A 72,089-nucleotide genomic window follows, 5' to 3' on the forward strand; every position below is an offset into this window, starting at 1 on the left:
TCATGATATGTGGTAAGTATAATATTATTTATTTGGAATCCTGCTAAAATGTGATCATAACTAGAGATTGTTTGGTTTATTCAGCAATTTTAGTTGTATGTGATGTGTTTTCAGTCTCCTTTATATAGAGGAGGGAAAATGCAAGGTTACTTCATAAAATATATCATGTAGCACAAATGACTTACGTAGGCAATACTCAGATTGTTTTTTTAATTGATCTCTCAAATACAGTATGTGTTTATTGATGATGTTGTGTAAGGGCCTCCCTCAACAATTCATTCAAATTCTGATTGGTCAGTTAGACAGTCACTGAGCGGGCTTTGCTAAATTTTCTACATCTGACAGATCAAATGTAAAACATTATCCTAGGATAGGTTCAATTCACTAAAACTAGAAATCACAAGCTTTTGCTATTTAGAGAATTATTTTCAGCATGTGACTTTTTTTTTTTTGATTGAATGGCACCCCATTGCACCTTACCAGCTCATCTAAATGTGGATTGTGCGTTACCGTGTGTTTCCGCAACACAAAGGTGTGAAGCAAGCCTATAAGGAACCCAGCTACAAAAGAAACATGGAGGCTGCCATTGCTTGACCTCTCATTCTAAAAATGCCAGTTGCCTTGGTGTTGTGTTTAATCTTTTTTGTTTCAATAATTTTATTTTCTTACTTGTTAATGGTCATTGATTCCGCAAATGTTGAAACCAGAGGATCAGCATGACAGCCAGGCAACTGGAATATTCTAAAGTAGACAGCAATGGTCGCTCCCTGATTTTCTGATTTTGGCATCAGTTTAACTTAGGTTCACTGGTACAAAAAAATAAAAATACAGTCAAAATGTAAAACAACTAATTGAAAAAGAGATTGTTAAAGTATACGGCAGCTATCCATTCTTTATAGATCTAATAGGTAAATCAAATGTACCTAATCACGGTTTTATACAACTTTATCCAGCTTTTATGGCTATTTAGGATCTCATATGAGCCCATGTTAATATTTATATATATATTTGTTTTCAATCCTAATAGATTTTAGGTTACGTCATGTGTTCCTGGCTTTACTGTTATTGTCAGAGCAGATCTCTTGAAAGTGTCAACCCTCAAAGAGATAATTCAGTTATAGATAGTTGCTAGTTGGATAAATTCATCCATCCATACATATGCTTGCGACCAAGTGGAAGGCCTGCTTGAGCCTGGAATAGAGAACACCATTCTAGTTAAACAATTTTCTGCCAAATTATATTTCGCTCAAGGTGCACAGTTACTACTACCAAAGCTTACTTAACACAGGCTTCAGTCAATGGAGGTAAGCAATTTTTTCCAGGATAATCTCTGCAAACCATTGGCTGGCTTTTACTGGTTCCCTGTACACATATTGCTGGGACTTATTGTCCCATTAATCCAGACATAGCCTATGAGTATGATCTTCACTGCTCTCCCCTTTCTAGGTATGAGTGAAGACCAGACCTTTCTAGCCCTTTCTGAATGAACAGTCCCCACCTTCACCCTCTCTTTTTCATCTTGGCACATAATAAAGAATGTCCCATTGGGTTCAGATAATTAAAACTAAGATGTTACTCCAAAAGTTGAAAATTATTTTACAAAGTATTTTATTGAGTTTTTAGTTTTTTTGTAGAAAGGTAGCACAAGATGTTAAAGCAACGTACAAAGAACATCGGAGGCCAAAAAATATTTACAATTCCATTAGATATGTTGCAGTAGCACAAGAAGGTCACAGTTCAGGCCAAAGGTACTGACAAATACAATATTTAAACATTGCAACTATGAGAGCAGTCCAGTGGCAAAAAAGGCTACTAGCCAAAACTTAGCTCAATCCAAGAAAAAAATAAATAGAAAAAAAAAAAGAAAGGGGTAAAAGGGGACCTGAGGAAGAACACCATGTTAGAGGGAAAGGGAAGCAGAATACAAAAGAGCTGCCGAGACTCCTCAGCAGGCAGTGAAGGAAAGGGAGAAAGGGGAAAGGATTTGCCTGGGAATGGGATGGGTGTCAGGGAGGATTCTTGTGTGGTGTAGTCCGTTACATGGCAAAAGGGTGGGCTGTACCTGTAGTCATGTAGAGAGAGAGGAATGGTCAAGATTCAGACGGTCATTGTAGGTTATCCACCAAATGTTGGAAGTTAATAGAAGAAAAAATAAATTAACATACTTCTTCTCTCCTGCACTTAAAATGACATAAGGCATCAATCCTAATGCATAGTCCAGTGCTTAATTTGTCACATGATCGGTCTTCCTTTTGTCTAGTTCTCTTATACTCAAGAAGGTGCCTTCTAACAAGGTACATGATGTAGCATGATTAAGGCCCATTGCGACAGAGGGAAGCCACCCACTTGCTCCATGGTTAACACTCCTGATGCTCTCTCTTTTCTCTAGCCCCACCCACTGGAGCATAAATAAACCATTAACGGGGACAATGACTCACAGGTGGTTGCCTAAAAACCCAATGGCAGGACTTAGCCTTAACGGATCTAACACCTACTAATATGCTTTATATATTAATAATAGACTCCAATGAGGTCTCCATGCCAGATATTTTAGTTCTTCCCATAAAGCCCCACCCCACTCCACATCCAACCCCAGTCACCTTAGCGTTTCATTCCAATTGCTGCATTCCCTTTTATATCATGAATATAAATAATTTGGCAGGATGATTGAGAGCTCCTTAGAATTGCTGCAGCAGTGTTTAAAACTGAAAACCCAGGCAGAAAAATCTTGCCAAAGGAGTACCAAAGAGACACAGGAATCCTGAGAGTAGTACTAAATGAAAAGCATTTTTTACCTTAATGCATTCACAGCATTAAACGTTTAGCTCACCTTTACCAAAAAAATTATCTATGCAGGTAGGCGGTGCCTATAGATAAAAAAAACTTTGCATCTTTGACTAAAGTTAAATAATGCCCTTGCTTCAGGTGTAGGCCATTTATGTATCTCCTGAAGCCTTGCCAAAAAACTTCCAGAAATGGCATCATCCTATCCTGCTTTGTTGCTAGGACATTGCTAACACACTCCCTGCCAATTCAAATGCCCTCACATATGCTCTCTCTCCCCTGTCAATGGACCACAGATGTGCAGGGGTTTGAAAGCTCTGTCCTGTGATGGTAGGGATGAGCAGTAATGGCTGGGAGTGTCTTAGTAATGTCCTAACATCACTGGGAGTTTTTCAGCCAGGTATTGGCAGGTTCATGAATGCCCTACATATAGCTATAGCTAGGGAATGAATCCAATCCTAGTCAATTCTGCACAGTTTGTTTTTGTCTACAGGCACCCCTAACCTTCTTAGGCAGTTTTTTGGTGAAGGCAAACTGACCCTTCAAGTTAAGAAACATCCCAGTAAATGTACAATCCCCTTCAGCCCCAAACAGTTACCTGCTATTCTTGTCACTGCTGCCCCATGATTTGCTCAGTCTCCCAAACTCCCTGGCTGTAGAAGAGGGATGAGGGAAGTACCAGGCTCCTGCATCTGTCAGGAGCTAGAAGGAGGGAGTGGGGCTGTGGCTTGCAGCATGGCGCATTTTTAATGGATGCACACAATCCGGGGTACGGACATGTTTGAGTGTCTCCTTTGTAGGCAGCTGGGCAATGGAGCCATTCACAAACAGGAGACAAGGGGCAGCAGTTTGGGGACTGGCCAGGAAACCAAGAAAGGTGGATTTTCAAGGAAGGCGATTATACATTATATGTTGGTCTGGTGTAGTATCACTTGAAGTATTGGGCATTTTCTTTGCTTTGGTGGATGAATGAAGCAGCGAAGGAGTTAAGGAAAGGTGAGTATGTGCTCCTGGGGAGGATGACATTAAAGAAAACCACCAAAAACTCATTTATTTTATGTTGTATTGGTTAACTTGATGGACATGTGTCTTTTCTAAACTTACAAACTGTGTAACCATGTAACACATGCATAGAAAGATTGGTAAAAAAGAGGCCAAGGCAAACCTCCTACTTTAATGAAGATCCTACCTTAGTGTCCCTAGAGTTCTTCAAACTAAATTGGTAACTTTCTGAAATCAATATGCAGTCAAGTCTGTATACCACAGTTGGATGCTGGAGCCTCAGTAACCTACCAAATGGTCAGGAAATCAGATCTTCCACATAACTGTAGAGGACCAGTGAGTAGTACAAGATGCAGTACTCTGCATAGGATGGAACTTGCTTTTCTCCTGCTGCTTTTTAATCATGGTTTAGTCTATGACTAAAGTGTTTTTATTTTCATACCTGTCTGCTACCTACTGTCTAAACAGTTATCTTTAATTTTTAGGGTGTTGGACACTACCTCTCCCATCTACAATGACTGTGGTCTGGAGCGTGCTGGACAATGGGCAAAATCAGGTCAATCTCCTATGTTTGGTGAACAGCAGGCCAGATGCTATTTTCAAAGTGTGGATATCAAATGTAAGTGAAACCAATGAAAGGAGCTTAGGTGGCATTCAAATGAACATCATGCCAGCATCCTCCACCCAGCAGTACATCCTTCCATCCAGCAATGACCAACCTCCTGTCTTTGTAGTTCCATCTACCGGGGGTCCATCCTCACTTTTGTCTACTAGGAATGTTGGCTTTCAACTTTCCATATCTTTGTCCATTAAGAGACTGCCCATAATTGCTCCTTTTACTTCACTGAATATGCCTCTTCATTCTGTGGTGACCTCCTTATCTTCTAGCAAAGAAGCCAGCCATTTTGTTGCTTCACCCTTTCGTCAAAGTGGTCTTATCCTTCAGCCAGCATTAACTGAAATAAACAATCCTCACTCCCTTACCTCAGATTCACAGCAGGACCTCAATACTCACATTGGTCAACCTGTATCAACTGGAAATTTCCATAATTTTGCCCATTTACGTCTACCAATTGACAGCCTCCAATTATGGGACTCAGCGGCCTCCTGCTTTTTAGCTGAAGATGAAAGTGTTGACATCAGCGATTTTACCCCCACAGGTAATTAAAAAGAAAAAATCTGTTTGGAATAAAACTAAAAAATAACTTACCCCTGGCTTCTTCATTGTCGGGGTGAGATCACACTCCTTCCATCAAGATCCTGGGGAATGATGATTATTCAGAATTTCATGAGAAGACATTCCTGCACTGTGCTGAAGTGACTTCTTGGCAGATTTGGAATATTCAGCAGTCCCTAGGATCTTTACTGAAGGAGCATGATGTCACCCCCTACACTACAGAAGATGGATGTAAGATACCTGTATTTATTAACCTTTTCCCCCACAGCTTCCCATGGGAGAGGGACCCTGATCTGTAAAGTGCACTTTGATTGTTAGTACAAAGTCTGCTTTAAAGGGTATGTATAGTATTTCCAATGTTTTTTATATTGATATGAAAGAGGTCAATCTTACATTAACAATGTAAACATACTGGGTTAATATTTTGAAAAACAAGTTTTTACATGTAGTTTATAAAAATATATGTACATAATGGCAGCCATATCTGCTATTACATATGCAGACTCTGCTTACTGCTGTGCAGTGCAGCCTCTGTTTGGCCAACAAATTTTGATCTGTGCCTTCAAATTAATTCAATCTTATTGTGGCTGTTGACTTACCTCTAGTTGCTTGAAATTAAATAAATAATGCCCCCGCAATTGAAGATGAACTAAAAATACACTATAATTTCCATTTAAACCTAATAAACTCACTGAAAAATCTGAAAAACAAGTTCTTTAAGGCGTAATTCTTGAATCTCCAGTCCACAACTTTCACCTTTAACTCCTGAAGTCAATCTCTGCTTAATAAAGAGCCTTCAATATATCTGAAAATACACACAGAGGGAAATTTACTAAAACTGGATTAGACAGAATCTGGAACAGCTGTGCTTAATAACCAATCAGCTGGTAGCTTTCATTTTCAAAGTTTAACTAAGCAACCTGAGCATAGAAGCTGATTGGTTACTATGCACAGCTGTTCCGAATTGTAAATTCCCCCACAGACTCCTGTAGGTACCTGCTTATTACATTTGTAGCAAACACAGTTCACTTTAAGGAATGTGTCCAACCAAACTGAATGAATGCTAGTTACATTAGTGGTTTCTTATATCCCATGAAGATGTCATTGGGGTGATCTCTACCCATGGGATCATTTTTACCTGTAGAAGCCTGTACAATGTCTTGCTGCTGCATCCTTAATTATTTCAGTTATTTGGTAATACAAGAATTTAGGAGAAGGTTTGAGTCACTTGGGGAGATATACTAAAACTGAAGCACTCAGAACCAGCTCTGCATGGTAGTCAATCAGCTTCTAATTTCAGCTTGTTCAATTAGGCTTTGACAATAAAATCTCGAGGCTGATTGGTTTCTTTGCAGAGCTGCACCAGATTTTGCACTCTCCAGTTTTAGTAAATCCCCCACCCTCAATGTCTGTACTCTGACCATTTTTACCTGTAGAAGCCTGTGCAATGTCTTGCTGCTGCATCCTTAACTATTTCAGTTATTTGGTAATACAAGAATTTAGGAGAAGGTTTGAGTCACTTGGGGAGATATACTAAAACTGAAGCACTCAGAACCAGCTCTGCATGGTAGCCAATCAGCTTCTAATTTCAGCTTGTTCAATTAGGCTTTGACAATAAAATCTCGAGGCTGATTGGTTTCTTTGTAGAGCTGCACCAGATGTTGCACTCTCCAGTTTTAGTAAATCCCCCACCCTCAATGTCTGTACTCTGACCATTTTTTTTAGGTATTTTTTTTCCTTTACACTTGTCATATGATCTCCCAATAAAATTCCATGAGTGTCCATTGGAAAGTATTGTATGCATGAAAGTAAAAATAGTAGTTATTACTCTAGCATTTATTGTTTCTAGGAGAATCAAGCCACTCTTTGTGCTATGATGAAGACTTTTCTACAGCGCTAGGTATGGAATTTCTTTTATCCTTAATATATGTAATTTTGTTTAGTTTCCATAAATAGTATGGAAAACTGTAGTCTTTTCACAGGTCTCTCTTTCTCTCTTTCTCTCTCTCTCTCTTTAAATATGCAGTACTGTGCAGAAGTCTTAGGCAGGTGTGAAAAAATGCTGTGAATTAGGAATGCTTTCAGAAAAAGATGTGTTAATAGTTTATTTTTATCAATGAACGCAATGGAAAGTAAATGAACAGAATAGAAATCCAAATCAAATCAATATTTGGTGTTAACCACCCTTTGTCTTCAAAACAGCATCAATTCTCCTAGGTACACTTCCACACAGTTTTTGAAGGAGCTCCAAACATCTTGGAGAACTAACTACAGATCTTCTGTGGATGTAGGCTGCCTAAAACCCTTCTGTCTTTTTAGACAGACTCCACAATGTTGAGATCAGTCCAGAGCACAAGCTGCCATCTTTCTGCACCCCAGTTCCAATCTTTTCATACATAGGACATGGAAACAAGGCTATATAACTCAACTATGCATGAAAACATAGAAAATGGGGTGCAGAAAAATGGCAGCAGGTGCTCTGAACTGATACGTCAAAATAATAAATATATGGCTTTGGCAGGAGGCAGATTGTTCGTGATGGGCTGAAAAGCAGTACAATAAGTGTCTGCAGGCAACAGTGAAGCATGGTGGAGGCATCATGGTGGTCAGGATCAATGATGTCCTCAATGCTGCGAAAATACAGGCAGAGAGAGTACTTGTCCATCATGCCATACCATCAAGGAGATGTATGATTGGCCCCAAATTTATTCTGCAGCTTGGTTGAACCTATACAGGGTTAACTGATCTTGTAACCCATAGTGATCCACAGGATCAGCTTCAGCAGTTTTCAGCCTGTAAGGGGTTAACTGTGGCAGCTCTGTGCTAAAGATGGAGATCGGCTTCTTCGGCCTGAAACCGGCACATGCAAAGCAACTTAAGGGGATACATATCTTCATGGGATACTCATTTTACCGCTACACCGGAGGCAGCTGTCACTGTTCCGGGAATCTGGGATCACCCCAATAACAGGCCAGGACCTTCATAGAGACCAGAAGATCTTCTTGCATTCTGCTCCTGCACCCCCTGTGATGGTGTCACCCGGTATGGCCTGCACCCCCCCTAGGGACGTCACTATATATATATATATATATATATATATATATATATATACACACACACACAAATACACACACACTTTTTTAAATGTAATAAGAAAATCAATGTATTTGCCTGAATATGTCATATAGATTTTCTAGTCTGTAGCAAATCATTCAGTTTCTGTATTTCAATTGTTTTCCTTCCTAACTTCAGCAATTCAGCCTCTAGAAATAAAGATACTTGTGAGTGGTAAAAAAAATAGAAAATATTCATCATGTTTATCATGTACAGGTGCCAGTTGTGGGGACAACCACAGACCCTATGTGGTTCTTGTTGAATTTGAGAGTCAAAACTGTAACATAGAAAGCTCTTCCCCACTTCCCCACTCCCCCACTCCATGTGATAGATTCTGCTTTATGGAGAGGCAGGAAGAGTGTCCCCTGTTCCCCATTCTCAGGGGTACCGTGTTTTTCTTGGTTCTCTGATGGCAGACAGGGGCACGGACACTGAGGGAAGGCAAGTAAAGTATGGTGCTTAATATAAAGCAAACTTACCTATTATTGACATTAAAGTACAAGATAACTTTAAAGCAGAAAAAAAGCTGAAATATTTTTAACAGCTTTTATTTAAAGTGGGGAGGGGTAAGATCCACTGTCATGTTTTTATTTCTGCCTGTGTCTCTGCTAGTGGGATTTCCCTTCACGTCATGTCCATGTGACTCCCCTGACATTGCCAGCTTACTTCCCTGTTTCTGCTCTCTGGAGTGCATTCCCAATATTTATCTACAGGAAATCTGATCACACTGTCACCAGACAGCAATAAAAACCTGGCAGAGAACCTGATGCTTTCTTTTGCTATACAAAATTGAAATCAAAAGGTTTGGCCTGGAGTTCAACTTTGAATAAATAGGGAGTTAAATAAAACAGCATTATATTGAAAACCTTGCTTTATGATTCTAACTTCATAGGATTACTGTCCACATATACAAAAAACCTTAAATTAATGTATCCTAGATGGCGGCCGGAGCAGTCGCATAATCAACTGCTCCGGTCGCCTCCGTGTTCCCACCTGCCACCCCCTGGGAGCCCGGCCACCTCCACCTCCACCTACCTGCTCCCTAAAACCACCACCCCATTTTCGTGTGCACTCCTGAACGCCTGATCAGTGTGCAACAAGCTCACCGCCATCCACGACCTCTTTGTTTCCCGCTCCCTTAACCTCCTAGCGATCACAAAAACCTGGATCCAGGCCACTGATTCCACCTCCCCTGCAGCACTCTCCTATGGAGGTCTCACATGGACCCACTCACCCAGAACCAACGGTCGTAAAGGTGGTGGGGTTGGTCTGCTCCTGTCACCACAGAGCACCTTCCGAGTCCTCCCAAACCCCCCCCCCCCTCTATCCTTCTCCTCCTTCAAGGCCCACTGCATCTGACTATTCTCCCCAACCCCCCTGAAGATTGTCATAATCTACCGGCCTCCTGGACCCATATCCTGCTTCCTTGATGACTTTTCCTCCTGGTTACCCTTCTTTCTCTCCTCCGAGCCACCCACCATCATCCTTGGGGATTTCAACATCCCTGTCAACATTGACAACCCGGCCACATCCCAACTCCTCCACTTAACCTCCTCCTTTGCACTTGCACAGTGCATACAATCCACCACCCACTCCGACGGAAATATCCTGGACCTTGTCTTCTCCAACCGTTGCACTCCCCACAACCTCACAAACACCCCCTTCCCTCTCTCTGACCACAACCTTATTACCTTCTCTATCTCCTTGTCCTCTAACGCCTACCCCTCCAAATGTCATACTACCACCAGCCGTAACCTCCGCAACCTGAACCCTGCCCCCCTCCACTCTGCAGGTGATCAACTCCATGACAGCATCCTCCCTCTGTCCTGCCCTGACCTGGCTATGACTGCCTATAACAATGTGCTGTCAAAAGCCCTTGACTCAATAGTGCCTTTAACCACACGAAACATCAGATCCTAACCGCTCCAGCCCTGGCAGACTGATCACACCAAAACTCTCAAATGACACAGTCGTGCCCTGGAGCGACTATGGCGCAAAACCAGATCCCAACAAGCCTTCACCCGCTATAAATCTGCCTTCCACACCTACACCTCCTCCCTCCACGCCGCCAAGCAAGCCTACTTCCTGACCCTCATCAAGACCCTCTCATCCAATCCTCGCCGACTCCAAGGTCTCCAAGGTCTTCTCTAATGCCCGCCTCACCACCTGCCCCCTTGACCCTATCCCCTCACAACTCCTACGACCTCCCTCCCCCTCCATCCTACGCTCCCTCACCCATATCTTTAATCTCTCCCTCTCTTTCGGCGCATTCCCTTCCCCACTGAAGCATGCACACATCACCCCCATACTTAAAAAAGCCCTCCCTGGACCCCAATGACCCGAACAACCTCAGACCCATCTCCCTGCTCCCATTCACATCCATACTCCTCGAGTGCTTAGGCTACACTTGCCTAAGCTCTCACCTCAACGACAACAACCTCCTTGCTCCGCTACAGTCCGGCTTCCGTCCCCTACACTCCATCGAAACTGCCTTACTCAAACTCCCCAATGACCTTCTAACCGCCAAAGCTAATGGCCACTAGTCAGTGCTCCTACTCCTTGACCTCTCCGCGGCCTTCGGCACAGTCAACCACCTCCTCCTCCTCAAAAAACTACACTCCCTCGGCCTCAGAGATTCCGCTCTCTCCTGGCTCTCATCCTACCTATCACAACGCTCTTTCAGCGTTACCTATAACGCTACCACCTCCCCCTCACTCCCCCTCTCTGTTGGGGTCCCTCAAGGCTCCGTCCTCGGGCCCCTTCTCTTGTCCATCTACACCTCCTCCCTTGGCCAACTCATACACTCTCACGGCTTCAATTACCACCTCTATGCCGACACCACACAAATCTATCTCTCAACCCCTCGCCTCACCCCCTCAGTCTCCGCCCGAAACCTACTGAATGACATATCAGACTGGATGTCGCTCCACTTCCTTAAACTGAACCTCTCCAAAACCGAGCTCCTAGTCTTCCCCCCAGCCCGCACACCAGCCCTTATTGACTTCTCCATCACGTCCAACAATGCCACTATCAGGCCCGCCCCGCAGGCCAGAGTACTTGGTGTCATTCTGGACTCCAACCTATCCTTCCAGCCCGAAGTCCAATCATTAACAAACTGATGCAGACTCCACCTCCGCAACATCGCCAAAATCCGCATGTTCCTAACCCCAGAAACCACTAAACAGCTCATCCACTCCCTCATTATATCATGACTCGATTACTGCAACTCCCTCCTCACTGGCCTGTCTCGCCACAGGCTATCCCCACTTCAGTCATTCCTGAATACGGCAGCCAGACTCATTCACCTTACCAGCCGCTCCATTTCCGCCACCCCCCTCTGCCAATCCCTCCATTGGCTTTCAATTGCGCAACAGATCAAATTTAAAATCCTAACACTAATGTACAAATCTGTCCACCATACTGCCCCAAACTACATCACCGACCTAATATCCAAGTACCACCCAACACGCACACTCCGCTCCTCACAAGACCTCCTTCTCTCTAGTTCTCTGGTTTCCTCCTCCCATGCCCGCCTCCAGGATTTCTCCAGGGTGTCACCCATTCTCTGCAACTCCCTGCCCCAACCCATCAGACTATCACCTACTCTCCTTTCCTTTAGGGGTACCCTGAAAACCCCCCTCTTCAGGGAAGCCTACCCCACCCCCTGCTAATTTGCCGACTTCCTCCACTCTCCCTACCACTCCATCCCCCACAGCTATCTCCTCCCGTACCACTATCCCCTCCCTCCTAGATTGTAAGCTCCAAGGAGCAGGGCCCTCGAACCCCTCGTGCATCGCATAGTATTGTTACTGTACTGTCACATGTTCTGTCCCCCTTTGTAATGTACAGCGTTGAGTGAACTGTTGGCGCTTTGTAAATACTGGATAATAATAATGTTAAATGACTCTTTTTGTGTTCTCTTTAGTGCTTCATATAAAGCAGGATTTCCTCCTTGTCCTGGCCATCAGAATAATCGTCTTCAAACTATTCATTTTCGACCTGCTGGTGACCTGGATAGCTGTGCTGCAAATGTACTGGCCTGTATTCGGTGGCTTATAAAATGAACAGGCTTCTCCCTGCTATGAAGCTGAATGATAAGAGGCAGTATAGCTTACAATAAACCAGTTTGTAATATTTCCAAATCATGCGTCTATGTATGTTCTGTTTATGTTACAGTATGTATGTTTATTTACTGTGTGATGTATGTAACAACAGTAACCAAAAAATAATATTTCTCTTTCATTTTTTAAAAGAGATTTTTTTTAATCCATAGTCACCGATCACTCCGCCCAAAGAAAGCTTTATTTGTGTGAAAAAAGGACATACATTTTGTTTGGTTACAATATTGCACGATTGCGCAATTACCAGTTGAAATAGTGCAGTGCTGAACAGCAAAAAATGGCCTGGTCAAAAAGGGGGGGGGGGGGGTAAATCCTCTAGAGGGCAAGTGGTTAAAATCATTGTTCCAAAACAACAACAAAAAAAAACCAATAATGTTGCCATAACTGCCTAAAAAGTGTTAGCCAGAGTTTGGCTTTATAATTAGTCAAGTTCATCTAAATCTGTGCATTTAACACTATCCTCTCCCAAAATTGTCAATACAGCTTTCCAGGGGCATCTCCATTGCTCCTCCATCCAGAATGGGGACACCCTAAGATATGAAGTGTAATTGCACGGTCGTGCAATACTGCACCCAAACTAAATGTATGTCCTTTTTTTTCACACAAATAGAGCTTTCTTTTGGTGGTATTTGATCACCTCTGCAGTTTTTATTTTTTGTGCTATAAACAAAACAAGACCAAAAATTTTGAAAAAAAAACAATATTTTTCACTTTTGATTATAAAAAAATATTCAATAAACTCAAAGTTAGTCATAAATTTAGGCTAAAATTTATTCTGCTACATGTCTTTGGTAATAAAAAATCTCAATACATGTATATTAATTGGTTTGTGTGAAAGTTATAGCATCTACAAACTATGGTGTATACCGGTATGTATTGGAATTTACGGAGCTTTTACTTTCTGACTGCCTATCACATTTCTTGAGATGGTAAAATGCCAGAGCAGTACAACTCCCCCCCCAAAAGACCCCTTTTTGGAAAATAGACACCCCAAGGATTTTGCAGAGAGGCATATTGAGTCCATGGAACATTTTATTTTTTGCCACAAATTTTTTAAATATGACAATTTTTTTTTTTACACAAAGTTGTCACTTAAATGATATATTGCTCATGCATGCCATGGGTATATGTGGAATAACACCCCAAAACAAATTCTCCTACTTCTCCCGAGTATGGGGATACCACATGTGAGAGCCTTTTTGGCAGCCTAGCTACATAAAGGCACCCAAAATCCAATTAGCACCTCCAGGCTTTTAAAGGGCATATTTCCTCATATCACTTTCCCACTACCTATTACAGTTTTGGAGGCTCTAAAATGCCAGGATAGTACAAATCCCCCCCCCCCCTCCGAATGATCCTTTTTTGGAAAGTAGACACCCCAAGGAATTTGATAAGAGGCATGGTAAGTATTTTACAGATATAATTTTTGTCACAGAGTTTTGAAAAAAAAAAAAGAAAAGATAAATTTTTTGTTTTCTTTGTTTTCCAAAAACATGTGGCAACAAATGAGATCTGTAAAACACTCACCATGGCTCTCAGCAAATACCTTGGAGTGTCTGCTTTCCAAAAGGGGTCATTGGAGGAATTGCTTCTACTATGCCACACATCATCCACTCTTAAAGACCAAGCCTTTTCTGACACTTTTTGCTCACATGAAAAAACGTTTTTTTTTGCTATAAAATTACTTTGAACCCCCAAACATTATATCTTTTTTTTTAAAGCAGAGGCCCTAGAGAATAAAATGGTGGGTGTTGACATTTTTACGTCACACGTATTTGCGCAGCGATTTTTCAGACACAAATCTTTTGGAAAAAGTACACTTTTTAGAATTTTGATGCACAAAAACACAATATATTGCCCAATTGTTTGATAAAGTATAAAAGATGTTGTTATGCTGAGTAAATAGATAACAAACATAATATGCTTTAAAATTGCGCATGCCCGTGCAATGGCAACAAAGTACATACATTTTTATTATCAATAGGTGATGTTTTAAAAGCCTTTACAGGTCACTAATTTATATTTACAGAGGAGGTCTAGTGCTAGAATTACTGCCCATGATCTGACATTCGCGGCAATACCTCATATGCATGGTGCAACCGCTTTTAACATACCAGCACGGGGTCAACGCTTTTGCATGCACGCGTCTAATTATTTTTACACTGTCCCTTTCATTTTCTTTTTTAATCACTCTTAATGCTATCACAGGGAATGCAAATATCCTCTATAACTTCAATGGGCATTGTCATATATTATTTTTTGAGAAATCTGGGGTCTAGCAGACTCTAGATATCTCCTCTCCCCTTACATTATCTAATCTCACCAAGATCGGTGTGATCAGATGCTTTCCCAGTTTACAAATGGCGCTGTTTACATCCTGTGAAACTGACATGATGAAATGTTTGTAGCTTCCGATTTATTAGACTATAGAGATGATTGGAGTCATTCTGGTCTCTGATCAGCTCTATGGTCAACTTGCAGAAACACCGGCTGCGTTCTCAGGTTCCTCTGTGGAACAGGAGAACCCAAGAAAACTGTGGAAGGCAGCAGGAGGGGAGGATGTTCCTTCCTGCTGTTCGTGGGCAATCTAACGCTGGCTGACCCTGGCTGGGTGGGATGCTAACTGACCCTGACATCTGATGTCACTAGTGGCAGGAATGAAATGATCACTTAAAAATGTTATATACTGACACTACCAATGGCACTGGCTGAGTGTCGGGATGATCAAAGGGTTAATAGGGGCAATCAAAGGGTTAAATGTGCTAATCTAAATGTGTGTGTGTGTAAAATGTAGTGGTGCTTTTACTCTGTGCTGTGTTCTCTCTTCTCTCCCTGGACTGACGTGGGGGGAGCGGGGGTGCAGGCACTTTCAAACCCTGAAATAGGAAGCGACGTAAGGTTACGTCACTTTGGCCAGAGCCGCTGCTTGCTTGCAAAATGTAGGTAAGCAGTTGGCAAGTAGTTAAAAAAAAATCTTACATTTTTTTTTTCAATTCTCAATATGGTATTTTGTATTTTTGTAACATTAAAAAAAATGTTTTAATACTTTTATCAGAATAGTACAATGTTACCATAGTAACATTGTACTACTGTGGTGATCAGGGATTTTTTTTTTTACACTTTGCTTTGCAGGAGAAATAAAGATCATTTCTCCTGCAATGCAAAGCTTGCTATCAGAACCAAACTCATTCATGAACTGTCATGAATGAGTTAGGTTTTTGACAGATTAAGATAGTGATCTGTGATTGGCTGGAGCTGGTCACATGGTACAGGGTGCTGTGATTGGCCCTGTGTATCATGTGACAGCTGTGGGCCAATCACAGCTCACTAGGAAAAGAAACATAGTTAGTCTGGCTGAAAAAAGACAAAAGTCCATCCAGTTCAACCACAGAAAAAAAAAAAAGTTATAATCCTACACCCACAGTTGATCCAGTTGAAACAGAGCTGTTATGAATGAGATTGATTCATATCAGCTTTCCTTACATTGTGATCTTGTGATCATGTGATCCCGTTCACTGGGATCTTAATTCTGCTGTGTCCGCCTAACACAGCAGTCAGGGGTGGGCGCTGTGTGCCTGCTCGAACCCACAGCGCCCCCCCCCCCCGTGTTAGTGCAGCCAGAGCGACATATGGGTACATTGCGAGTGGATGGTCGGGAAGCGGTTAAAAACACCTAAAAAAGAAAATTAATGGAGCCATTACATCTAAAATAGTAAGCTGTAATACTGTATACATTTTTGGTTTGGGATTTAATACTGCTTTAAAGCAGACAATAAATCAAAATGCAAGGTCTGCTTAATCTGTAGACCCCTTCCCTATGTAAATACACCCGTTATAAGAAAAATAAAAAATATATATACTTGACTTATGCTCTGGTATTCCTAAGGTTGCCTTGGCATAGGTGATGCAGCAGGCTGAACGGAAAGATCTTGGTTATGCTGATGATCCCAAACCTTGCCGTTCTGTCCCCAAATATTACCGATAAACATTTACCTTAGATGAGTCCTGAGAAAACTGATGTCATAATGTTACATAAAATTCAGGCAAGGAGGCTTCAATGCCATCTTGGCAAAGCAAACTTTTCAAATGGTTTAAATAATGGGTTGGAAGAATTTTAGCATGTAATATAAGCAATAAAAAAAGAAAAAGAAAAACTGGAGTTGGGAGCTCAATAAACCACCTAATTATAAAGAAAATAATCTCGTAGTCAAATGGACGTTGAGGATACTTCATCCAATAACGTAGACAAAATGTTATTATACGTACAATTTCTAAAAAACATGGTACAGACAATATTAAATAGCATAATAGACCCTCTAACCGTCCCTGGCTAGTGTCCGCTGGCCACATACAATGCACCTAGTCATCCAGTTTAAATGCGGTCATAGCACAGAGTGCTGCTGAATCCAGGTATTGTTCAGCCGCATCTGTCTGCAGCAGCCTAAACTTTTCTGAAGGTGGCCTAAGTACAGCAAGACAGTTAAAAGTCTATCAATTTGAATCAATAGAAAAATAAATACATTTAAAACCTCCATATAATGTGATATTGAACCTCAGTCTTTTTAGCCACTTCAGCTCTGGATGGATTTACCCCCTTCATGACCAGGCTATTTTTTGCTATTCGACACTGTGCTCCTTTAACTGGTAATTGCACAGTCATGTAAAACAGTACCCAAACAAAATTCATATAATTTTTTTCATACAAATAGAGTTTTCTTTTGGTGGTATTTGGGGTTTTTTATTATACAGTATAAAGGAAAATAGACCATAAAAAAGCGAAAAAACCAAATACTTTTACTTTTTGTTATAAAGTATATCCAATAAAAAAAAAATCTAATTTCTTCAAAAAATGTAGACCAAATGTATTCAGCTACATGTCTTTGGTACAATCATAATGTGAAGTAAAAAAAAATGCTGTGCTACATGAAACAATGGCACAATCCACTATATAACCAAAAAACAAAGTGAAAAAAAAAATATATATATACAGTGGGGATCGAAAGTTTGGGCACCCAGCTAAAAATTTGTATTAATGTGCATAAAGAAGCCAAGGAAAGATGGAAAAATCTCCAAAAGGCATCAAATTACAGATTAGACATTCTTATAATATGTCAACAAAGTTAGATTTTATTTCCATCATTTACACTTTCAAAATAACAGAAAACAAAAAAATGGCGTCTGCAAAAGTTTGGGCACCCTGCAGAGTTAATATCTTGTACTGCCCCCTTTGGCAAGTATCACAGCTTGTAAACACTTTTCGTAGCCAGCCAAGAGTCTTTCAATTCTTGTTTGAGGTATCTTTGCCCATTCTTCCTTACAAAAGTCTTCAAGTTCTTTGAGATTTCTGGGCTGTCTGTCACGCACTGCTCTTTTAAGGTCTATCCATAGATTTTCAATTATGTTGAGGTCAGGAGATTGTGACGGCCATGGCAAAACCTTCAGTTTACGCCTCTTGATGTAATCCCCCTGTGGATTTCAAGGTGTGTTTAGGATCATTATCCATTTGTAGAAGCCATCCTCTCATTAACTTCAGCTTTTTCACAGATGGCATCAAGTTACCATCCAAAATTTGCTGAAATTGTATTGAATCCATTTTTCCTTCTACTCGTGAGATGTTCCCTGTGCCACTGGCTGCAACACAACTCCAAAGCATGATTGATCCAACCCCATGCTTAACAGTTGGACAGAGGTTCTTTTCATTCAATTCTGTGCCCCTTCTACCCCAATCGTACCTTTGCTCATTCCGGCCAAAAAGTTCAATTTTAACCTCATCGGTCCACAGAACTTGTTTCCAAAATGCATCAAGCTTGTCTATATGTTCATTTGCAAAGTTCAAACGATGATTTTTGTGGTGAGGATGTAGAAGAGGTTTTCTTCTGATGACTCTTCCATGAAGACCATATTTGTACAAGTATCTCTTTATAGTCCAGTGTCTGACAGATCTTTCTGGAGGGATCGTGCAGTCAAACGTGGGTTTTGAATTGTTTTTCTCACAATCCTGCGAGCTGTTCTGTCTGATATTTTTCTTGGTCTTCCAGATCTTGCTTTAACTTCCACTGTTCCTGATGACTGCCATTTCTTAATTACATTCCGAACAGAGGATATTGACATCTGAAAACGCTTTGCTATCTTCTTATAGCCTTCTCCAGTTTTGTGAGCATCAACTATTTTCAGTTTCAGTTTTCTAGACAACTGCTTAGAAGAACCCATGGTGCTGATTGTTGGGGCAAGGTCAGATGAGTCTGGGTATTTAAAACCTTTGAAATTGACATAACCTGGTCTTCCCAGATGATGATTGAGAACAATCCATGACACTGGCAGGTCTCAGCTTTGCAAAGGGGGCAGTGCATGCTATAAATTCTGCAGGGTGCCCAAACTTTTGCAGACGCCATTTTTTTGTTTTCTGTTATTTTGAAAGTGTAAATGATGGAAATAAAATCTAACTTTTGTTGACATATTATAAGAATGTCTAATCTGTAATTTGATGCCTTTTGGAGATTTTTCCATCTTTCCTTGGCTTCTTTATGCACATTAATACAAATGTTTAGCTGGGTGCCCAAACTTTCGATCCCCACTGTATATATATGAAGAAAAAATAGTAGAAAAAATATTAATATTGAAAGAAAAAAAAAAAAAAAAAAAATATATATATATATATAAACAAAAACCACACAAAAAATAAAAAATATTTTTAAGTATAAATCAAACAAAAGTCATTCAAAAAATCAAGTACAATCAATAAAGTGTTCATTCAGTGAACCCTCCTTTGGATAATGAAAAATATGTGCATCTGTCATCAATTCCTGTGCAAAGACATCCTCTACCATATATCTGCTCATCTCACGCAGTGTGACCTCACATTATGCAATGTTACGGTCTAACTGCACTTTTGGTCCCATATGGACTCAGAAGGTCAGCTTGCTGAATGAAGACTCCAAAATAAGCTCCCTCCTGATAAGTGTCTTTGTATCAGCCGTATTCCTCATTAAAAAGAACTCAACATAGTGCTTTATCCTTTTAAACTTGTATTCATCAATTAAACATAAGAAATACACTCACGTTCCGGAGGTGTATTTTGCATCAGGTATGATGAACATCCAGTTCAGCAGCAGAGTCCTGTTTATGCTCAAAACAGACACCATCTGTGATGTAATGCAAGGCAAAGCACAGACCCACTCAATGAATGCTATTGCCTGCTGTAATGTCGTTTCAAGAGCCGATTCTAGAGTACTACAAGCCGCTTTCCTGATGAATGGCAACGTCGTGACATCATCCACACACTCCCCTTGATAAAGTCACGTGACTAGTGACAAAATGCTTTGCTTTGCATTACATTACGGATGGTGTCAGTTTTGAGCATGTACAGGACTCTGCTGCTGAGATGATACTGCCATCTTGTATTTAATCCCCTTGATAAAGTCACGTGACAAGTGACGAAACGCGTCGAGGAGGAGTGTGCAGATGATGTCATTCAGATGCAGATGATTGTAGTACTCTACAAACGGTTCTTGAAATGACATTACAGCCTGCTTTAAGTGCACCCGTGCTTTGCCTTGCATTACAAAGTGATGGTATCTGTTTTGAGCGTGTACAGGACTCTGCTGCTGTGCTGATACTGCCATCTTGTGTCTAATCAGTACATCACTGGATGTTCATCATACCTGGTGCAGAATACACCTCTGGAACGTGAGTGTATTTCTTATGTTTGATTGATGAATAAAAGTTTAAAAGGATAAAGCACTATGTTGAGTTATTTTTAATGAGGAATACGGCTGATATAAAGACGCTTATCAGGAGGGAGCTTACTTTGGAGTCTTCAATCAGCAAGCTGATCTTCTGAGTCCATATGGGACCAAAAGTGCAGTTAGACCGTAACATTGTATAATGTGAGGTCACACTGCATGAGGTGAGCAGATATATGGTGCAGGATGTCTTTGCATGGGAATTGATGACAAATGCACATATTTTTTGTTATCTAAAGGAGGGTTCACTGAATGAACACTTTATTGATTGAACTTGATTTTTTTAATGACTTTTGTTTGATTTATACTTAAAAATATTCCTCATTTTTTATTTTTGTGTGGTTTTTGTTTTTATATATATATATATATATATATATATATATATATATATTTCAAAATTAATATCTTTTCTACAATTTTTTCTTCTAATATATATTTTTTTTATTTTTTCACTTTGTTTTTTGGCTATATAAGGTTTGTACCCTTGTTTCATGTAGCGCAGCATTTTTTCACTTCACATTATGATTGTATAATTTGCCCCACTGAGACATGGGTTGTGTGCACTAGCGGCTACAGTATTTAATTGCAATTTTTTGTTTTCTTTTCACCATAGTTAGCTCCTGAGTTATTCAATTTATTTTACATGTATTTGGTAAAACAAAACCCCAATAAGTGTATATTGATTGGTTTCTGTGAAAGTTATAGCATCTACAAACTATGTTATATATACTGGAATTTTTATTTTTTTTATACTAGTAATGGCAGTGATCAGCAACTTATAGTGGGACTGTAATAGTGTGGTGGGCAATCTGACACTAACTGACACTGGGTGGGAACTGACTAATTGCCACTGACATCACCAGTGACACTAATACAATGATCAGTGATAATACTATACACTGTCACTGTACTAATGACACTGGTTGGGATGGAGTTAACATCTCAGGTAATCAATGGGGTTAAATGTGTACCTAAAAATGTGTAATGTGTATTATGTGCTGCTGTTTGCTAAATATTTCTCTGAAACAGACAGATTGTTCCCTCTGGACAGACCTCTGTGTTGATTGTAAACACAGGGCTCTGGGCTGTGATTGGACACAACCAATCAGCCATGAATCATAGGCCAGGACATGCTGACTAACTCCCGCAATGTACAATCACAGGGGGAGTCAGTGTGCAGGGGAGCAGGCACGCACCCTGTACCTGGAAGAGGTAGCTGTACGTTGCTGCCCAACCACAGTACATTGCAGGCTTCTGGGTTTGTAATTGGTTAAAGGACATTCAGCAGCTGATTTCATCACTTACTGAATATGTACCTTCTTTACATTTAACACCTATGTTCCAGTTTAAGTTGGAGCCTTTACCGCTGCCCCAGATTTTCTGTTTCAGGGTGGCAAATTTTTTTGGAAGCATCCTATGGAGCCACCTTTGCATGCAGGGAGTAGCGTTTTACTCCCTACACTGTGTGCATCTAAAGAAACACACAGCCCTGTAGTGTAGGGTGGCAAGGCACTCTCCTGCTCTTTCTGCCTTCCATTCTCCAAGCAAACAGACTGACACAAACTGCAGTGACCACTATTTCCCATCAAGACTCTTAAGTTTAGGCAAGTAGCACTGAGAGAGAAGAAGCCAGCAATAGTGAAAGATGTAATAAGCAACTACTGGGGTATGAATTTTAACTAATATTTTTGTAGTACCCTCCTAATTTAGCTAATCCTAATGGTTAGACAGGAGCTTTTAGCAGCTCAGGTGTAATAGCCAGTGGGGTCAAATTGTGGTCAGGGCGAGACTCTGCAGGCCAGCCCTTCTGGAATTGCCCCCTGCTCTGAGGCTTTTGGAGGAAGGCCTCCTCAGATTCTGAGGAGTGGCTGGCTGCACTCTTGATGGACCTCAGCCAATCCCCAACAGAAGGATTGGCAAAGCGACTGGGACTCCCTTAAAAGTTGGGAGCCTGCTCAGTGGCAGGAGTATGGGAGTGTGGAGTAAGAGTTGAAGGAAGATGTGAGGCTGAAGAAAGAGGGCTGCCTGAGAGCCTGGAGCTGGAAAGGCAGAAAAATCGGAGTTCACTGGCCCCCTGAGCGAGGACCACCTGCATGCCAAGGAAGGAGCAGCCCAGCTGGTAGGCCTGGTAGCAGCAGCCAACCCATAAGTGGTACAGGATAGGACCTGAGTGAGTACACCTGCACCCCCTAGGTGGATAGGGGAAGGAACACTTTGGTGGGAAACCAGATTAGCCCCCTTCTGTGACTGTTCATCTATTTAAAGGGACAGGAGCCAGATCCCCTGCTCAGGAAAAGACCTCCAGATTGCTGGGTGAAGAGGAGAATTTCATCTATGGTCTGGGGAGGTACATCAAGGAGACGTTGGCTAGTTCTCAAACAGGGACTGTGTTGCAGAAGAGAAGCTTGTGCAAAGTTCTAGGAAGTTTGTCCTCAGCTATCGGTTTCCTTGAGCATCCTGTACCCCCCTTACCCTCTCCCAGTTCTAAATCTCCTCAATAAACAACAAAACAAATGCTCAGAGACTGATTTATGACTTCAACTGCAAGCTTGTGTGGAGAATGGAGACTGCTCAGCTATGCAGGACTATAGGGGGACCTAAATCAATAGCAACTCCTAAAGGGGTAGTGCTATATTTACAGTATTTACTTATGTAGCCCTGGTCTGCGGCTCTCCCTAGCCACAGCCTCCTGGACCAAACTGTCATTGAGGATGGCAAAGCTGTTGCTGGAGCTTCCCATGATTCTGGAATGAGACTTCACTGCTGTATTCGCAGGGCAGAGTGGTAAAAGCAGGGCGGGTGTGCAGCAGAGTTGTGAAGAAGGGGGCCCAAGGTAGTTTGGGGTGGCAGAATGGCGATGCCAAAAATATGTTGGGACAATCCCAGGTATGTGTAGGACTTTGCTGCTATATTGATGGCACCATTGAGATAGTGTGAGCCTGCCAGCCTCACGCATCATCTACCTTGTCCAGGGCATCCTGAACAGTTCCTACTTACAGTAGGTGACCCCGCTTAGATTAAACACACAACCACCCATCATATTTTTTCAAATCCAGTCAAGGGATAAAGTTATTCTTTAGAAGAATGCCTATTTTAAGTAAAAATTAAGTCAATATTTTGAATACAACTAAACAAATATTTCTCTCAAACCAGCTAAACTAAGCTTCTTCTATATTACTATATCATATTCTCTTTTACCATATTATTATATTGTATTATTATTATATAATCTATATTACTGTATCATATTGTATGTGACTAAATTATATATTACGATATCATTATATTCTATATTTCTATTCTTATATTATAGTACATATTACTATATTGTTATATATTACTATATTATTATTATATTATATATTACTATATTATTGTATATTATTATAAATTATTATATTACTAAATTATTATATTTTATTATATTCTATATTACAATATTATTATATTATATATTACTATATTATTGTATATTATTATATTATGTTATTTTATTTTATATTATATGTTACCATATTATTGTATATTTTATATTACTATATCACTATATTATATATTACTAAATGATTATTATATTTTTTATTATATCAATGATATATTACTAAATTATTATAATATTGTTATATTTTATATATTACTTTATCATTATATTATACTTTACCATATTTTTGTATTCTATTCTATATTACTATATTATTATATATCACTTTATTATATTAGATTCCATATTACTATTTCAATATATTATATGTTACTATATTATATTATATTTTACTTATTATATTCCACATTACTATGTTCTAATATTATTATATTACTATATTCTATATTATTTATTACTACAACTACAACAAAATGGCCGCCCCGCATCTCTGTGCACAGGAACTGAGGACACTCTCTAGAATGTTTTGGCTAGCTGGTCTGTAAAAGAAGAACCTGATGCTGCACGTTGGGGGCTGCGATTGGACGATACTTCTCAGGTTGTGATTGGACTGCGGGGTCATATGACAGCTGGAAAGGGGAAGTTAGTGGAGAGCAGCTGGAAGGGTGAGCTGATGGGATGAATGGGATCGGGACTTGTCATCTTGTGTTCGGTGTGATCGGCTGTGTGTCTTCCGGCCCGTTAGCTGTGTGTTGTCAGGTGATGGAGATCCCATGTCTGTGCTTTGTTGTCACATCTGATGTCCTCATCTATGACTGACTCTATGGACGGACATTCTTGTGGCTGGATGTACCACTGGATGGGGATTCAGATATTCCGGGTGTGAGACACTAAGGATGGGGCACTGGTTTTCCCCCTGACACCAAGGATGGGGCACTGTTCCTCCCCCTGACACCAAGGATGGGGCACTGTTCCTCCCCCTGACACCAGGGATGGGGCACTGTTCCTCCCCCTGACACCAGGGATGGGGCACTGTTCCTCCCCCTGACACCAGGGATGGGGCACTGTTCCTCCCCCTGACACCAGGGATGGGGCACTGTTCCTCCCCCTGACACCAGGGATGGGGCACTGTTCCTCCCCCTGACACCAAGGACTGCGGTGGGCATTCTGACACTGGGGTCGGGGGGGAAATGACTGACACCCCCAGTGACACTAATACAGTGATCTGTGCTAATAAAAAGCACTGACACTGTACTAATGACACTGGGCAGGAAGGGGTTAACATCTGGGGCGATCAAGGGTGTGCTGTGTTTTACATTATGTGCTGTGTGTATTTTATTTGGGAGACATGCTGTGCAGAGAAATACAAAGCAACATGTCCATGCTGACTGGGGAGAGATCTGTGTTGTTTACACACAGGACTATCCCCTGTCAGCCTTCCCCGAGGACCGCTGGGTGCCATCAGGGAATTATGGTCCAGGACCCGGTGATTGACCCCCCTAGCCACCAATGGCGGTGCAAGTAGGGCGGCACGCGCACCTCCTACCCGGAAATGCAAGTCACGTGTGTATGTATGTATATATGTATATATATATATATATATATATATATATACGTGATTTTGCACTGTCCTGAAACAGTAGTTCTGCTACAGGGTGGCGGGCAAGTGGTTAAGGATGGTGGTGTAGGAGAAGGGCAGGGCAAGCATAACTTCATCTGCATGAAGGCACTCTTTATGTCTGGAGGGAAAGAAATGTAATCTCCAAACACGGAAAGGTTCTCCACAGTGAGAGCTGTGAAAATGTGGAATAGACTCCCTCAAGAGTTTGGTTCTGGCCATATCAGTGGATTTCTTCAAAAAAGTCCTGGATTCTTTCTTAGATACACAGAATATAACTGGATATTAACATTTATAGGTAAAGTTGATCCAGGGAATATCCGATTGCCTCTCGGGGGATCAGGAAGGAATTTTTTTCCCTGCAGGAGCAAATTGGATCATGCTTTGCTGAGTTTTTTTTTGCCTTCCTCTGGATCAACTGTGGGTGTAGGATTGTAACTTTTTTTTTTTTCTATGGTTGAACTGGATGGACTTTTGTCTTTTGATCAGCCAGACTAACTATGTACAGTGGGGATCGAAAGTTTGGGCACCCCAGCTAAAAATTTGTATTAATGTGCATAAAGAAGCCAAGGAAAGATGGAAAAATCTCCAAAAGGCATCAAATTACAGATTAGACATTCTTATAATATGTCAACAAAAGTTAGATTTTATTTCCATCATTTGCACTTTCAAAATAACAAAACAAAAAAATGGCGTCTGCAAAAGTTTGGGCACCCTGCAGAATTTATAGCATGCACTGCCCCCTTTGCCAAGCTGAGACCTGCCAGTGTCATGGATTGTTCTCAATCATTGTCTGGGAAGACCAGGTGATGTCAATCTCAAAGGTTTTAAATGCCCGGACTCATCTGACCTTGCCCCAACAATCGGCACCATGGGTTCTTCTAAGCAGTTGTCTAGAAAACTGAAACTGAAAATAGTTGACGCTCACAAAGCTGGAGAAGGCTATAAGAAGATGGCAAAGCGTTTTAAGATGTCAATATCCTCTGTTCGGAATGTAATTAAGAAATGGCAGTCATCGGGAACAGTGGAAGTTAAAGCAAGATCTGGAAGACCAAGAAAAATATCAGACAGAACAGCTCGCAGGATTGTGAGAAAAACAATTCAAAACCCACGTTTGACTGCACGATCCCTCCAGAAAGATCTGGCAGACACTGGAGTTGTGGTACACTATTCCACTATAAAGAGATACTTGTACAAATATGGTCTTCATGGAAGAGTCATCAGAAGAAAACCTCTTCTACGTCCTCACCACAAAAATCATTGTTTGAACTTTGCAAATGAACATATAGACAAGCCTGATGCATTTTGGAAACAAGTTCTGTGGACCGATGAGGTTAAAATTGAACTTTTTGGCCGGAATGAGCAAAGGTACGTTTGGAGAAGAAGGGGCACAGAATTTAATGAAAAGAACCTCTGTCCAACTGTTAAGCATGGGGTTGGATCAATCATGCTTTGGGGTTGTGTTGCAGCCAGTGGCACAGGGAACATCTCACGAGTAGAAGGAAAAATGGATTCAATAAAATTTCAGCAAATTTTGGATGGTAACTTGATGCCATCTGTGAAAAAGCTGAAGTTAAAGAGAGGATGGGTTCTACAAATGGATAATGATCCTAAGCACACCTCGAAATCCACGGGGGATTACATCAAGAGGCGTAAACTGAAGGTTTTGCCATGGCCTTCACAATCTCCTGACCTCAACATAATTGAAAATCTATGGATAGACCTTAAAGAGCAGTGCGTGACAGACAGCCCAGAAATCTCAAAGAACTGAAAGACTTTTGTAAGGAAGAATGGGCAAAGATACCTCAAACAAGAATTGAAAGACTCTTGGCTGGCTACAAAAAGCGTTTACAAGCTGTGATACTTGCCAAAGGGGGCAGTACAAGATATTAACTCTGCAGGGTGCCCAAACTTTTGCAGACGCCATTTTTTTGTTTTCTGTTATTTTGAAAGTGTAAATGATGGAAATAAAATCTAACTTTTGTTGACATATTATAAGAATGTCTAATCTGTAATTTGATGCCTTTTGGAGATTTTTCCATCTTTCCTTGGCTTCTTTATGCACATTAATACAAATTTTTAGCTGGGGTGCCCAAACTTTCGATCCCCACTGTAACTATGAAGACAAAACTGGACTCCATGGACTAGTAAGTAACTGGGGAGTTCATAGAGCGTATATGACATTTTTTAGAACTGCTTTCACATGACAAATCTTAGGGTGGGGGACCAATCCATGTACATATTGGAAACAGGTACATGAATTTAGGGCACTCACCGTGTGTGAAGATTCATGGAGACCAGTGTCCATACTGAATATTTCATCTCCAGTACAGCTGCGCTGCCTCTGCATCTATCACACAGACCGCTGATTAAGGGCCAGTTCACACTGACCTGCGCTAAAATGTATGGAAAATGCATGTACATTTCCATCCATTTTAGGTCTGCTGACGTCTGCTCACTTGTGATGTCCATTGACCTACATTGTGACATCTGTTGATATGTGCAGCATTATGGTGTGAATAGGACACATTGGGAATTATTGCTTTTTCAGATGTCCTACCGTTGATCTGTGTTTTGCGAGGCTTTGGTGCAAATTAACCCAAAGGAGGAGTTTTGTAGCTGAGTGAATGGACCTGATGGCAAAGCTGAGAGACTAGTTCACCATCAGGTCTTCTCCCCTTGTGATTGACAGCAGGCAGTGGGTGGATCCATAGCCAATTGGACAACCAGCTGCTGGCTATAGAATCCGCCCACTTCCTTTTGTCAATCACAAGTTGGTAGTGGACCTGATAGGGAACTAGTCAATCACAAGTTGGGAGTGGATCTGATGGGGAACTAGTCAATCACAAGTTGGGAGTAGAACTGATGGGGGACTAGTCAATCGCAAGTTGGGAGTGGACCTGATATGGGGAACTAGTCTTATCAGCTTCGTTATCAGGTTCCACCCACTGTCAGTGTCACTGGTTGTTAAGAGCCTGTAAGCTGTGAACCTGACAGGGTCCTTGTCATCTAGTGACTGGTGGGTAGGGGAGTGGGTTGCGGCTGCAACTTATAGTTGGTCTTAAAGTAGAGCTGAACCCATTGATTTAAAGCAGAACTTCATCCTTTATGCCATTCCCCCCAACACTTTTGGACTTTTTTTTTTTTTCTGCGGTGGGGAGCGGGTACTTTGTCTAAGTAGGTACCTGCTCCCACTTTTGGTTGGATCGCCTAGGCATTTCAGCTGGAAGTTCACCCCCCCTTCCTTCTCTCTGCTTGCGACCTCTTGGGACACGTCACAGGGGTTCCAAAGACCAGCAGAGAACCGGCCCAGGTGAGGATGGCGCTAGATCATTGGATGGGTAATGTCCTTTTTTGAAAGTCAGCATTTAAAGTACTTGAAGACCCTCTTTAACCATTTCCCAAAACTGTCACATCTAAGGCATACTGTGAATGATAACTGTCACAGCTACTTGTGCTCTCAACTGACCTGTCAAGTCATCAGGTGTCATCTGGCCTTGCATGTTTTTTTTCCCCCTCCATTATCAGCTCTGTAGAAGTGTGCAGGGAATCTGCAAGATGGGAATACAGAAATACAAGCTGCAGGTCCCTGAAATCAACCTGGTTACAGCTTGCAGCAGCTTAGTGTGTGCAGAATATGGGAGGAGTAGAACCCCTTCAGGTTTTTATTGTGTCTCTAGGGAGATTCACACTGACTGTTAGTCCCGGTGACCATTGTCTTCTGTACGGTGATGGGAAATCAGAAATGATTGAGTTGTAAGAGGAAGAGGTGACATGAAATCTTCCAATAGGGACACCTGTTGTGGTGACAACTGCCTAAGAGATGATATTTTCCTGCTAACAAGGGGTCTCCTCTTTTGTCCTGCTGTATCTTTGGGACATGAAGTGACAAGGAGTCTCCATGACACAGACAGTAAAATGCTAACAGGATCTTAACCGTTCCCTACTATATCCAGAGCTAAAAGAACAAAGGTTTGGCTTTAGATACTTTAAGCAAAAAGCATCCATAAGTCTTGTTCTCCAAAGAAATTCAAGCTAAAGGACAGTAAAGTCAAGTTTGGGCCATAGCAAGAGTTAGGAAAGATTTCCCTGTTAGGTTTCTGAGCAGTATTATTTATTTATTATTATTTATTTCAGGTACTTGTATATCGCCATCAATTTAAGCAGTGCTTTACATATATATTGTACATTCACATCAGTCCCTAACCCTCAAGGGGCATACAGTCTAGGTCCCTAACTCACATACACATGCTAGGGCAAATTTAGACCGGAACCAATTAACCTACCTGCATGTCTTTGGAGTGCGGAAGGAAACCGAAGTACCCAGAGGAAACCCATGCAGGCACAGGGAGAACATGCAAATTCCAGGCAGGTGGTGCCGTGGCTGGGAATCGAACCAACGACCCTAGTACTGCCAGGCAAAAGTGTTAACCATTTAGCCACTGTGCTGCCCTAATCCCCTTTCTATTCCACCCAAAAAAAAAAAAAATCAATTTTCACCCCAAAATGACAGCATCATTTCCCCTCCCCTCTACATATTACACAACAACTTTTTCTTTTTGTTTCTGTGAAGCAAGTACATGTTTTTGGTAGTTCTCACTCGCCCTTCCTCTTTACTCACCTAAGCAGGGATGATGTACTCTAGGAATTGCTGACTTTTAGTTTTTCCCCTAGCCAGGTGACGTTCCTCTTTAACTGTTCTGCTACCTGATTTTTCCTTTGTTCAGATTTTCACGTGACCTGTGAAAATGACATAGTATTTGCTGGGCTTTGTCTATTTCACCTCGTCTTCTTGTTGTTGTGTGTGATATCCTTGAAAAACGCATATGCAATGGTCATCCTTTGTTTTGTGTTATACCTGATTATTCGATTTTCTGTACTGCTTTGCTTTTTTGTAGCCATCAAACATGTGGTTCCTGCTTGTTCTGCTTCCATTCCAAGTTGGACTGAGTGGCGCGGTGGATAGTGATTGGGTCCATTTGCCCAGTAAATGTGAAGGTATGACTAGCAGTATAAATGCATGTGTGTGATAAATATAGAATGCTAGTATACTGTAGCTGTCAGATTATTATTATTATTGTACAGAATTTATATAGCACCAACAGTTTGCTCAGCGCTTTACAATATAATGGGAGACAGTACAGCAACAATACAGTTCAATACAAGAGGGATAGGAGGGCCCTGCTCCTTGGAGCTTACAATCTAAGAGGGAGGGGCTAGTGGTACAAAAGGTAATAACTGTGGGGGATGGAGTGGTAGGAGGAATAGAAGATTCCATTGTTGGCAGAGGGCAGGATAGGCTTCCCTGAAGAGAGAGGTTTTCAGAGATCGCCTAAAAGTGAGCAGAGTAGACGATAGTGTGATAAATTGGGATAGAGAGTTCCAGAGGATGGGGGAAGCTCTGGAGAAGTCCTGGAGACGATCATGGAAGGAGGAGACAAGGGAGCTAGAGAGTAGGAGGTCATGCGAGAGAGCGGAGAGTACAGTTTGGGTGATATTTGGAGACAAGATTGGTGATGTAATTTGGGGCAGAGTTATAAATGGCTTTGTGTTATTGTTAATGTTTTGAATTTTATCTGTTGGGCAATGGGAAGCCAGTGGAGAGATTGGCAGAGAGGGGTGGCTGATATGGAATGGTTAGTAAGTTGGATGAGTCTGGCAGCAGCATTCATGATAGACTGAAGAGCCTGCAATGAGGTAGGCCAATGAGGAGGGAGTTACAATAGTCAAGGCGAGAGATAACCAGGGAGTGAATAAATTAGAATAGATTAGAACTGTCAGCATTGTTGATTTTAATGGAACTGACCTGTTTTAGCTATTATCAAATGCATCACAAAGAAAAAATAAAAATCTTCTGATTGGCAGTTAAGACTAGGTCAGTAAGCTGCAGGACACAGACTAACCATGGATAAGAATTGCTTAAATTCAGGATTGGGACAGAATGAGGGAAATGATTTTTCAGTGTACATGTAAACAAATGCAAAGTGAAATGTAAGTCTGTGTGTGGTTTTAGCTTTTAAAATTCTAATTTAAGACTGGACATTCAAGTTCTTGTATAGGTCCAGCTGTGCATGGTTCCCTTTTTAAAAACAGGGTGTTGGAACAAGGAATGAGCCAAGATAGGATTGCAAGGATGATTAAAAGGGTTACAAGGTCTGCCAAACAGTCTTACAATTCCCTCTGAATGTGTAATTGCTGGGCCTAGGCTCTCACTACATGCTTCTATGGATTGATGCACAAATGATGTACTCCGCAATACGTCATTCATGCCAGCTACTCTTGACAAATGGAAGGTATTGAAATCTTGTCCCCAACCCATCCCCCCCCTCCCCTGTTTGTTTTCTATAGCATCCGAGACATGGCAGCCTCCCAGCTCTTTAATGTAACCAAACAGATGCTTTGAGCTGAAACCCCGCTTTAGAGTCTCTGCTATGATCTTTGAAGATGAATCACTTTACAGTACATTTAACTACAGTGGTCGGGGATGGCTTGTATGAAAACTTTTGCTGCTTGCTAAGAATACTGTATGTAATAAGATTCATGTCCATAGTCTTGGCACAGGTGTCCTATAAAAGATAAGTTCACCTTTGGAAAAATGTTACATCTTCCACCCGTATTTAGGGTGGAACATTAACTTTCCCAATGCTGCAGCCACTGCTTGATTTCCCCCCATCCCTGTGACAGCAGGAGCTGAAAACAGCGCGAACGCATGGGGCTCCGCCCATACACCGCCATGTCATTCATTCACAGTTCTGTGCATGAATGAACTAAAAGTCCCGACAGCCTTTGCGGCTGTCAGCTTGTAGTTCTCAATGAACTGCCACGGCGCTGTGATAGTTCATTGAGTCTTCCTGTCAGACTGTGTTTGCTTGCCTGTACGGGCAAGCAGATACACTGACCGTTTTCAGGAGTCCTGCATGGCACCAAAGATCTGCTGATCGCTGGTGCAATGCTTTCCAGGCTCCAAAAAAAAAAAAAATTTAGTAATCAAAAGTATCAAATAAAAGGGCATTTATTATTATTTTTTTTTTCTTGTAAGAAGTGAACTTATCTTATAAGGTTGTGTCAAATAATACAAAATCATCTGGACTCATCTCACTCTTCTTTTCACTTAAAGTATATGTGAACCCTCACCTTGTAAAACAACTCATTCAGCTTTAAAATAGAAATGAAACGCAAAACATTTGCGTATAGATATAAAAAAACATTATAAATACTTTTTTTTTTTTTTTTTCCCCTCTTTTATAAGAAATAATATACCCTCTGCTCTCAGCTGCTAGGGGAGGAGAAATAGCAGTACACTACATTTCCCAGTAAAAGGCTGTGCAGGGGGGATCTGTCAGGACAAATCTGATCTTTGGAGGAGAGCAGGCTGAGTTCCCAGCTTAGCTGGAGAACTGACCACAGTGTGTTCTGCTTAGTGTGCTCAGTTTTTAATAGGAAAGCAGAGGGACTGACAGGAACATCTGGGATTTCACACAAAGGAAGCAATATAAAGAGAACAGGATACTTTTTCATACAAGTATGTGGTATAGCAGGCACACATCAGCAATAAGAAACGTTAGATTTACATATTCTTTAAAACGACTATTTACTGTGATATTGAATGGGGTCATCCTCCTTTTTTTTTTTTTTTTTTTTTTTTTTTAATGAACTCTAGCATTCACAGTATAACTCGATACATGATGTTTTCTATTGCAGTTTGCAAGTATGTTGCTTTAGAACTGAAATCCTCTTTTGAAGAGACCTCTCGGACACATGAAGTAATTGATACTCGATATGGATTTCTAGATGACAGAAATAAGAAAAAGATCAAATACACAAACTCGTAAGTTCCTCTCAAAATAATTTCCTATGTTTGCTCTTGCCTTGGTAAACTACAGGATGTAAACCTTTTTTCTTTTTAACCACTTGCCTACCTGGCACTTTCACCCCCTTCCTGCCCAGACCAATTTCCAGCTTTCAGCGCTGTCACATTTTGAATAACAATTGCACGGTCATGCAACACTGCACCCATATGAAATGTTTATCATTTTTTTAAGACAGGTAGAGCTTTCTTTTGGTGGTATTTAATCACCTCCTGGGTTTTTTATTTTTTGCTAAACAAACCAAAAACAACTGAAAATTTTGAAAAAAAAAAAGTTTTTTTCTTTTGTTTTTTGTGATAAAATTTTGTAAGTGATTTTTCACCTTCACTGATGTGCGCTAATGAGGCTGCAGTGATGAGCACTGATAAGCTACACTGATAGGTGGCACTGATGGGCACTGATGAGGAGGCACTGGTAGGTTGTACTGATGGGCATTGACAGGCGGCACTGATAGGCAGCACTGACTGGCACTGATAGGCGACACTGGGTGGCACTGATAGGCATCACTGATAAGTGGCACTGACTGGCGCTGATAGGTGACACTGAAAGGAAGCTCAGATGGGCATTGATGTGGCACTGATGGGCACTTGCAGGTGGCATTGATGGGCACTGACAGCTGGCATTGATGGACACTGACAGGTGGCACTGCTGGGGCTATACTGATCATCAGGGCACACTGATCATCAGTGCCCTGATGATCAGTGTACATGTCCCCTCTGAGGAATGCCGATTACCAGCTCTCGTATCCTCACGAGCTGTCCGCGTGACAGCTCCTGAGGAGAGAAATACCGATAACCGGCATTTCCCTATTTACATGCTATCATCTGTGATTGGACACAGCTGGTCACATGACCGAGCCGACGTCTTCGGCTCTTTCCGTTGATCGGTGATTAGCTGTGTCCGAGGGACATAGCGCATCGCCGCGCTGTGCGCCCCCGGAGCCGTGCATGCACGGTTATGACGTCCTCCCAGAATGAGAGAACCGCCTTGTGCCCGTCATTTCCTTGTATGCGGTAAACAGCTATCTTACGTGTTTCCCACATGCTCCTATCCTAATGTAACAATTTAGTTTCTTTCTTGAAATACATTCTAAATAGGTCTGTCTTGAGATAATTCAAGACTCCAGATTGCTGGAATGAATTAATGCTGTGGCATTGATCATGTGATGGTTTCTGAAGGGAAGAAGTGAGTGCTGATTGGCTGTTTCTTGCTGAAAGTCAGCTCTCCAAGTCCTCAATTGACTTCAGTAGAGACTGGGGGAACATTACGAAAACTGGTGCACTCAGAATCTGGTGCAGCTGTGCATGGTAGCCAGTCAGCTCCAAGTTTAGTAAATACCCCCCCCCCCCCCACCCACCCAAGTGATCAATGTTTTATTTTCTCAAGAAAAGGTGCATCTATTTCACAGCTTTGTTTCTTTTTTTCAGTAAAGGGAAATTGGGCACCTTGCTGCCATGAGGGTATGCCTGAGGAATTTCATATTAGACTTGGAAATATCTAAAGATCATAAACCTAAAAGAAAACCATTTAGGGGCGAAAGGAATAGGTAGGCCAAAAAAGTAAATGTAAAGCTGATACACCAGTATGGTTCTATAAGTGAACATGGAAAAGAGAGAACCCCGGTTCTTCTGACATCTCCAAAAGCAATCACTGCTCTCAGGGTGAATAGAATGGAGGAGCTCTGTGGTCATATACCAAAAGCAGAGTATCTTATAGGAGTTTTTGTTATAAAGCGTGCAAACTGAGCTTTTGGCTGCCTGGGAACAGACAACCTGTCAAGCTTCAGGAGTCGGCTCTTCACCCAGAACCCTCTGCCAATCAAGCATGTAAAGATGCTTCCCCAAAGTTTGCATTAGATATGAATTTACTATTTTATGTATATCCAAAATTAATCCTTTCTGGGAAAGACCTACCAAAATTATTTTTTCAAAAGGGGTTAATTTGGAGAACTGTAAGGAAAGAGTGATAGTTTGGGCATAGTGTTGTATCTGTAAGTATCCATAAAATACATAGTTTGGTAACTTGAATCTGTCTTTAAACATTTCAAAGGGTAGTGCTTGGATCAACCAGGTGGCTATAATGAAATAATGAAGGAAGGAGTGCCCACATTCACAAAAACACAAGAGCACAACAACATTTGCCAGCTACTACTATAGTCTCTTGGACAAACAATGAATAGCTGATGGCTGGGCTCAGTCTTTCCTTGCAGTACAATTAAATATTTTCAGTTCAGTTAGGAGCAGAGGAAGCACAGGGTTGCAAAATTGGAGAGAGGACTGCAGATGTTTCTGGCTGATTTCAGACTGTACTGATGTAGGTCACAGGAGTGCAGTTCATTCTGCACTTCTGTGATCCATTCTCAACCAACATAGGGCTAAAGCCTGCTGTTGACCAACTTTGCTCAGCTGGTCCAGGCTGGGAATGATCCCAACTTTACAGTCCGGATCAACCCAGATGCCTGTACCGGCAGCAGGATCAGACTCTGAGTGAGCTGCTGGGAGACAGAGCCAGCCGCTCCTGCACAGCCCAGCACTCCAGTTAGTGCTGGAGGGGCAGAGCAGAGAGCCGGTGACCTCTCGTCCGACATCTGTGCCTGACCTCACAAATGCGACAGTCACCAGCTGTCTGCTCCGTGAAGGCTGAGAACTGATTGATCCCTGATTGATCAGCGGTCTTTGATTGTTCAGTTCTCAGTCTTAGATGCGGCATGGGACAGATGCAGCTTCAGATCAATACTCACCTTGGTGAGTACATTTTTTTTTTTTTTTTTTAAACCTGAACTTCTATTTTAATTTGCAGGTACAGATTGTTGCAAGTTTTAAACAGCCACCACTTGGCTCATAGGCATGGACCTCCGCTTGTTGATGGGTCTTACAAGAATTGTTGAGTATTCGCTACTGGCTCAGTTTTTCATTGGGAAAACCCTGGGATGGTCTATAGGAAAGTCTCTTGGATTTCTCCAGGAGAATCATACCTGCCTTTTTTACGATTGGGGCAGCTCCAGTCCTGCCATGGCTGCCAAAAACATTTGGCACCCAATAATTCCTTGAGATTTCACTATCAAGGGGAGAAGGAGGTGTTGCAATCAAAATTCTGAAGGGGACCTAGCTTGGGCTTTCTGCTGGTAATTCTTTACTATATATGTAATAGTACAGTGGAAAACCATTCTAGGCAACATACAGTACAGACAAAAGAATATTGTCATCCATGGAGCAATATTATTGAGAAAGGGCCTTAGCTATATAGTGTACAAAATACACTATATTGCCCAAAGTATTTGGACCTTTGCCTTTACACGCACATGAACTTTAATGGCATCCCAGTCTTGGCTGTAGGGTTCAATATTGAGTTGGCTCACCCTTTGTGGTTATAACCGCTTCAACTCTTCTGGGAAGGCTGTCCAAAAGGTTTAGGAGTGTGCCTTTGGGAATGTTTGACCATTCTTCCAGAAGAGCATTTGTGAGATCAGGTACTGATGTCGGACGAGAAGGCCTGGCTCGCAGTCTCTGCCATCCCCAAACTGTACCCACAAAGTTGGGAGCATGAAATTGTCCAAAATGTGTGGTATTCTGACACCTTAAGAGTTCCCTTCACTAGAGTTAAAGCCCAACCCCTGAAAAACAACCCCACACCATAATTCCCCCTCTTGGCACAATGCAGTCAGACAATTACCGTTCTGGTAACTGCCAAACTTGGGACACGTCCATCAGATTGCCAGACAGAGAAGTGTGATTGGTCACTCCAGAGAACACATCTCCACTGCTGTAGAGTCCAGTAGTGGCGTGCTTTACACCACTGCATCTGACGCTTTGCATTGCACTTGGTGATGTAAGGCTTGGATGCATCTGCTCAGCCATGGAAACCCATTCCACGAAGCTCTCTACGCACTGTTGTGCTAATCTGAAGGCCACACGAAGTTTGGAGGTTACATAGTAACATAGTTAGTCTGGCTGAAAAAAGACGAAAGTCCATCCAGTTCAACCATAGAAAAAAAAAAAGTTATAATCCTATCTTCACAGTTGATCCAGAGGAAGGCAAAAAAAAAAAACCCTCAGCAAAGCACGATCCAATTTGCTCCTGCTGGGAAAAAATTCCTTCCTGATCCCCTGAGAGGCAATCGGATATTCCCTGGATCAACTTTACCTATAAATGTTAGTGTCCAGTTATATTCTGTGTTTCTAAGAAAGAATCCAGGCCTTTTTTAAATCAATCCACTGAGCTGGCCAGAACCAACTCTTGAGGGAGTCTATTCCACATTCTCACAGCTCTCACTGTGAAGAAACCTTTCTGTGTTTGGAGATTAAATTTATTTTTCTCCAGATGTAAAGAGTGCTCCCTTGTCCTCTGTGATGACCTCAGGCTGAATAACTCTACACTGAGTTCACTATATGGACCACTGATGTATTTCTACATATTGATCATATTCCCCCTTAATCTCTTCTCAAAAGAGAATAAATTCAGTTCCTCTAATCTTTCCTCATAGCTGAGCTCCTCCATGCCTCTTATCAGTTTGGTTGCCCTTCTCTTTACTTTCTCCAGTTCCCCAATGTTCATTCTGTGAATTGGTGCCCAAAACTCAACTGCATATTCCAGATGAGGTATTACTAATGATTTGTTCTGGGGTAATATGATATCTCTCTCTCTGGAGTCTATACTTCTCCTAATACAAGAGAGGATTTTGCTCGCTTTAGAAACCACAAGCTTAATAATGGCAATGCCAAGCTGCGATCTACCAGAACTCCCAGATCCTTCTCCACCATTGATTCCCCCAGTTGTTCTCCCCCTAGCATGTATGATGCATGCATATTCTTAGTCCCCCAGTGCATAACCTTACATTTATCAACATTAAACCTCATTTGCAACATAGTTGCCCAATTACACAGAGCATTGAGGTTGGCTTGTAAATTGAAGACATCCTGTAAGGACGTTATTCCACTGCACAACTTGGTGTCATCTGCAAAGACTGAAGTGGGATTTTTAATCTTAGACCCTATATCATTTATAAATATGTTAAAAAGTAAGGGTCCCAACACTGAACCTTGGGGTACACCACTGACACCCCTAGACCATTCAGAGTATGAATCATTAACCACTACTCTGAATACGATCTTTTAGCCAGTTTTCTATCTATTTACATACAGATTTTTCTAAGCCCGTAGACTTTACCTTACACATTAGCTGTGTGTGGGGAACTGTGTCAAACGCTTTTGCAAAATCCAAGTATGCTTTATTCTGTCTACATATTTGTGGATCATATCGATTGTGAGCCAATGTGGATCATCTGGAGCTGTGTCAATACCATGCCCATTATGGACAAGAGCTCCCCTATGCTACTTGTTATACACAAAGTTGAAGAAAGTATTTAATACATTTGCGTTCTTTGTCCCCAGTCACCCACTCTAGATTATTTTGTAAAGGGCCTACATGCTCATACCGGACCTTTTTACTATTAATATATTTGAAGAATTTTTTGGGGTTGGTTCTGCTATCTTTTGTAATCGATCGTTTTCAGTCTATTATATTCTTTGTAATTTTTAAATGATGATAGCATTCCTTCATTTTTATATTGAATAAAAGCTCTTTTCTTATCTATAGCCTTTTTAACTTTGGCTGTAAGCCACATATGTTTGATTTTTAGCCTTTTAAACTTTTTGCCCATGGGAATATATTTTGCAGTGTGTTCACATATAGTCTTTTTGAAGAACTCTCATTTCTGTGTTGTGTTCATCAATGCCAATATTCCTTCCCAGTCTAAGTCTTGGAGAGCAGCTCAGTCTTGGAAATGAAAATTAGCTCTCTTGAAATTGAGCGTTTTTTATTTTTCCCGTATGTTCTTGCTGTTTACAGCTAACAATAAATTAAATCATGTTATGGTCACTGCTAACTATGTTCTTTTATATGGACATTTGTAATAAGCTCTGCATGGTTTGAGATTACCAGGTCCAGCAGAGCATCATTCCTAGTAGGGGCCTCTATGAACTGTACCATAAAATTGTCCTGTAGTAGGCTTAAAAATGTTTGCCCTTTAACTGTTCCTGCAGTACCATTACTCCAGTCAATTTCCGGGTAGTTAAAATCCCCCATTATTATCACTGTCCCAGGCTCTTGTAGCTCTTTCGATCTATGCAAGGAGCTGAGTTTTCACCTCCTCATTAACACTGGGAGGCCTATAACAAACTCCAATGATTACCTTTGTAGCACGCACCCCCATGTGCAGTTCCACCCATAATACTTCAGCATCATCACACTCTCCATCAACTAGGTCCTCTTTTACACTCGCTCTGAGATCACTTCTCACATAGAGACAGACACCACCACATTTCCTATTTACTCTGTCTCTCCAAAAGAGAACATAGCCAGGAATATTAATGGCTCAGTCATGCAAAGAATGAAGCCAAGATTCAGCAATACCAATTAAATCATAGTTCTCTTCATGCAACAAAACTTCCAACTCACCTATTTTGCTTGGCAGACTTCTGGCATTGGTGAACAAACAAATCTTTAGCTATTGACTGTGCAGGCAGTTTGCGACTTCTGTGTACTTCAGCATGGGCTGACCCCGCTCTGTCATTTTTCGTGGCTGAGTTGCTGTTGTTCTCAGTTGCTTCCACTTTGTTATAATACCACTAACAGTTGAGCGTGGAATATTTAGTAGCAAGGAAATGTCACAGATGGACTTGCATAGGTGGCAACCTATCACGGTACCACGCTTGAATTGACAGCGCTCCTGAGAGCAACCCATTCTTTCACATATGTTTGTAGAAGCAGTCTGCATGCCTAAGTGCTTGATTTTACACACCTATGGCCATGGAGGTGATTAGACCACCCGAATCCAATGATTTGGAGGGCTGGCCCAATACTTTCAGCAATAGTGTATATGGTTTCATCTGTTTTGTTACTTTTCTTTCTACTGCTATTGCTAGTTGCTTCTAACCATTTTGCACTTCATTTTTTTAAAGGGTTTTTTTTTTTTCATGCTGTTTTGATCTAATTGTGTTTTATCAGTGTTGGCAGCAGTATGGCCCTGGCACAATCATATCTGTACAGATTTCTGTTATCCAAGTCTTCTCCCACTTACAGCAAAAGTAACTGGAAATTTGTCTTGTTTTCAGAGATATCCGTCTGATCGATGTCACAGAAGGCCTCTGTCAAAGACTGTTGGAGTACAACCTTCACAAAGAGCGAACTGGCAGCAATCGCTTTGCTAAGGTATTTTAATGCACTAACACAAGTCTTCCCATTTGCTAAAGGGGAACTTTACCACCTAAAATAAAACTGCAAACAGGCAGGATTTTTACTGCACAAGAGGCATACTATGTCTCTTCTGCATTAAAGCTACTTACCTGCCTCTGCACTGTACACTGTGCATGCGCAGCTCAGTGTGCAATTTCTGTGTATAATTTCTGCAATACCGAGATGACTGAACTTCTGCAAATGTGCCCTGCCAATGATCCCATAAACCCCCAGGCTGAAGATGTCAGTGGATGGTGGGAAGATCCAGGACATCACAGCGCTGCAGAGAAGGTGAGTGTAGTTCTGCTTTAAAAGTACCTGTATAAGGCAATAAAAGATGTATTTTCAATAACCCCAAAAATATCAGTGTGGCTTTTGACTATTAAACTACAAGAATTACGTAAAAGGCTCCAGTGGGTTTTGTATCTGTATAAGTTTGCAGCAGATGGCTGTCTGTAGACAGCAGACATGAGTTGCAGCAGAATCTAAAGGTTACCAGGTTACCGTAGCTATTTTTATTAATTCATATAGGTATGGTGGATGAAGAGGAGCATCAATCTGCATGCTTAGAATTGCAAATGTGTACTTTCAAAAGCAGATTTTTCTTTTCGCAGCCTTCTTACTAAATGTTTAACTGCTATTAAGGCTGAAAATGCAATATGCTACTTCACAGGATTTTTTTTTTTTTGTCCAAGAAATACATATATAAATAACAACAAAATTAACATACATAAACAATCATGTCATTTACATGTGTGAAAAGCAGATATTTACTTTATCTGTATAAGTTTGCAGCAGATTGCAGCAGATATTTACTGTGTACTCCTGGTTATAAAATTCCCTATTTTTTGCTTACTTGAGACATTTGGCCATGTTCGTAACACCATGCATATCATTGCAACTATTTTGTGTATCCAGGTGGATTATACCTTGTTTTTTTCAGGACAAATTGGGCTTTCCTTTTGTGGTAAATGGTAACCGATATCTCCCTGATCTCCCTCTATATAAGAAAATATACTGCTAAGTTTAAAAAAATCTGACTTGGGACCAGTTTTTTTCCTTTTTTGATTTAAAAAAAAAGAAAACTTATATATATATATATATATATATATATATATATATATATATATATATATATATATATAAATAAATAAATAAATTTTCTTTAATCAAAGGACAACTGGCCCCAAATCAGATTTTTTTTAAATAGCTGTATATTTCTTGCTACTACCACCACTTACCAGCGAAGAACAACCCAAAATAAATTCTCCTGCTCCTGATGATCGCAGTGATACAACATATGTGTGTATTTGTTGTTTGTACCCGTAGTACGGCCCAGAAACAATAGTGCGCTTTGTTTCTTTTTTTTTTTTTTTTTTTGTTTCCTACCTAAAACACACTGACACTGATCCTAGCTTAAAAAAATGCTTTTTAAACAAAAAAAATAAATATTGCCCAAAATATACTGACCATGACCTTTGATCCCAAATAGCTATTCATTTAGCTTTTTTTAATTTTATTTTGTTTATACATTCATTTGTTTATAGCTTCTCCCTGCAATGAGAGAGAGGGATACAATGTATCTGTCTCTCTCCAGTCAGAAAGTAAATGCATGGGTAGGCTGTATAGTGCCTGATCACTTTGATAGCCAGTCAGAGGGTATCGCGTGATCAGGTGACCCAGAACTGGAAGTCCTGGTCAGTCCTGTTAGTATGGGACCTGGGGTTCTCAGTGAGAGCCCAGTCTCTTTGCTGGGAGCACACTGTGTGGACTCAATCCCAGCATAAAGACAGATATGTTCCTAGATTGTAAGCTCGTAAGAGTAGGGCCCTCTTACCCCTCGTACGTTGTTTGTTGTTGTTGTACTGTGCCATGTATTGTCCCCCCTATTGTACAGCGCTGAGCAAACCCTTTGGCGCTATATAAACTCGTAGTAATAATAATAATAATAATATATGTGACCCCATGGAAAAAAAGCCCAGGCCACACATGTGTATGGTCGGCGGGAAGGGGCTAATGTTCTTTGGGGGTTTACATTAATATTTGACATTTAGTATTTCAATCTAGAGCGTGTCAACCCTAACAATGAACATCTTTTATTTGCTCCCTTTTTTGTTTTGTTTAAAATTCCATTGAAAGTATCTTTCTACCTCTGGTTACACTCCTCAGAACAGGGGTCTATTGAGAACTCGGTAACCCTTCATTCACTTGTACTATGGGATAAACTCAAGGGTTCATTCAAACTAGTGTTCCCCCCACTGCCCTCTTGTATTTTTTTATATCCATCCATGCTTCTATCTGGCCTGTCAACCCAGTCTCATTTAGGCTTTGGAAACACTTAGGCTTGTCCCGATTATGCGTGCTGGATACTGTCATGGCCCTGAAATCCTTCTCTGCTCTACAACAAGCTCAAATCTCAGGAAGGGAACCTTTCCATTACTTACAGTGATCCTATTTTTTCACCCCATATATTAATACACATTCTTTTTTAACAAGTGACACTCTTGAGGGTATCTTTAACATGGATCCGCATGCCCTGGGCATAATCTCCAAATTGTATTCCCATCTCACAGAAGCACCTTCTAACTTTCCTTCCTATGCCACCACTTGGACCTCAGACTTGGCATACACCTAGTGAAGGAGAAATGTGATGGTATTTGGGCAACAACTAAATTTTCCTCACAGAATATGTTGAAAATAGAAACTAACTACAAAGTTTTATTGCTGGTTCACACCACAAAAACGCACTGCAGATATGTGCCGGATGCATCTTTGCTTACAGTTCACACCACATTTACTCACTCCAGATGCGTTTCTGCATGCTTGTTTTTTTTATGCGTTTGATGCATTTTTTATGCTTTCCAGTGCATTTTTTTCCCCAAGGTTTCCTGGGGTTTTTCTTTTCATGTGATGTGTTCCAGTGTGTTTTTGATGCGTTCCAGTGCAGCTTTGATGCATTTTGCCATATCCAGTACAGTTCTGTGCAGAGAAAATGCAGCATGTACTCCTTTATTTCCTGCACTGGAACTGACTGCACTGGTATGAACTATTCCATTGAAACCCATATAATCTATTATATGATCTGGCATGCAATCAGTTCTGTGATCAGGGAAGAAGACTGTGTACAGCCCGAGCACCTCCAGACACAGCTACATACTACTTCCAGAGGAGGGAAGCCTTTACCTGGAGGGAATCTTCTGTCCGGCTGACTCATCTTCATCCTAAGGAGGCCCTGTAAGTCCAGCAGATCGGTTGATGACACCTCTCCCTGGGGGATAACGACATCTGTAGGATTTGATATACACATGCGCATTTCCTATGTGCGGTCGGTGAGTGCGCATTTCTGCCATTTTCCCAGATCACTCTAAGTTGTGTCCACCACATTCACGGACCGATTTGCATTTTTGAATTTATTGATAGAACTTTTTATATCTAACTTTTTATTCTGTTTTTTTAGCGCTGCACTTTATTTTATTGCTTATACCAGAGGTGGTTGTGATTACCTCTAGTGCTATTAGCTGCTTATTTATCTCCTCAATATTAGCGCTCACTGTGTTACACATATAATCTATTATCCATGTGTTTTTGATGAAGAAGAAAAAATGCACTGGAAATTTTTGCCAATCTATCCCTCTGTTTGTTTTTGGGGATGTGGAGAAAGGGGCACACATGCCTGTATTTGGTGGATATGCCCGATGTGCAGTAATTTTGGGCTGAAGTTTTCAAGATGGTATCCACTTTGGTTAAGCTACCCTTGTCACACCCTGCATTTGTCTTGCTTAATCATTGTGCTCATGAGTTAATGAGGGCCCAGCTGAAACTCTCTATACAAATTTTGACAGAAAGGGCCTGGAAGACCCCAACACTTTGTATCTTGTTGGCTAAAAATTGAAGCACACAGGCTACGATACATAGTAAAATTGAGGCCATGATAATGGATAAGATTCCTAAACGTCTCAGTCTGGCATCTTTGGGTGGCCCATTTTCTCCCACCAGGCTTTGACTCCTCACTTCTAGAACTGTAATTCCTTTGGCCCTAGCCTAGTGAGTCGGTTAAGCCCTGGGCCTACTGGGAGCCGCCAACCTCTCTTCCCTCCTTTTCTTCTACCTTCCTCTTCTTCTTTTTTCCCTTTTTCTGCTACAGTATTAGTAGCTTGTAACTGGGGTTTTCATAATATCTTTTTTACCTCATTCTCCTCAGATGGAGTGCAATGCTAACATTCCATCAATGTGATTGTTACAAATGGTTTGGGAGGATTATTTACAGTAATACTTATTCCATTGGAAATGTGTGGATAATCCGTTCTCTTTTGTAATCTTGACCTTATTGTGGTTTTGTATGTTTTTTACTTTATTTTGTTAATGAGAATATTGAATAAGAAAGTGCCTGTCTTGTTATATCTGTTTTATGATGGTTATAGATGCCTATTGATCCTGACAGGAATCCAGGGAGCTGATACCTTTTTGTGCTCTCTGCTGCACCTTTTAATGGTTAAAATTTTTCATGGCTCAGGCCACCTTGTTATGGAGTAGGGGAGTTGTTCTGTAGTCCTGGCAAAGTTCCTCTGATGGGGTGACAACATTGTATAGAGTTTGTTATGGCCATCTCAGTGGATTGCTTTAAAAAGGCCTGGATTCTTTCTTGGATACACAGAATATAACTGGATACTAACATTTAAAGGTAAAGTTGATCCAGGGAATATGCGATTGCCTCTCTGGGAATCGGGAAGGATTTTTTTTCTTTCCCTGTAGGAGCAAATTGGATCATGCTTTGCTGGGTTTTTTTTGCCTTCTTCTGGATCAACTGTGGGTGTAGGATTATAACGTCCCCTTTTTTTTTTTTTTTTTATGGACTAGATGGACTTGTCGTTTTTTTTTTTTTTTTTTTTCAGCCAAACTATGTAACTATGTATACCCCTGGGTATATATTACATTTTCTTGGAAACCATTTTGTAAGGGATGAGTTTTTTGTGCCTTTTTCCTATTGTTTTAAAATGTTATTAGCTATAACGCTTAATACTGATGGTGGGACACCATTTGTGTTGTGATAGTCTTTAATGGAAATCAGTCTTTGCTTGTCACTTTTTATTGCTCAGGGGATGTCTGAAACCTTCCAAACTTTGCATCACCTTGTCCATAAAGGAGTGAAAGTTGTGATGGATATTCCATATGAACTCTGGAATGAAACTTCCGCTGAAGTTGCTGATATGAAGAAACAGGTAAATGGCAAAAGAAGGTAAAAGAACAGAATTAAACTATACAGTTGAAGCATCGACTGTCCATAAAGAGTCAGATACACTGTACTGACCACACATATCAGGACTGTTGCCTGTCCAATGTCTCATTCTAAAATGAAGAGTTTCGATATGACCATAGTGCTCTCTTTGCTGTTTCAGCAGTCTGCTATCATGAAAAGGCTTTTCTTGAGATGTCAGCCAACTTGGCCAGAGTACAGATATGGATTACATGGTGAAAGGAAAAATGAATATAATATAAGGTACCACGCTCTATTTAGGACTAATGGTTGCTTACTCACTTGTGGTGGTGACTATGTACTCTCTACAGTATAGTCATGAACAGTTTATAATATGATGAAATGAGATAGCATATCTCTATAGTTAATAATACTAAAGAAACTAATATATTAATTATTGTGATATTATCTGTGAAAAACAGAAAAAATAAATGAAATATATTCACCTAATTAATTTTGAAAAATTCAAATTGTGTGTGCTACTTGAAAATATACACTCTAATTATAAATTAGACAAAAATAAAAATGTGTATAGAAAAATAAAAATAAAATATATATAATACATTATGTATATTATAATAATGCTAAAAATATATTGTGAATAAAAATTCCAATGAGAAAATATTTTTTCCAATGAAAAGAAAGTCTTAACCAACTTTGTGCAGAGTTCAATGAAATAGTTAATGCGATGTGTTCTCTTCCCAAACAGCCTGCTGATTTATGGGTGTAGTCTGTGTAGAGAAGATACTTCAGTGTTAGCCCAATGACAGGCAGACCTCTCCCTCCTTGGAGCGCTCCTTATTCCTGCTCTCCGTTATTCCTCATTTTAGCCATGTAAAAAGAAAAATGACATAGTGTCTTATCCAGGGGCGGACTAACCATTTGGAAGCTCGGGCACTGCCCGAGGGCCCAGGGTCAGTAGGGGGCCCGATGAGATGCCCCTGGTACCTTTTTTCATAGGCTTTTTTGAGTTTGGGCAAGGACACAGGGGCCCCATGTTCCCCTATTGCCCGGGGGCCCCATGAGTTGTCAGTCCGCCCCTGGTCTTATCATAAATAAACAGTGGATTTTATTAAGTGCCCAATATGCACTCACATTTAAAAGGATTAATCACGCTTTGTATAAAAAGCTGCTGCAAGCGGTGATGACCAGCCTCTTTAGTGTGTCAGCACACACTGACAATACTCGCCGTGTGGGTAGTCTGATCACTGGTGACCTCTCTGCCCCTCCCCTACGCGTTACGCTACAGCAGTGTTTCTCAACTCCAGTCCTCATGGACCCCCAACAGGTCATGTTTTCATGATTTCCATTATTTTGCACAGGTGATTTGATCAGTTTCACTGCCTTAGTAATTACCACAGCTGTTTCATCTGAGGGAAATCCTGAAAACATGACCTGTTGGGGGTCCATGAGGAATGGAGTTGAGAAACACTGCGCTACAGGGACTCGTAGCTTCATCTGGGGGATGTAGCTGCTTTTTATACAAAGCGTGATAAAATTTATGATCAGATACTATGTCATTTTTCTTTTTACATGGCTAAAATGAGGAATAATGGAGAGCAGGAATAAGGAGCGCTCCAAGGAGGGAGAGGTCTGCCTGTCATTAGGCTAACAATGAAGTATCTTCTCTACACAGACTACACCCATAAATCAGCAGGCTGTTTGGGAAGAGAACACATCGCATTAACTATTTCATTGAACTCTGCACAAAGTTGGTTAAGACTTTCTTTTCATTGGAAAAAAAACTTTCTCATTGGAATTTTTATTCACAATATATTTTTAGCATTATTATAATATACATAATGTATTATATATATTTTTTTTTTTTATTTTTCTATACACATTTTTATTTTTGTCTAATTTATAATTAGAGTGTATATTTTCAAGTAGCACACACAATTTGAATTTTTCAAAATTAATTAGGTGAATATATTTCATTTATTTTTTCTGTTTTTCACAGATAATATCACAATAATTAATATATTAGTTTCTTTAGTATTATTAACTATAGAGATATGCTATCTCATTTCATCATATTATAAACTGTTCATGACTATACTGTAGAGAGTACATAGTCACCACCACAAGTGAGTAAGCAACCATTAGTCCTAAATAGAGCGTGGTACCTTTATATTATATTCATTTTTGTCAATATTTGACTCACATTTATGAGGGTGAGCAAGGAAGCCAGCGCCCATATTAATATTTTTTATAATTTATTTTATACACTACAAATTTGTTTTGCATAAAGATCTAGAACACACACTCCAGTGGCTCACAAGTAATTTTTACATAATATGGTGAAAGGAAAGTTATAATTTATGGAAAAAAGAGCAGTTGTTATCTAGTTAGAGATATTCTAATACAGGCGAATGTTTCTGCAAGCCATGAGAAGCTCTCACATGCTAGTGGAAAAAGGGAAGACACAGCGGCACCACTTTTTGTGTAAATGATAGATAAAATCAACAATTTAATAAGTTTAAGAACTCAAAAGTATAGGTGAGAAAAGGGCATATCATGGTGCAGTAGTCCAGGCAGTGCTGCGACTGGGTCCTGTGTAGTCCTCATCGTCCCGACCACTCTGGTGGTGTCCAGGGCTCTGGGGATAGCTAGACACCACCAGAGTGGCCAGGACAACAAGGAGGACTACACAGGACCCAGTCACAGCACTGCCTGGACTTATTGCACCATGATATGCGCTTTTCTCACCTACAATTGTGAGTTCTTAAACTTATTAAATTGCTGATTTTATCTAACCTCTACACATAGTGGTGCCACTGTGTCTTCCCTTTTTATGTCTGTGTACTAGAGTTGCTTCCTGATCTGACAGCCGGCTGCCTTCTACCCCAAGACTTAATTCCATCAAGGAGATACCTTCCAGTCCTGGACCTATACCCAATAGGACATTGCCAGATTATATATGTCTGCCAGTTTTACCACACATGTACAGACTCAACTTTTCACCTGTACTCTGTTCATATAAACATTGTTAGAATATACAATCAGGTCCATAAATATTGGTACATCGACACAATTCTAACATTTTTGGCTCTATACACACCACAATGGATTTGAAATGAAACGAACAAGATGTGCTTTAACTGAAGACTGTCAGCTTTAATTTGAGGGTATTTACATCCAAATCAGGTGAACGGTGTAGGAATTACAACAGTTTGCATATGTGCCTCCCACTTGTTAAGGGACCAAAAGTAATGGGACAATTGCCTTCTCAGCTGTTCCATGGCCAGGTGTGTGTTATTCCCTCATTATCCCAATTACAATGAGCAGATAAAAGGTCCAGAGTGCATTTCAAGTGTGCTATTTGTATTTGGAATCTGTTGCTGTCAACTCTCAAGATGAGATCCAAATAGCTGTCAGAAGAAGGAACGCACAGGTAAGCTCAGCAACACCAAAAGACTCGGAAGACCACGAAAAACAACTGTGGTGGATGACCGACGAATTCTTTCCCTGGTGAAGAAAGCACCCTTCACAACAGTTGGCCAGATCAAGAACACTCTCCAGGAGGTAGGTGTATGTGTGTCAAAGTCAACAGTCAAGAGAAGACTTCACCAGAGTGAATACAGAGGGTTCACCACAAGATGTAAATCATTGGTGAGCCTCAAAAACAGGAAGGCCAGATTAGAGTTTGCCAAACGACATCTAAAAAAGCCTTCACAGTTCTGGAACAACATCCTATGGACAGATGAGACCAAGATCAACTTGTACCAGAGTGATGGGAAGACAAGAGTATGGAGAAGGAAAGGAACTGCTCATGATCCTAAGCATACCAGTTCATCAGTGAAGCATGGTGGTGGTAGAGTCATGGCGTGGGCATGTATGGCTGCCAATGGAACTGGTTCTCTTGTATTTATTGATGATGTGACTGCTGACAAAAGCAGCAGGATGAATTCTGAAGTGTTTTGGGCAATATTATCTGCTCATATTCAGACAAATGCTTCAGAACTCATTGGATGCCGCTTCACAGTGCAGATGGACAATGACCCAAAGCATACTGCAAAAGCAACCAAAGAGTTTTTTCAAGGGAAAGAAGTGGAATGTTATGCAATGGCCAAGTCAATCACCTGACCTGAATCCGATTGAGCATGCATTTCACTTGCTGAAGACAAAACTGAAGGGAAAATGCCCCAAGAACAAGCAGGAACTGAAGACAGTTGCAGTAGAGGCCTGGCAGAGCATCACCAGGGATGAAACCCAGCGTCTGGTGATGTCTATACGTTCCAGACTTCAGGCTGTAATTGACTGCAAAGAATTTGCAACCAAGTATTAAAAAGTGAAAGTTTGATTTATGATTATTATTCTGTCCATTACTTTTGGTCCCTTAACAAGTGGGAGGCACATATGCAAACTGTTGTAATTCCTACACCGTTCACCTGATTTGGATGTAAATACCCTCAAATTAAAGCTGACAGTCTGCAGTTGAAGCACATCTTGTTCGTTTCATTTCATATCTATTGTGGTGGTGTATAGAGCCAAAAATGTTAGAATTGTGTCGATGTCCCAATATTTATGGACCTGACTGTATACCTGGGGCTGTATTTTAGTGCTCATCCCCCTTCTCCTTTTATGTTCTCCCATGCTTGTGACTGCTTATTCCAAATCATGTTAACACCAGTTTTTCTGTCTGATGTAATTAAGCTGATAGAATGAAAACTCACTGGATAGTTCTCCAACTTGGAACCATCTATTGAGGGTTCTTCTCAACAAATATGTAAATAGATTGCCAAGCATTTAATTTTATTCAGACCAGTACCAGCTTAAACTCTATTTGAACTCTTCTGTTAAATTGGCTAAATACGTTCCAAGTGCATCGAAACAGTGTTCAGTATCTGACAGTTAATCTTCTTCCTGTTTTCTTTCTAAAACAGCTATAGCTGTGGAGAAGCAGTAGTGTCTCTGCAGAGGTGCAACATGCTCCCTTCATAGTTATACCTACAGCTCTGCAATCAGAAAAGCTCATTGGAGGGTTTGGCTCTTACTCAGATGGCATGTTTGACCTACCTGGCCACGCAGCTGCATGCTAAAAGAGTACCGGCTTTTTTTCTCCGGCTATAGCTGCCTTAGGAAATTAACTGTAAAATATTAAGCACCTTTTTGTTTTAATGGACTCCCCTCTCCTAGGAAAAGCCATGCATAATGTATGGCCTACCTAAGGGACACCGCATCCTGTTCTGCTTGTGTAGGAGGAGGTGCTAGCTCTCCTAATCTGAGAATAAAAACGTTCATTAGTTAAAGTGAATCTTCATCTGATCCATCCCCTGTGTTTTTTTTTTTTTTTCGGTTTTTTTTTTTTCGGTTTTTTTTTTTTTTCCCCCTGCCCTACTCACCTTAAGGTGTTATCTGCAGGTTTCAGATACTCACCCATTCAACAGATGCAGCGTTGTCTAGCTGAGATCCTCTCAAGCCTGACCACAGCTCTGTCCCACGCCACCATGTTCTTTCTGGTGGCCTACCTGCTCTTCCTGGTTCAGCGGGTGTGCCTTCCGATGACACGCTTATAGGCCCGCCCCCTCTATGGAAGGCTATGCCTCCTGGGATGCCTAAGGCGAATGATGTGCATGGGGAGGCAGGAGCTGGACTTTTTTACTGAAAAAGAAAAAAATATTGTGAAACCTGTTGAGTGGAGGGAAGTATTGGAAAAGGTCTGCTTCAACTACTTTTCACTAGATTTTCTTTTTTTTTTTTTTCTTTCACTAGGATCATCTGTGTATTTAATTGCTAATGGTTTTTATTATTCATATTCACATATAAAATAATGACCAAGATAGCCATATCTGAAAGGCAGAGTATTAAAGCTGAACCCCAGTTTGATATAAAAGATCCTCCTTAATGGAGCTATATTCAGTGATACAACATCGTTTAAATGTTTTTTGTTTTTTTCTATTTAACCTGAATATGACTTCGTAGCAACCTCTTATGGTCCCTGTACATTGGTGCTCAAACTGGGAGAGGGTGAAGCAAAACCAGCAGGAACAATACCGTTGTGTTGCAGTGCTTATGTGTGGAACATGCTAAATGGGACATGCTAATAAGAGAGAAGGGCAGAGATGTCCTTTTTAAGGTTCACTTACATGGACAAGACTTGTAAATGTTAATTGACTGCAGCAGAGAAAAATCTGCCAGACAGGGCTGTGCATGTGTAAAGGTGGCCATAGATGACTTGTGTTTTAGGATCAGCCCCAAGGCTGAACTGAAAAAATCAAACAGATTCCTCCATAGAGAAATCCTTCCCACTGGGATATTGTATTCTGACAGCAGGATTCTCCACTGTCAGAAAACACTGATCAGCAGCTGCAGCTGGCCTATCGATAAAAATGTTCCAGCAAGCCCATTTGACAGCCATTGATATAAAGACTGACTTCTGGTAATTTAGTCATGGCCGCATATGGATCGCAATTCGTCCAATCCTTACTGAACCAACCTAATTTGGATCCATCTATGGCCAGCTTAATTCTCAGGACTGGATGGTCAGAAATCCAAACCTTTAGCAGGTTAAAGATCTTAGCAGATTAAAGATGTGCATGCTTTTGTGCGTTTTTAGCTGTTTGTTTCCCACATAGACCAATCATCTCCTTTCATAGGTTTACTTTTACTGAACACAGTGCTATAAACCAATGGTTTTAACTTGGAGTACACACCAGGACATATAAGGGTATATGAAAAAATGTAGTAATGGTGTCATTGGTTGCTAGGAAGCAGGTGGGTGGGTAGCACAGCGACGCGTTTCCTTGGGTCTGGTGGCCTGCATCATGCCTATGCAGGACGGGGCAGAATTAATGTCCCTTTTGGGAGCCCCTTGCTCCACCTCTTGCTGTCTGTGACACTGCCGGTCTGCTTTTCTCACAATTCTTGCCATGCAGCCCATTCTTTCTGGGTACTGTAGTGTCTACTCCCTGCAAAAAGCAAAGCACTGTGTGCCCACTCTTCACTCTCGACTGGCCTTCCTATTAGTAAGCAAGACAGTAGACTAATGCCTGGTGAGCTTTAATTGTAAATACCAATGCCTGGTGAGCTTTAATGGTAAATACCAGCAGAGTGATGATATCAGCTGTGCTGTGCTCGGCCCTTAAATTACTTGCTATCTCTGCAAAGTGTACAGTTGTGTGAATGTCAGAAGACTGCAGGTGAGGAAGAGGAGAAAACGCACACACATTGATGATTGACCTAAAGGGAGCACAGGCTGCAGGACATGCCCACTGGAGATGGAATGAGGTGCAGTAATACTTATGCACTCAAGTACTGACAAGTACAGATGTTGGTGTCCTTTGGCGTATTAGCTCCACTCCCAACTCCGCTCCCTATTCCACACTCTATCCAAGGGGGTACAGTTGTGGAGATGGACTGCGAAGAAATAAGCAAGTGAAAAATGTTTTGGATCCACTGCTGTAAATAATAGGTGAAGAATTTTTAAGACCATTAGGTTGTATTTACGCCAACATTCTAATTTTTATCACAGCTGTGACATTGTTTGTGTTAAAGAAAATGCAACCATGATTTATCCGCCTTCAGACATAGAAATTTCTTTCTGTACTAACTCCTATTTCAGAAGTACATTTTCTATGCCAGTACACTATTTTTACTACAACCTTTTTCTTTCTTTTCTTTTAACAATCAGTGTGATGTCATGATGGAGGAGTATGAAGATGTCATCGAAGACTGGTATCGAAACCACCAGAAGGATGATCTTACGGAGTTTCTGTGTGCAAAACATGTCTTAAAGGGACAAGACAAAAGTAAGTTTGACTTATCTCTTTTTGACATCTTTTTTACTTAGTTTTCTATAAATAGAGAGAGAACACATGCCTCAGTTACCCGTGGTGATCGGTCGTATTGTAAGCTGTCATTCTTCCAGTGCAGGTCATGAAGTAAGTGTGTGTTTTTAAACTTCAGCTTGGGCTATTGGGCTCTGTAATGGACTTTTTACAATAGGAGGGAAGGAGAAACGGGACACCACTGTACATAAAATGTAAGTTGGCAATACAGCTTACATGATTTCTTTACATTTCCTCTTAGGTTTACAGACAACTGTGTAGAGGTGATGTGAGTATCTAAGCATTCTTTACAATTCACATTCAGTCAGATACGTCTACGCATTGGTTGTTTGTAAATCCAGATGAGATTGCACAATGTGTTATGAGTATGACCAGCTAAACTACTGTGGTCAGTACAGGAGGTAATAAAATAAATCTTTCCATTGGGGGCACAGATTACAGTAAAATACATTTTTGCTGCTGGGCAAGGGAGGGAACCACTCCCTTTTTATATCCTATTCTCGTCACATTGTGTAAGAGTGAAACCAGCAGGAGCTGCTCGCTCTTCAGACTGTCTCTGTAAATAAACATTCAGCCCCATCTGAACAGGGGAGTGGGGATGGGCTATATTTTTTATTTTTTGTACTTTTATTTATATATTTTGTTTATTGTTCATGCTTTATGGTCCACACTTGATTACATATCAAAGGACATGCATTTGTGTTGCGGACATACATATACATATATATATATATAATTTTTTTTTTTTATTTCTATGACACCCATGCCCCTCCTCCTGGCCGGGGACAGCCCTGCCCAGATGGGAGGGCCCTCACTTGGTCCCATGGTATAAATGGGAAGGGGTACTCACTGTGGAGTTGGCTATGATGAAGAAGGGTCTCCCTTCGAAACGTGTCAGCCTCACTTTGAGAGTCTACCCTCATGACATGACTCACATTGGCTCTACACTCCCCAGTTCCTTTGAGGATCTTGTTTTACATCCTTGTTTGTGAGTATATATATTTTATTTAATAAAATCACTGAATTACTGAGGTAATGCGCTAGGTTGGTGCGCTCTTTCTTTTTGCTTCACTTCACAGTATGAGTGGGGATGGGCTTCAGCTCTGACTCATTAAATTGTGTATGTACATTTACACTTGTACTATTAAACTCTAAAAACAGACTTTTTTTTTTTTTTTTTTTTTTAACAGAGCAACTAAGAATGGGTAAATGGAGAGGTGGGGGGAACCCAATGCGTTGCTTACTGGTTAGAAATAAAAATACGAAATGGTATATGCACTATTTCATGTTTACTTGACAGTAATGCTTTAGCACTCTGCATAATTATAACAGTAAGCAAACTTCATATATGTATCCTTTTTAATATGATCCTTTGTAGTCAAATTAAGCTGGGCATTTAGTGCTGTTACATGCTCTTCTATGCATGGTTGTACTGGGTATTTTCTTTGGCTTCCAAAAGTAAACAGAACATTAGGGGAATGAAGGAAAAGTAAGTATAGACTGCTGGGGATGGGTAGGTAGTACACCATACTGGAGAAGCACACATTAATTAAATAAGTCCTTTTTATTTTTTTTTTTATCATGATTGCTTACACTTGCAGGTTGTCTGGATGAAAAATGGAGTGGTAAGAAGGGAGATTCTGCTCCTTCCACTGGTAAAAAGAAACCATCAAATAAGGGGAGCAAAAAGAAAACCAAGAAAGCCAAAGAAAACTCAAAGAATAAGAAGAACCCTGAAAGGTCATCTGCAGAAAACATAGAGGTACCTGAAACTCAGACTTCTGAAAGCAGGCCTAATGATGAACTTTGACACCGCTCGGCCAGACTTGGTAGGTTACATGAACCCCTTCATCCCAGACATATTTCTGGGATCTGATACTCCATTCTTCCTGCTCAGCTCAACAGATGTCCATCACAGGAGGGTAATGAAGGAACGTTATAGTATATCACTTCTGGGTGCTTTGTGATCTGGCTGTCAAGGATACTGTATGACTTGTTGGTCTCACCTTTTTGAGCTATTTCTTATTGACTCCTGTATGGATGAAAAGGGCCAAGCCTACTGCTATCCAGCCAACTGTGCATTTTGTAACTGGTTAGGCCAACCAAAAAGTGTTATTTTAGCTCTGAGATCCTATGGTATACCGCACTCACCAGCCTCTTAATCTATTTGGAAAATAACTTTGTACCCAGCTTCCCAGCTTTGCCGTTCTGCTAAACCCCTGTACCCAGCTACCAGTCGTCCGAGTCCAGAATCCCAGCTCTGCCCCTCTGCCATGGCCATTATGAGATGTGTGTTGTTTTTTTTTTCTTGTAAGCCCTATTGCTGTGGCTGGCAAACTAAACTAGAAGCTTGTGATTGTGAGAAATTTACTTTGGTGTCCCCAAAAGATAGGAGCAACTAGGTAGGCTGTTACACTGACATCTTTTCAAACCAAAATACCATTTGTGGACAGAATTTGGCTTTTAACAGGCTTTCTGATTCATAGAAGGCATTCTGTCAGTGTTATTCTTTACTAAAAAATCCCTGCAGCTAGCTGGTCTTGGCTGTGTCCTCTACTCCTTCATATTGCCCACAGCTGTTCCTTTCTTTTAAAGGGTCAATACCTTTAAACCTTATATTTGTTATGGGTGAGGGTTTGTCGGTTCCGTCACTCGCTGGACTCTTACATCTCCTTGGGAGCCTAGGTAGTGAAAAATCTGCATCTAAGTTCATAGCTACTGCCAAAGTGTTTCCTTTCAAAGGATTCTTGTTCTTTTTAGAGTGAAATCTGGAAGGAAGATCTCACTGTTGGGAACCTCCTATAGAAATAGATGCCAGTGGATGATTTAGCCCATCAGCATCCTCACATAACCAAAATGTCAGTTTTGCGTAAACTGACCCTTTATTTTCACATTTGAGCCTCACAAGCTTTATCTGTATGGTACTGTAATTTGAATGCTTCTTTTCGCAGTCACATTTGTATTACGTATAGAGTTTTTTTTCCTCATTATTTTGATCCCCCAAGTATCTTAGGATGGCCTTTGTGACTTGTTGCAATTAATCAGCTTCTAACGTGCTACAGAAAGCTTAAAAGGGAGAAGCTGGGTATTATGGAAAAGACATTTCTTTTAGATTCCTACCATCAAGAAGCTCCCATATCTGGGTCTACCCATCTTAATTTCATTCCCTGTCTTTGATCCTGTCATTTACTCTGCAGTCCAAAATACCGATACAGTTTGGCTAACTTGCATTACAATGGATGATGTTACGGCCAAAAGATATTTTGTTATATAAGTCTTGGAGACTTTACAATCGTCTTATTTTCTGAAATGGCATAAATAAATGGATTTTAAAGAATATTTTGTCTCCGTATACTTACTTGTACATCTGAAGCTGCTCAGCCAAAAATTGTTTTGAAAAAACATTTGTAATTTTATTTTTTTAATTTTTTTAGAGTCTTTAATTTTACCCATCTGTATACGAAAAGCAGTCTTAACTTGATAAAATGGGCAGGTTTTGCAAAGAGATTGTATATTTTCATTTGTTTATCTACACTAGCAACTTTTTGTAGGTTGAACTATTCATGTCCATCTCTTCTCCAAAAGGACTTTACCATCTAATGTACCTACTACCAGAATGAGAGTGAGCTGTTGTAGACCAAAGTGGCAAGGTTGGGGTAAGACAGGGGTGAGATTTTATTGTAGAGGTGGTCTTTGGCAGAATAGAGAGAAGGGTTAAAAGTTTCTTTGAGTAACTGTCTGACAGCTGTAGGGATAGAGCATGTGAAACTGATAAGTTTGTGGCCAGAGGGAGGAAAGTGGGTGTTGGAGACCTTGCAAGGAGTGCGAAGGTGGGAGAATACAAGTTGAAGATGTTGCTATCAGAGTGAGTAGAGGTTAGGTTGAGGAGTTCAGAGGTAGCTGGAGTGTTAACATTAACAAGGATGTGGAAGTCACCAAGAATGACTGTGGGTATTTCAGAGGAGAGAAAGTTGGGTAGCTAGGCTGAGAAGTTGTCAAGAAAATGATGGCAGTCCAGTAGGCCAATAGATCATAGAGATCCTCAGAGATCATTCAGCTCCAGTTTGTAAATGTTAAACACAGATCCTAATGGGAGAACCTGGAGAAAAGAGATAAGTGAGCATCAAAATAAGAGAGGGAGATATGAGGGAAGAAACTGAGAAGTGCTCCACCTCATTTCTAATCCACTGGGTCTAGGTGAGTGGGTCCAGTGGGAGGCTATCATGGGAGAAGGCAGATGAAAAGTCAGTTAGTCTGTAATAAGCTCACCTCTGTCCATTACCTTTTTATTTCTGAGTGGACATTCCAGAGGGCACTTGCGAAAGGGGGCACTGGTTCTAGAAAGAAAGGGGAATAGAAATTAGATTGCGTGGATTGGGATGCTGACAGAAGGTGCGTGCTAGAGGTGGGGGTGGAAGTTAGATGGTGGAGGCTCAGGATTAGGGGATTTGTCCTCTAGTTAGAATAAGCAGAAGGGTGGGGGAGTTTGCGTGTGATTTATATGAAGGCACATGCCACAGTGTCATTCAGGTTTTGTCAGCATTGATTACAAAACTGAAAGGAGATTAATGCTATTAAGAAGGTGGCAGGAGTGATGGCGATATGTATGGGCTGTGTGGTGGAGAGGATGGGTGAAGGGAAAACCGGTTAAGCGAGGGTACTTTTGTGAGAAGGAAATGTAACATGTTAGAGGGTGGAGAGAGGAGGAAGTGGAATTAGGAAATTGAGCTGGATGAAGACAATTGGGCACCTGCAGTCTGTTTGGTGTCATGCAAAATTGTTTGTTGCTGTCTTTTCTTTTTGTTCCTTAGCTGAAGTGCAGTGCTAAAGTGCCTCCGGCTTTTGTCCAAGATGGTACTTGGACATAATGGTAAATGTCAATGCTGATCTACAGTATATTTATACTGAAATTGGATGGGTGCAGTACTTGTCATATGTTCCGTTAGGAGCTGATAAAAGACACATGGCTAGCAAAGCAAAATTTTCACACAAGCCTTTTTCACATGAGCTTCAGCTTGTATAAGAGCAGTGTGAACAGCAAACAAAGTATTTAAAAGCTTCAACAAAGGAGTGTGCATGCGCGGCCGCCGGGATCGGATGTCCCGGCGATAGCTCCGCACACCTCCGGCGCCGATAACAGCCCATATAAGGGCATAGTGCACACTAGCTCCCGGGGGCCCCCCCCAGACCTGGAACGGACCTCGGGCACCCGCAATATGCTGGGAAAACCAGCGGGGAAGAGCCGTGGAGGCTCCCAGATGCTGCTCCCTGCGGGGACTGGGAGGTCCAAGATGGCGCCCGGATCGGCGCCCGTGGCTCCTAGTGCCTCCTCTGCCTCTCTCACGGCAGCACCTCTCCCCCAAGAGAGAAAACGAGCACCTCATCCTACACTGGACTGAGGACTGCGACAGCGTCACCAGCTGGGGTGAGTGACTCCCTGTGGCCCCCCCCCCGTCACCTTCCAGCCCTGTACCACCAGAGTCCCAGGCTTCGGCCTGTTCCTTGGGCCATGACTCCCCTGCCTCCTCGCCATTGAGCAGCGAGATCACTGCCATTTTTTCCAGCCAGCATAGTGGTCCAGAACCCGCAGATGACAGCCCGGCCTCCTCGCCAACAATTCCTCCTGACCCACCACTATATTCGGGGGACGCGACCTTGATAGCTCGGTTCGCGGATCTGCTGCAACGCGAACTGGATAGAGCTACCTCAAAATTGGCAGCTGACCTTAAGCAGGATTTTCAGGCCTTGGGCCAACGGCTGGACAGTATCGAGGCTAAAGTTGATGCAACAGCTCATAGTGTCTCACAAAATTCCAACATGATCACCGACTTGCAAGATCGCCTGGAGGAAGCATACTCTAAAATTGCTGATTTGGAGAATCGGGCCAGGCAATACAATTTTTGCATTCGAGGACTCCCTGAGTCTGTTAAGGAGCTCACTAGCTGTGCACACACCCTCATGCGGTCTGCTTTGCCCGACATTGATGACCTTCATCTTGAGATAGATCGTATTCACAGGGCATTGATCCCCCCCCCCCCCCAGGCAAGGACCTCCTAGAGATATCGTCAAGCCTCATTTTTTCCAGGTCAAGGAAGTGGTTATGCAATATGGCAGGGAGAATCTGGACCTGGAGCTCACGGGGCACAAGATCTCACTCTCTCACTTCTCTCACTTAGTTCAGAAGGGCATTAGATATCGTTGGGCCTACCCTTTTTCGCCTGCAGTTTACTCTTAATGGAAAATCCTATGGGTTTGCTACATTCCAGGATGGCGAGGAGTTGCTGCTTCAGCTGGGTGTTATCTCTCGCAGTCCGGCATCCCATTCCCCTACGGGATCGGCTTCTCAATCTCCGCTGCTCCAGCCATTGTGGACTACGCCAAATTTAAGAAGAAGGGATCATGGAATCCACCTGGGAAGATCTTTTGAAATCCTGTGTCCTTTTGGGGACTTTTCACTGTGATATTTTGATTGGTGGTGGTGTCTCTGTGGCTCCTGCGAGCGTTGGCCGCTGCTGCTGTGCTGGTGTGGGGGGATTGGTGGGGAGGGTGGGGGGCAGGACCTGGGGATTACATTACATCTGTTTGCTGAATGCCATTTCAGAAGGTTCAATTGTTTTGTTTTGTTCTTGTATTTTTATGCACTAAACTTTCGATTTATTGCTGATGGGTTTCTGCTACTGTCGGTGCCGGAGAGTGTCTTTGCGCTCTCACTGACTGGAAGACTCTTCCCCGAGATCGCTTCTCTGGGCAGATCCATTCCACTACAGGGCTATTGCTCTGTATTTCCTGGTGCATAGTCTGAACTATTTATATAGTATTGTTTCGTGTACCACGGTTACTTGATATGCGTACTTTTGTGTTCTGAATGTCTTATCCTTTCTCTCTCCTTTTTCTCCAATTTTTTCTTTCTTTGTCTTTTTTTTTGTTTTCCTCCGGGGTCAGCTGGCAACATTTAGGGACTCTTAGGAACATTTTCACTGTTCAGGAAAGTAGGGTCTTCATCCTGCTTAGCTCCTTAATTATTTGTAATGTCTTCCCTACGGTCAACTAGAGGGGGTATTTGTCTGATTTCTCACAATGTTCAGGGGCATAATCCCCCCTCTAAACACATACAGGCTTTTAGTTCGTACCACTCCCTTGGGGCAGATATAGTTGCCTTACAGGAGACGCATTTTCCCCCCTCCTTCTCTCCGCGCTATATCCATAAAAATTACCCTGTCTGCTTTTTTGCTAATGCTACAGAGAAAAAACGGGGGCTGGCCCTTTTCTTTTCTCGACGACTATCCTTTACCGAATCCAAAATTTATCCAGGACAGGGAGGGGCAATATCTTCTGGTGAAAGGCCACTTGGGAGGAAACCTAATCACTTTTCTAATTTATTATACTCCAAATACCAATCAGGTGGAATTTGTTCAGTCCCTGCTAAGCACCCTGGTTGGGGAATTTGAGGGTGATGTTATTCTGGCTGGTAATGCCAATCTAGCACTGGACCAGACTCTGGATCGTTCCCAAACCGTCACGCTTCAGCCTCTTTCTAGACGGAGCCGTAAGTTGGCCCAACTATTATATCGCTATGACTTTATTGATGCATGGAGAGAGGCTAATCCTACTTCTCGAGACTACTCCGACTACTCCAGGGCTCATAACAGTTATTCCTGTATTGATCATATTTTTCTTCAGACACATTCACTCCCCAGACTTCTTACTGCTAAAATTTTCTCCACGCCCTGGTCTGACCTTGACCCAGTTTCTATACCTTGTCGTCCGGGACACCTGGTAAGACGGCTTTTCACTGCCGTCTTAATGACTCTATTTTGGGTAACCCCTCTCATTGTCAGGAAATCTCCCCACATTTACAAGCATTCTTTGACTTCAATAAAGCAGAGGACACGGACCCGGCGATTAATTGGGCAGCTCATAAGGCCTCGGTCAGGGGGTGTATTATTCAACTTTCTTCTCGTCTTAAAAAAGCCCGAAATGACCTACTTACCGTTAAAACTCAGTTATACACTGACCTGGTTGCTCAACATAAGCAAAATCCCAGTCCTGATTTGTTACTTAAACTTGACCAGGCCCGACTGGAACTTAATTTGTGTGTTACTACCATTGCTGACAAACAACTTTGTTGGTCTAATCATAAGTTCTTTACTTGGAGGGACAGACCTGGCACTTTGTTAGCATGCAAGCTGACTCCCAGACATTCCCAGACGGCTTTCCCCAAACTCAGATTGGATAACGGTTCGGTATCCCAGGACCCTAGTAAGATCCTCCACAAATTTTTCGTTCTTTCTACTCTAAACTTTATAGCTCGCCCAAAGGGAGTTCTTCTTCGTCTCTTGTCACCTTTTTGGGGTTTGTTTCGCTTCCCCCCCCCCCCCTCCAGGAGACCCATAGGGAGATGATGGAACGGCCTATTTCATGTGAAGAAATCGGGAACGCGGTGAAATCTCTTGCCTCTCAGAAGGCCCCAGGACCGGATGGTCTTCCCAATAATTATTATAAAGCTTTCCCTAATATTTTGATGCCCTATATGGCCCTCTACTTTATCTATTTGTGAGACAGGGGAATGGTACACCCCAGATGAAAATAAAGCATTCATCCGTGTCATCCCCAAGCCTCTCAAGGACGCCGCTATGGTTTCCAATTACCGGCCTATTTCCTTAATTAATTGCGATTTCCATACATCTCCATAAATTTTTGGCCCTATATATTCACGATGACCAGTCAGGATTCATAAGCGGTCGACAAACATTGGACCAAATTCGACGGACTATAGCTTTGCTGTCAGCAGTGCAGTCCAATTGAGACGGGTCTTCACAGAGGGAAATTCTACTACTGTCACTGGATATTCAGAAAGCATTCGACAGTCTGTCTTGGGACTATCTGTTTCAGACGTTGGACAAATTCGGGTTTGACCCTCATTTTATGACGCTGTTACGGGCCCTATATTCTACTCCGTCCGCTCAAGTTTCCATTCATGGATATAAATCAGCCCCTTTTTCGATAGAACGAGGGGCTAGACAGGGATGTCCTCTTTCTCCATTGCTCTTTGCTTTGGCAATGGAACCACTTGCGATTGCTATTCGTGCTGATCCCACTATCTCGGGCATCTACTGTGGTTAACGGGATCATAAATGCGCCTTATTTGCTGATGATGTTCTCATGTATGTTTCTAATCCTCGAACGTCTCTGCCTGGTTTCTTCCACTTGTTTCATTGGTTTTCTGAGGCCTCTGGTTTTACGCTTAACTCGTGTAAAACGGTTGCCTTGAATATCTCGTTACCCGATTCGGAGGTTCGTTACCTCCGGGAAAATTTTGATTTTCAGTTGGCCCCTGGCTCTCTTCCCCATCTAGGGATTCACCTCACGAAATCTATATCGACGTTATACAAGACCAACTATCTCCCGCTTTTCAAACGACTTAAAAATTACCTACTAGACTGGTAGGATCTTTCACTTTCCTGGTTCGGTAGAATTAATTCTATTAAAATTACCTTTTTACCGAGATTATTGTACTATTTAAGGACGCTGCCAATCATGGTCCCCAAACGGGAACTGTTATTACTACAAGCAGCAGTCTCTAGATTTATATGGAGGGGAAAACGCCCTAGGATTAACAAGTCTACCTTATTCTCCCTGAAGAGGCATGGCGGTTTGGGACTCCCTAATCTCCTGGCATATTTTCAGGCGGCCCAAATATTACAGTTATCGTGTACTACGGCCAGGGAATATGTCCCCCCAGTGGGTCGGGATTGAGGCTCTTTCGTGCCATCCATACGCTGTGGGAACGCGGTGAAATCTCTTGCCTCTCAGAAGGCCCCAGGACCGGATGGTCTTCCCAATAATTATTATAAAGCTTTCCCTAATATTTTGATGCCCTATATGGCCCTCTACTTTATCTATTTGTGAGACAGGGGAATGGTACACCCCAGATGAAAATAAAGCATTCATCCGTGTCATCCCCAAGCCTCTCAAGGACGCCGCTATGGTTTCCAATTACCGGCCTATTTCCTTAATTAATTGCGATTTCCATACATCTCCATAAATTTTTGGCCCTATATATTCACGATGACCAGTCAGGATTCATAAGCGGTCGACAAACATTGGACCAAATTCGACGGACTATAGCTTTGCTGTCAGCAGTGCAGTCCAATTGAGACGGGTCTTCACAGAGGGAAATTCTACTACTGTCACTGGATATTCAGAAAGCATTCGACAGTCTGTCTTGGGACTATCTGTTTCAGACGTTGGACAAATTCGGGTTTGACCCTCATTTTATGACGCTGTTACGGGCCCTATATTCTACTCCGTCCGCTCAAGTTTCCATTCATGGATATAAATCAGCCCCTTTTTCGATAGAACGAGGGGCTAGACAGGGATGTCCTCTTTCTCCATTGCTCTTTGCTTTGGCAATGGAACCACTTGCGATTGCTATTCGTGCTGATCCCACTATCTCGGGCATCTACTGTGGTTAACGGGATCATAAATGCGCCTTATTTGCTGATGATGTTCTCATGTATGTTTCTAATCCTCGAACGTCTCTGCCTGGTTTCTTCCACTTGTTTCATTGGTTTTCTGAGGCCTCTGGTTTTACGCTTAACTCGTGTAAAACGGTTGCCTTGAATATCTCGTTACCCGATTCGGAGGTTCGTTACCTCCGGGAAAATTTTGATTTTCAGTTGGCCCCTGGCTCTCTTCCCCATCTAGGGATTCACCTCACGAAATCTATATCGACGTTATACAAGACCAACTATCTCCCGCTTTTCAAACGACTTAAAAATTACCTACTAGACTGGTAGGATCTTTCACTTTCCTGGTTCGGTAGAATTAATTCTATTAAAATTACCTTTTTACCGAGATTATTGTACTATTTAAGGACGCTGCCAATCATGGTCCCCAAACGGGAACTGTTATTACTACAAGCAGCAGTCTCTAGATTTATATGGAGGGGAAAACGCCCTAGGATTAACAAGTCTACCTTATTCTCCCTGAAGAGGCATGGCGGTTTGGGACTCCCTAATCTCCTGGCATATTTTCAGGCGGCCCAAATATTACAGTTATCGTGTACTACGGCCAGGGAATATGTCCCCCCAGTGGGTCGGGATTGAGGCTCTTTCGTGCCATCCATACGCTGTGGGTACTCTCATGTGGCTTCCCGGGGGATTGCGTCCTCCTATTTTGTGTCCTACTCTATCCTATTCGTTATCGGTGTGGGACAGATGGCGAGCTCACAAACCTTTCTCCTCTCCACATACCCCATTAGCCCCAGTGTTTGGTAATCCTGAGTTTGCCCCGGATCTATCTCCATCGGTGTTCCAGTGGTTGATTTATAAGGGTCTGTTACGTATCGGAGACTATTTAGATGGCTTTAGTCCTTGGTCACTTCAACATTTTTTGACGACATATCAGATGCCTCCCGGAGAAATATTTTGTTATCACCAACTTCGCTCTTTTATCATTCGCAAACTTGGGTTACTCAGAGAGCCTTGTGCGCTTACTTCCCTCGAGGTCTCCTGTGGGGCAGGTGGGATGATGAAAAGTCATTTATCCTTTATTTATGCTTCCATTGTTGATCCCCTCGCTAAATTTTCCTACATGACCCAATGGGAGGGGGATTTAAATAGTTCATTAGATTTAGATACATGGCGGAATGCAGCTCATACTTTATCGAAGATCTCGATTAATACTGATCTTGTATTATAAAACGCTTCTTCGCTGGTATTTGGTTCCTACTTGCTTGGCCAAAATGTACCTCTTCGTATCATCTAGCTGTTGCCAACGCTGTGGTCAAGAAGGTACTATGTTCCACGTTTGGTGGAAATGTCCAGTTGTGAGAAGGTTCTGGATCCACATATTTAATTTTATATATTCGGTAACAGGAGTTAATATCCATAGATCAACGGAAGTGGCCTTGTTTCATATACTTCACGCTGACGTTCCCAAAAAATCGACTAAACTAATTTTATACCTCTTACTGGCGGCTCGCATTACCATAGATAGAAGTTGGAAACAATCTGTGATCCCGTTAGACAGGGTGAAACATAAACTTAATTGGATAATGGTAAATGATAAACTTACAAGTATTGTCAATGACGATGTGTCCAGATTTGAGGGAACTTGGGAGCCTTGGATTAGTTACATTTCTGTATCGTGAGAGTCTTACAACTGACCCCCCCCCTATTTTTTTCCTTTTTCTTAGGAGCTGTTTCCTCCTTCTTTTCTCTCTTTCTTCTCTCTTTTTCTACTTGATCCGCTGCATTGTTTTTGTTACATTTGGTTTATTCCTACGGTTTAGTCTCTGTTTATTGATTGATGAAACCCGTAAGTCTTGATGGTAATGGCACTCTCTGTGTGTATCCTTATTGCCATTGTTAGTCAAATGTTTTTTGCGGGTCTATCAGTGTTGTGATTGTGATTCTATATATCGTCCTACCATGTAGGTTGACCCCTTTTTTTTGCCATCCTGTTTTATGCTATTGTATGCCTGTTTCAAAATAAAAAATATAAAAGCTTCAACAAAGCTTGCTGAAAGCTCTGCAAAGTACCATTCAGTTCCAGCTTGTAAGTGTTAAACACATCCTAATGGGAGTGCTGATTTGCTTTTTGAAATAACTTCAATCAACACTTCTCGAAGCTTGTTGGAAGCCTGCTGAAGTTTGCTAGCAGCTTGTTTCAAGTGGCAGTCGGCACTTCCACTCGATCTGTGTTCAACATTTACAAAATGAAGTTAAACGGTACTTTAAAAGCTTCAACAAAGCTTGCTGTTCACACTGCTCTTATACAATCTAAAGCTCATGTGAAACAGGCTTAAAGACAGACCTACGAGAGAAGCCAAAGTTGTAAGATTATGGTCAGCTCATTGCTTGGGCAAAGCAAGGAAACCCAATAATGTGGACAAGTCTAAGCTGAAATGATTACCCTAAGGCAAAACTGATGGCAAGAATTCAGTTTCAATTAAAGATGGATATATAGAGCAGCAATTATTACCATAAGACAAAACTGATCACAGTAGTTTCAGCAAGAATTCCATTTCAGTTAATGGTGGATGTTAAAAGCAGCAATAATTACCTGTGTGAGAGAAGAGATGATCAAACGATGCTGTGCTAAAGTGCCCCTGGTACTTGTTCACGATGGAACATAGACAAGATGGTATGTGCTAGTACCAACAGCCTATATATTCTGTTTAGATATTTGTTAGGATCTTTGAATAGTTATTATGTATAATTACATCTTAAAAATAAATTGTGTTGGCATCCTATGTAAGGGGCCCATTTACACCAAATGTGTTGGGCAGTATTGCCCAAGGCATAGATAAAGCAATTTGCCTTATGTCCTATTATTAAAATTCACATCAACGTACCTCGTTGGTGTGTTACATAGTTAGTCTGGCTGAAAAAAGACAAAAGTCCCTCCAGTTCAACCATTAAAAAAAAAAAAAAAAAAAAAGTTATAATCCTATAACCACAGTTGATCCAGAGGAATGAAAAAAACCCCAACAAAGCATAATCCAATTTTCTTCTGCAGGGAAAAAAAATTCCTTCCTGATCCCCCGAGAGGATTGGATATTCCCTGGATCAACTTTACCTATAAATGTTAGTATCCAGTTTTATTCTGTGTATCTAGGAAAGAATCCAGGCCTTTTTAAAGCAATCCACTGAGCTGGCCAGAACCAACTCTTGAGGGAATATATTCCACATTTTCACAGCTCTCACTGTGAAGAAACCTTTCCATGTTTGGAGATTAAATTTCTTTTTCTCTAGACGTAAAGAGTGCCCTCTTGTCCTCTGTGATGACCTCTGGTGAATAGCTCTGTGGAGTAAAAAAGTAGGACAGGATGAATTTTTAAGCAGCATGTTGCGACAGACTACAGTGCACTACAAAATGTTATGGTGCGTAAAGTTTGAAAAAAAAACCAAAGTAAACAGGTAGATGCATTATAACACACACCAGCAGGCCCATGTTAGGTAGAGCATAAAGTGCACCTGTAAATGTAAATATGCCCTTTTACAGTAATGTAGACCAGGTGAAGCACACACCCAGCAATGACCTAATGAGGCATGCACTTGTTCAAATGTAAAAGGCATGTGCTTATTCACATGTCACTGTTTATGGCACAGAAATAACCGCAGCCAAATTCCTCCGCTTGCTTTAACATTTCAGATGCCTGAGCTTAAAACACACACTCCATTTTTTGGGAAGAAACTTTCAGCATTGGTACAGAATATGTAGCCTTAGGTTTTTAAAAATAAAATAAGCATGCCATCTTTTTATGAAAAGAACATGCTAGCGTCGGCTCCAAAAGACCAGTGCCTTACGGACACCAGCATCCTGTGCAATAAGTACTGTGGATCTTTGTGAACTTTAATGATGTTTTTTAGCCTTAGGTAAGTTAAAAATATCCCTCACAAAGGATTGTTTCCTGCGCCATGCACTTTGTGGTTAGTTATTCCACATCATAACCGCTAAAATATGTGTTACAAAATGTTGGCTCTTTGGCCCTTTGTGTTTTTAAATGGAAGAATGATGCACGTCATTACTGAAGCTTCCAACTCAAAGAAACAAAAATAAACTGCTGCTGGAATCAGTAGTTTTAGAACTTAACTACTTTCCCCCCCGCCCTATAGCAGAAATACTGCAACAGGGTGGCAGGCCTGTGTAAAATCATGTGTATATATATGATTTGCATTTCCAGGTAGGTAGCGTGCACGCCGCCATTGGCAGCTAGGGATGTCAGTCACCGGGTGCGGGACGGAGTTTCCCCACTGGCACCCAGCGTTTGTCAGGACAGCTGAAAAAGGAGACGCCTGTATGTGTACAACACAGGTCTCTCTCTTGCCAGCAAGGACATGTTGTTTTGGATTTCTCTGCACAGCAGCATGTCTCCCAAGTAAAATATACACAGCACATAATGGAAAACACAGCATACAGATAACCCTTTGATCGCCCCAAATGTTAACCCCTTCCTGCCCAGTGCCATTAGTACAGTGTCGGTGCTTTTTATTAGCACTGATCACTGTATTAGTGTCACTGGGGATGTCAGTGGCAGTTAGTTCCAACCCAGTGCCAGAATGCCCGCTGCAGTCCCAGTATAAGTCACTGATCACCGCCATTACTAGTATAAAAAAAAAATTAAATTACAATATATATACCGCTATTTATAGACGCTATAAGATATATGATCAAATACCAGCAAAAGAAAGCTCTATTTGCAGGGAAGATTTAATTTATGTGCAGCGTTGCATGACTGTGCAATTGTCAGTTAAAGTAACGCAGTGCTGTTTCGCAAAAAATGGCCTGGTCAGGAAGGGGGGTAAATCCTCTGGAGGGCAAGTGCTGAAGAAACCAGCTAACATTTTGTGATGGCTAATTGCAAAATCACGACATTGTCCCTGCAAAAAATTTGGTTAGAGAATAAGTGTGGCTTTCGGCTCATGTCCAATTGTATATTTCCTTAATCACTTTTCTACCAGAACCATTTTTCCAGATTTTGCACACGTTAAAATGCACATTTTTAGTTAGCATCCCCCCTTCCTCCCCTCTAACCCAAACATATATTTTCTATAGGCCGAGACCTTGGGGTAAAAATGGTGGTAGTTTGCATTTTTTAAGTTAGATTGGTGCACATGTTTATCAAATGTATATTTTCAGTCAAATACATACTGTAGTTAATTTTAGCTCACACAATATAATGCCCACATTTTTTGTAAATTATAGAAGATGAGATTGCAACAAGTAAATGGATACCCAACCCATGTTCCATCCCCATGTCATGCCTGACGTTAACCTTTTGCAGGCTGTTGAAGTGATCAGGAAACTTTACAGCCACTGGAATCACTTTCAACTGGAACCCTATTGTCAACTAATCAAATTTAAAGACCGTAGACTGTGTTTACCCCTTCCCACCGCTGCCTCCTGGCCCTTCAAGTGGATCTAAATGCTGGGAAGCAGACTCTGGCATTTTGATCATGTGACACTCTGATTAGCGGACACATGATTGGCAAGCTCCTGATCACAAGTATGGATTGGTCACTTGCTGGTATCTGTTTGTTACTGTGCTGGGAGCGCACATGGAGCAAAGTGTTTACCTAGGGCAGCATATTTGTGGCCACTCCTCATTAAAGCCCTCCCTGAGAGGCTGCATATATGCACCAAGTTGGTGGGAACTGGTAAAATCCTGTTCTACCAGGCGCCATTTACAAAGAGCACTGGTAGACAACTGGCTAAAAAAAAAACATACATGCCATGCTCAAAAAAAGCAATGTAATTACAAGAAATTGTCACCATTGTTGCCCGTAGGCTATTTTTTTATTGTCCTGGAATATGTTACCATGCCTTGCTCCGTGATGCATGTCTGTGTGAAGGAAACCATTTTAACGGATTAGGGCTTTGCTTACTGATGTTAGAGCTAACCCCTGATAACTCATAATCTGATCACAGGTAGAGTAAGGACCAAGAAGTTGCAGGAGAGATGGAGAAGAGAAAGCAGAGATCTACTTAATGAATAAAGCTGAAGCAGGGAGATGCTTGCACTACAGGTCCTCAGGTACAGTTTTTCTCTCCAGCAGACCCACAGGAGAACAAGCAACAATGATGATCTTGTACTGCAGTTACAAGGCTACAGGAAATGCAGTCATGTATTGGCAGTGAACTGCTGTTTTTTAGGAGTAATTCAAAGCATGCTGTAGATTTTTCAGTGTATTCCTTAGCCACAATAAACCTTTCTACATGTTCCCTATAAATCTTCACATTTTTAGTATACTGTAAGTCCGCAAAATCAGCTGATTAAAATCCAGTCACTACATCCAACTTAGTGTACCGTGCATTGCTCTGCTGCATGGCCTGATAGACTGACAAGACATCAAATAGTGTTAAGACAGCAGATGGAAGAGAAGGATGTATATCAAAAGGGAGTAAAAAGCATTGGGGAGAATTGTAGGTTGCCATACACGGCACCTGATGATGGCCAACAAATGGAAATAACTGTATGTATGGCATAAATAGCCCTATTATATTAGGCCAGTGGTCGGCAAGCCGCGGCTTGCGAGCCACATGCGGCTCTTTGCACACTTTAATGCGGCTCTTCTGTGTGCCGGGTGCCCGCTCCCCTCCCTCCTCTCGGGCGGCCGCCCCAAAAGTCAGGACTCTGCAGCTAGCCCAGCAATGGGCAAACTACGGCCCGGCGGACCTTTTAATCCGGCCCGCGGAGCGTGGCAAACATTGGCTGTCAGGATGTAGGCGGGGCAGCGTGACTAACTCCTCTCCTCTCACAGTCCGCCCTGAAGACCGGAACGGCGCGGGAACACGGCGAGAGGAACGCGCGGAGCAAAGGTAAGTGAATTGACACAATATGGGGAATGAATTACTATATGGGGGATGAATTACTATGGGAGATGAATTACTATATGGGGGATGTATTTTCAGTTTTAAAAATGTGGCTCTCAAAATAAATTTCAATCGTGGTTTTGGCGAGATTTGGCTCAGTTGAAAAAAAAGGTTGCCCACCACTGTATTAGGCCATATCTGTAATATATGCCAGTGATCCTGGATGTTGGCTTTGGGGGCAAAAAGCAATAATTATGGCTCGAACATTTTGGATGGCCAGCCTACAAATTTCTCATTCTGCAAATGAGGTGGATAAAGTATTCCTTTCCTCTTGCTACCAGAATAAGAATACCTTGATCGGTAGCTGCAGCTCTCTGATTGAGAAAAAAATTCCAGTAAGCCATCCAACACAAGTTAATTGGGAGTAGCCACACATAGATGGAAATTCAGCCAGTCCCTGCTGATCCAGCTAAGTTTTGACCCATTTATGGCCAGCTTTATTTAAGATAGAATGGGACACGTGAATACCTTCTGATCTAAGAAGGCTCTATTGTGCTACACACTGGTTCAGTGGAGGGCTTTTTCATTCCTCTTATTCTTGCTCAACATTTAGTTATAGGGGCTCATACAATTTCAAAATATTCAAACCAAGGAAGCCATAGAAAATGAAATACTTGTAAACAATGGCCTCTTACAACCTGAATGGGTTCATATTATAATCAAATTAAGTTCAAAGTTTTTAGTGGGGGTCGCATGCGCGACCGGCTCCTGAATGGACGTGCAGTGAAACCCGCTCCGTCCATCCGCCTGACTCGACATGGCACACACCAGCCCCAAGGGATCTAAGCAACACAGTCAGCAAGGGAAGAGGTGTACAACCCTTCCCAGCGATGCCCCGCCACCGCAAAACCCCTGGACAGCCAGGGAAATTAACCCATTTCTTCCCTGCTGTTCATGCAGGGATCCAAGATGGCGCCAGCTGTAATAATGGAGCAAGCAGATCTGAGGAGGATGACACAATCCAGCAAACGGATCCCAGGCTGCAGTACCCGCTCTACCCAGGGGACCCTGGTGAGTCATCTCCTCCCCTGTCCCCCACAGCAAGTAGCCCAGCTAAATCCAGACCATGTCTGGACACAGACACTACATCTGCCTACCAGACCCTCATCCATCCATCCCCTCAACATGCCAAAGATTTTCCAGTAATAGTCATTCCCTGTCTCTGACCAACCTACCTCCGAAATCTGCATGAAAAACATGCTTCTCTCACTCAGGCAGACTCTGCACAGCGACCTAACATCATCACTTTCCCAAATTACTACCGTGATCACAGATTACGCCATATTGAGACAAAGTTTTTAGTGATATAAATCTGAACATTAGATTGTACTTCTTGTTTAGCAGTGCTGCTCAATGGAAGAAATTTACTACTTTTCCCAATGCAAGCCCAGTCTGAGCTGATAGAAAACAGGACATCAGTTTCAACAACAGACATGGATGTGAGAGCTGGTGATTCAGATTGGTCTGGCATGTATAAAAAAGGATATTTAGTTACTAGTTCACTCATTCCATCCAAGAAATTGGGCTGTCTGTGAAATTCACAGAATTTCTAGTCTGTAAGTGTACAGCATTTTCTGGGGACCCCCTTTAATAAATTGCCAAAGGTGCAAATATTTTATGGG

General features: G+C 41.5%; 2 protein-coding genes across 3 annotated transcripts in view; both read left to right on the forward strand.

Annotated features, from left to right (window-relative positions):
• Positions 1-12,219, forward strand: part of LOC149442129 (uncharacterized) — a 12,341-nt gene extending 122 nt beyond the window's left edge. Inside the window, exons 1-4 of the mRNA XM_089656492.1 lie at positions 1-12; positions 4,272-4,946; positions 6,813-6,863; positions 12,003-12,219. The exon at positions 1-12 is cut by the window's left edge and continues 122 nt beyond it. Of these exons, the coding sequence (XP_089512618.1) occupies positions 1-12; positions 4,272-4,946; positions 6,813-6,863; positions 12,003-12,136 (872 nt within the window). The 3' untranslated portion in view covers positions 12,137-12,219. The remainder of the gene's footprint in view (positions 13-4,271; positions 4,947-6,812; positions 6,864-12,002) is intronic.
• Positions 12,220-23,864: 11,645 nt separating this feature from the next.
• CNPY3 (canopy FGF signaling regulator 3) lies at positions 23,865-56,422 on the forward strand. 2 transcript variants are annotated; one of them, XM_089656496.1, is made up of 7 exons: positions 23,865-23,987; positions 29,839-29,938; positions 32,642-32,768; positions 39,921-40,017; positions 45,138-45,260; positions 52,929-53,046; positions 54,687-56,422. In XM_089656496.1, the coding sequence occupies exons 2-7, from the start codon at positions 29,848-29,850 to the stop codon at positions 54,893-54,895; spliced, it is 765 nt and encodes a 254-aa protein (XP_089512622.1). In that variant the 5' UTR covers positions 23,865-23,987; positions 29,839-29,847; the 3' UTR covers positions 54,896-56,422. The 2 variants fall into 2 exon arrangements, with proteins under 2 accessions (XP_089512622.1, XP_089512621.1); XM_089656495.1 differs by lacking the exon at positions 23,865-23,987 and adding an exon at positions 24,035-24,081.
• Positions 56,423-72,089: the final 15,667 nt, after the last annotated feature.

This window comes from Staurois parvus, unplaced genomic scaffold (genome assembly GCF_062004578.1).
Source record: "Staurois parvus isolate SC_StPar_1 unplaced genomic scaffold, SC_StPar_1.0 ptg000910l, whole genome shotgun sequence".
In the NCBI taxonomy this organism is placed as follows: Eukaryota; Metazoa; Chordata; class Amphibia; order Anura; family Ranidae; genus Staurois; species Staurois parvus.

Bases quoted from the DNA above. Each gene is read 5' to 3' on its own strand.
- CNPY3 (XM_089656496.1), top strand. From the start codon at position 29,848: ATGTGGTTCCTGCTTGTTCTGCTTCCATTCCAAGTTGGACTGAGTGGC. The intron at 32,769-39,920 runs GTAAGTTCCTCT...TCTTGTTTTCAG, and splicing joins AAGATCAAATACACAAACTC to AGATATCCGTCTGATCGATG. The intron at 40,018-45,137 runs GTATTTTAATGC...TTTATTGCTCAG, and splicing joins GCAGCAATCGCTTTGCTAAG to GGGATGTCTGAAACCTTCCA.